Source organism: Camellia sinensis, chromosome 4 (assembly GCF_055761805.1).
Source record: "Camellia sinensis isolate YWXY chromosome 4, ASM5576180v1, whole genome shotgun sequence".
Taxonomy (NCBI): Eukaryota; Viridiplantae; Streptophyta; class Magnoliopsida; order Ericales; family Theaceae; genus Camellia; species Camellia sinensis.
This window is the reverse complement of record NC_138964.1, coordinates 225,342,811-225,414,899: the sequence shown is the minus strand read 5'-3', so window position 1 is coordinate 225,414,899 and position 72,089 is coordinate 225,342,811. Positions and strand designations below refer to the sequence as shown.

General features: G+C 38.4%; 2 protein-coding genes across 3 annotated transcripts; both read right to left on the bottom strand.

Moving 5' to 3' along the window:
* Positions 1 to 27,772: 27,772 nt before the first annotated feature.
* LOC114279076 (berberine bridge enzyme-like D-2) lies at positions 27,773 to 29,704 on the bottom strand. The gene has a single exon (XM_028221253.2). The coding sequence runs from the start codon at positions 29,659 to 29,661 to the stop codon at positions 27,970 to 27,972; it is 1,692 nt and encodes a 563-aa protein (XP_028077054.2). The 5' UTR covers positions 29,662 to 29,704; the 3' UTR covers positions 27,773 to 27,969.
* Positions 29,705 to 60,288: 30,584 nt separating this feature from the next.
* Positions 60,289 to 68,890, bottom strand: LOC114279090 (uncharacterized). 2 transcript variants are annotated; one of them, XM_028221276.2, is made up of 3 exons: positions 66,416 to 68,890; positions 60,723 to 60,919; positions 60,289 to 60,589 (listed from the first exon to the last, which is right to left on the bottom strand). In XM_028221276.2, exons 1-3 carry the CDS (start codon positions 68,717 to 68,719, stop codon positions 60,469 to 60,471), a joined length of 2,622 nt encoding a protein of 873 aa, XP_028077077.2. In that variant the 5' UTR covers positions 68,720 to 68,890; the 3' UTR covers positions 60,289 to 60,468. The 2 variants fall into 2 exon arrangements, with proteins under 2 accessions (XP_028077077.2, XP_028077078.2); XM_028221277.2 differs by having other exon boundaries at positions 60,289 to 60,554.
* Between the last annotated feature and the right edge of the window lie 3,199 nt (positions 68,891 to 72,089).

Sequence of the window (72,089 nt, the reverse complement as noted above, 5' to 3'; positions counted from 1 at the left end):
AGATTCCAGATAACCGAATCTCGGAGAGTCGAGATTCAACGCACTCGGCAATTGGCTCGCAAGCTCAAATGCAATCCTATTCGGCCAAATAACCGATTAGGCAAGGGGCCGAATGAAGGTCGATCTATTATAAAATGCGCCGAATATGAGTTGGAAATGGACCGAATCCCGAGGCCCATGGAAGAAAAGATATAAATAGAAGAACATTAGTCAGAAAGAGGTATGTGAGAATTGTTGTGCTTAACTTAGAATACAAGTTTTCTTGAGTGTGGATTCTGACTTGTCCGTCGGAGTGCTAATTCTGGCACCCACGACCGGAGTGTTTATTCCTTTTCAGGTGACCAGAAGAGGATCACGAGCGTTCTCCAGGATCAAAAGAGTGTTTCCAAACCACTTCTCCACACCCCGTAAAGACAGGACCAAACTTGGTGCCTGGTCTGTCTTATGTGTCTTATTGGGTTATAGTCTCACTCAAAAAGGTTATCGCTGTTATGACCCTATTTTTTGTCGCCTTTATGTCTCTCGCCATGTTTCCTTTCTCGAACGTCTATCTTACTTTCAACTTCCTCCTCTCACCGCCTAGTTTCCAAAGACGATTTGGTTCATATTGATCCATATCCTTTTGAGGTCCCGTCTGCTGAGTACATCTCCACAGTTCCTCCTGCGCTTGTTCCATCTTCTCCTCCTGCTTCACCTTTGGCTGCTTCTCCTTTTTCGGCTTCTTCTCCTCCTCCGTTGTTAGTTTATTCTCATCGCAAGGCTCTTCCTCCACCAGTTATCTTTGCCCCTGTTGTTGATCCTTTTGCTTCTGACAACTCTGATCCTGCTGCACATCGATATCCTCCTCAAGCACGTCATCCTCCAAACAGGTTAGGTTGGTCTAATACTTTTTTTTCTACTTCATATCGTACATTTTTGTCTGTTATTCACTCTTTGCAGAACCTCAGTCTTACAAAGAGGCCTGTCAGGATCCTCATTAGGTTCAAGCTATGGAGGATGAGTTGTTTGCTCTACAGAAAACTAGTACTTGGGAGCTAGTCCCTTTGCCTGCTGGTAAGAATCTGGTTGGTTGCAAATGGGTCTACAGAGTCAAGACTCATTCTGATGGTTTCTTGAGCGCCACAAAGCTCGTCTGGTTGCCAAAGGTTTCTCCCAGGAGTATGGTATTAATTATGAGGAGACATTTGCTCCTGTTGCCAAGATGACTACTGTCCGTACTTTGATCTCTATCGCTATTGTTCATTCTTGGCCTCTTTATCAAATGGATGTTAAGAATGCTTTTCTGAATGGCCATCTCACTGAAGAGGTTTAAATGCATCCTCCCTCTGGTCTTCCCCATTCCTCGGGCCAGGTTTGTCGTCTTTAGCGTGCTCTGTATGGTCTGAAGCAGTCTCCTCGTGCTTGGTATGATTGTTTTCAGACTGCTAGTACTGAGCTTGGGTTTCATCCTTCTGTCTTAGACTCTACTTTATTTCTGAGACATACCTCAGCTGGTTTTGTTGCTCTCTTACTATATGTGGATGATATGATCATCACTGGCTCTAACTCTTCTGCTATCTCTGAGGTCAAGCAGCATCTCTTCCGCACTTTTGAAATGAAGGATCTGGGACCATTGCGGTATTTTCTTGATATTGAGGTAGCTTCTTCTCCCAAAGGCTACTTTCTGTCCCAAGCTAAGTATGCTAATGAGGTTATCCATCGCACAGGACTTACTGACACTAAGTTTTCTAATACCCCCATTGAGCTTAATGTGAAGCTCAACACTACTGATGGTGTTCCTCTGGATGATCCTACGTTATATCGCAAGGTTGTGGGTTGCTCAGTCTATCTGACAGTTACTCGCTCAGATCTTGCCTATGTTGTCCATGTGGTTAGTCAGTTTGTTTCTGCTCGCTCTACACATTGGGCTACTTTGCTTCGGATTCTTCGCTATCTTCGCAGTACTATCTTTCAGGGCTTGCTATTCTCTTCTACTTTTTCCTTAGACTTGGTGGCCTATGCTGATGCTGATTGGGTTGGTGATGTTAATGATTATAAAACTACTTCTGGTTTCTGTATGTTTCTTGGCAATGATTTCTTGGAAAAGTAAGAAACAAACTGTTGTTGGCCGTTCTATTGTCAAAACTGAGTATCGTGCTGTGGCTCATGCTACTGCTGAAATTATCTGGCTTTGTTGTCATGACCCGAACCCGCCCCCATGGGTTAAGGACATAACCGGCCAGTATTTACGAGATTATCTATGGCCTCAAATCAAATAAGACATAACTCATCAGAGTAAAGGGGCCAAACGGAAGCAAATTTAAAACTTTGTCCATAGAGCTATGCTTACATGGCACATTATAACAAACCATACATATACATATTAATAACTCACATCAGAAAATATAGTAACATAAAATTTCTGTACAGACAGGATCACTCAAGTCTAGGTTAGCCAATCAAAACTATATACAAACGTATCCAAAGTCCTCGCCAACATGACAAAATATAATAAGATAGCAAAAGGGCGAAGACGAGTCTCGTGCGCAAGACGTAAGGATTGACTCTTCAAAACCTTGGTTGTTCCACACAGACTTCACTGAGGCTGGGTTTGGACCTCTCTTGGCTTACCTACAAACACATGAATGAGCGTGAGCGAAAGCCTAGTGAATAATATCAAATAAAAAGTTACACAAACAGTATTTAGAACAACGTGTTTCAAACGGCCTTGGGCCCAATTCGTATTTCTATCTAGCATATATATACATATAGGTCAAGTGACTGTGGTTCCAAACACATCATACGGCCTTGGGCCCAATCCATTCGTGTCATACGGCCTCTGGCCCATTCATTCATATCATTCATGTCAAACTGGCCTCTGGCCCATTCATTCTATCTTTCATGTCAGACTGGCCTTCGGCCCATTCATTATTTCGTTCATGTCAAACTGGCCTTTGGCCCATTCATTCATTCATGTCAAACCGGCCTTCGGCCCATTCGTTCTTTCATGTCAAACTGGCCTTCGGCCCATTCGTTCATTCATGTCAAACTGGCCTTCGGCCCATTCATTCTTTCACGTCAAACTGGCCTTCGGCCCATTCATTCATTCATGTCAAACTGGCCTTTGGCCCATTCATTCATTCATTCAAACTGGCCTTCGGCCCATTCACTTATAGCAAACATTTGTCCACAATTCAAATCAACAAACTCATAAAACTTATAGAGAGATAAGTGTCACGTCCCAAACTTGCCCCTAAAAGTTTGGGCATGATCATTTCTGAAATGGACCTAAAATTCGGTATACATACATATGGGGCCTGAACGGAAGCATTAAATATTGCAAAATAACATGAAATAAAAGGAAACTACACCCATTGAGCGACCACTATCATGCCAGGATCACAATCAGATGATAAACATTTACATACGCATATACAACCCCGCCCCTTGTTTGGGCGTATAACAAAAACATTGGAACTTTAACATATTATAGACAATCAGAGTATAAGCCAAAACTTAGCAAACTTCACAAAAATGGGTAGGTTTCACCCAAATGCTTGGACACACAGAGGCTGACAAAGGGAGAGACGAGCATCGAGGGTTAAGGCTGACCTCCAGATTTGCTACCTACAGAATTAGACAAAATACAGAATGAGACAATCTCAGTGAATAATAGTACTTCAATAATTCATTGATTAACTTGAATTACAATGCATATCAATGTGTACATAATGCAAATTACATGTAGTTAATTTTATCCTGTAATTGTTTCCAGAACGGCCTTGGGCCCAGTTTTCAAACAGAATGGCTTTAAGTCCTTGAACAGAGTGGCATTGAGCCCTTAAACAGAATGGCAATCAGCCCTTTTCATGTATATATGAACTCAAGAGGTGGCTCGCACGGATTCTAGAGGTGACTCGCATGGCAGCACTTAGTTCCGTGTAGCACTTTGTTTCATACTAACAGATCATACAGAATGGCCATAGGCCCAGATGTCACAGATTGGCCATAGGCCTCACATATGCCACAGAACGGCCATAAGCCTCATAACTTTCACAAAACGGCCATATGCCTCATAACTTTCACAGAATGGCCATAGGCCTCATAACTTTCACAAAACGGCCATAGGCCTCATAACTTTCACAGAATGGCCATAGGCCTCAGTTCACATATGTATGGACTCAAGAGGTGGCTTGCACGGATTCTAGAGGTGGCTCGCATTGCAGTACTTAGTTCCGTACAACACTTTGCTCTATACCAAAAGTTAATAGGTCTTAAAAACAGAACAATTCATATCACGTCATGGCATAAACAGAACAATTAACCCGAACAGAATAATCTCAGGTTCATAAGAATATTATTCCATAATAGTGTTCATAAGGTACCCTATGGTTTCTTACAAGTTGACATAATTACCTTATATGTATCAGAACATTAACAATGCTCATTGACAGAAGACACATGTATCATTACAGTACGATCAGTAGTGTCACGACCCCAAACCGCCCCTAGTAGTTTGGTGTCGTGATGGCCAGTAATCCGAGGTTACCAAAGGCCAACTTTCAAAATTCACACACAATCAGAGTATAAATATATAGGGCTCACAAGTGCGGAAGCAATATATACAAATCTAGTTAGTCCATAAGAGCAGTGCATAAGTCAAATGGAATGGCATACATCTTTACATAGCTTTACAACTTGAATACAAATAAAATAAGGTACAAAAATACATATTACATCTTAACAAAAGGGCTCCACAAGCCGACATAAACAAAATACATGAAATGCAAGTCAAGAAACATAATCTTCCAGATTGCCGACATCCTCACTGCCGACATAACATACATACAAGCACACACATCTCGGCGTAGCCGACTTCTTGCTTGTTACCTACATATATACATAGGGAGGGTGAGGTTGGATACTCAGTGAATGGTATAAGTAATAAAGGGGTTAAATGAATGATACCCGAGATCTTTGCAAAACATACATATCATATCTTTATCAAAACCATACATAACATAGCTTAGCTTGACTTGAAATAAAACATCAATCGAACCTTGGTCTTTCAAAACTTACTTACTTACTTAACGTACGTCAATCTTAAAACATAGGGTGATGACATTCCGGGCAAAACAAAAGCATAAGCTCGGCATCGAGCACACCCGTTCATAGTCCGTCGGTGGCCGATATCTTAACAAGGGTGTTACTTAGGCTTAACGTCCCCTAGCACGAAAGAACGGTGCTACCTAGGCTTAAAGTCCCCTAGCACGGAAGGACTATGCTACATAGGCTTAAAGTCCTCTAGCACGGAAGGACTATGCTACATAGGCTTAAAGTCCCCTAGCACGGAAGTACTTGTGCCACAAATGCTTAAAGTCCCCTGGCACGTACGGACTATGTTACCTAGGCTTAACGTGTCACGACCCCAAACCGCCCCTAGTGGTTTGGTGCCGTGATGGCCAGTAATCCGTAATTACCGAAGGCCATCTTTCAGAAGCTTAACACAATCAGAGTATGGATATAGGGGGCTCACAAATGCGGAAGCAATAAACCAAATACAAGTGATCCATAAGAGCAGTGCATAGATCAAATGCAATGTCATTCATCTTACAACTTGAATACAACACAACAAAATACGTATTACATCTTGATCAAAAGGCTTCTTGAGTCGACATATACAAAATACAGCAAATACAAGCCAAAAAGCATGATTTTCAAGATTCGCCGACATAATCATGAATCCGAATAAGCTTTCAAAAACAGTCTAGGCGTCGCCGACGTCCTGCTCATCACCTACATATATATAGAGAGGGTGAGCTTGGATACTCAGTGAATGGTACTAATAATAAAGGTTTGCATGAATATAGCCGGAGTCTTTCAAAACAAACGCATCAAACTTTATCAAGACAAGGGATGAACCGTATTCATCAATCAAACATTACAAGTATCAAGGGATGCTTACTGACATCGGCGAAACAAGGGATGAACCGTATTCATCAATCAAACATTACAAGTCTCAAGCTTTCCGAACAAACAAAGGATGAACCGTATTCATCTGTCAAGTCATACAAGTCTCAAGGGTGCTTACTGACATCGGCAAAACACATCAAGCTCATCAAAACAAGGGCTGTACGATCCGTAATCGTTTAGTCAAAGGTACTGCGAAAGTTTATAGTCCTCCAGCACAAGGGACTTGTGTTACTTAGGCCCGTAGCCCGATTTAACATTATGGAACTTCTGTTACTTAGGCCCGTAGCCCGATTTAACAATATAGTCTTTTCAAGAAAGGACCGTATCCTTTTATACTTAGGGCTGCGAAAGTTTAGAGTCCTCCAGCACAAGGGACTTTTCAAGGGTGACATCAAAACAAGGCTTATACTTGATACATCAAAACAGAGCTATTTATTCATGCTTAGCAAATACTTTCGTCAAAACAAAACAAAGCAAGATTCATCAAAAACAAGTGTAACATAGCTTTACTAGAAATACCACTCACCTAGTTCTTCAGGTGTAGGCTCAAAGCAAGGATCGAGGTCCTACAATCACATGGCAATCACATTCTCAAAACAAGTCTCATATACACATGCGAATGATCTTGGCATTCTTGCCAGATCCAGGTCAATAACAAAGCAAAACATGCTGGGAGTTTAAACACTGCTCCCGTCTCATGTAAACACACTGGGTACCAGCCAGGTCTTTGCCGAGGTCCCACACATCCTTGCCGAGGTGTGGTTCCGAGGGCTCATCAAAACAAAGTCGGGAAAAACCTGGATTTCCCTTTGAAGAATATGAAGAACATGATGAACATGATCGTGAGAAAGATGAATGCAAGTTCAAAACTTGTTACAGAAATCTGAGGTTTCATGCCAAGAGTTCAAAACATGGGCCTGGGTACCCATACAAGAAGATCATGCAAGAACAAACATGAAAACATGGTTTTCGTTCCAAACTTTCGGATCAAAACGAGACTTCCTTCAAGAACACATGAAAACCATTTTCTCTTTTCCAAAACTAACTTCAAATCGATGCATGCCATGCAAAACAGATCCGATCATGCAATGCAGCTAGATGATCAATAACAACAACCAAAGTAGATCAAGATTCAAACCTCAAAACTTGGATCCAACGGTTCAACCCACGAAGATCAAGCTTGGAAGGCTAGCTCTCACTCAAGAACTTCTCCTCCTTCTCTCTAGAGCTTCTCTCTCTAAAAGGCAAAGATTTGAGACAAAAAAAAATGATTTGTTTCTAGGTCTGCCGGCTGTCTTAACAATCAGCTCGGACACGTGGCGCTGCCGGGTTGGTTCAACTCAAAAAGGTGATTGATAGATAAGACAAGTCTCTGATAAAGCGTATGGAGCAAGCTGGGTAAGACACATCGGCAAGAAATGACATCGGCTCAAATCAAGGATCCGGCAACAGGATAACAAAGACGTCGGCTAGGGAGGTCGACACTTGACTAAGCTGTGCCACACCTTGGCCGGGGTGTGCCACATCTCGGCCTAGGCCATACCTGCCTGCGGACAAGGTTCACTAAATGCAAAACATCTCGGCAATAAATGCCCGAGGGGAAGGTGGGGGTCGACCAAGGTCGCCAAACAGTTCTAAGTACAAGGGTTCAAAGGCGAACTAAGCTCAAGATGACCTCGGCCACACACACACACACCGAACAAGGAACAAAACTACGCAAGTAATACAAACAAAACAAGGCAAACAAATCCTTCCAATTAACATGACAAGGCAAGATCATGCAGGAATGTATGCAAGTATGACAAGAGTAAGGTGAGGGTTGTTACATAACGTCCCCTAACACGAAAGGACGGTTCCAAGAATGCCATCCAAAACAGAGCTTACACTTGATAAATAAAATAGGGATATCATTCATGCTTAGCAAATACTTTTATCAAAACAAGGCAAAGCTTTATTAAAACTTGATAACATAACTTTATTAGAAATACCACTCACTTAGTTCTTGGGACGTCGGGATCAAGGCAAAGGTCCAAGTCCTACAAACACATAGCAAAGTCTACTGAACGTACTTCTCAAAACAAGTCTTACATGCATGCAAGTGATCTCGAAAAACATGCTGGAAGTCAAAACACTGTTTTACATGTCAGGAAGACATGCTGGGTACCAACCAGGTCTTTGCCGAGATCCCACACCTCCTGGCCGAGGTGTGGTTACCTAAGCTTCGGCGTGCGGCTGCATGCCGAGGTGCGCACAAGACAAACTAAAGGTGTAAGTGATCATGCAAGGTAGGCCAATGTGAGATACGATGCTTGGCCTAAGTGTGAGGTCTAGGTAAGGGTGATCCTGTAACGCCCTCAAAATAATAACATTAAACCCATCAAATAAGACATGCATTGATATGTAAAAGTTCCACATTCTTCCATTTATCAGAATTCCATTACATAAGTATTACATGTTAACAACAAAAGCAAATGCCCTATGGGCTTACAGCTTTCCAAGTTAACACTTGGTTACAACAAAAGAGTACTAACTCATTACACATTAAGCCCTTGGCTTGAATTTACATGTAATACATCAGAAAGTAAAACGACAAAAGTATGTCCGCCTCTAGCCTCCCAAGCTATGTCCTTGGAGGTGGCATGCTACCTGTACCTGAAAATGATATTCCCATATAGGGTGAGCCACAGTCCAGTAGAAATATACTAAACCAACCATGAACAATGACTAAAAGATTAGCAATTGATAGATGGCCAACACTGATACATCCACATAAATCACATTTTATGTCATACGACTTATGAGTCCAAGTTACTTTTCATTTTCCCTTTTTCAACAGATAAGCATATTAGCTCTATCATCATCTCAACAGATATGTATAAAGACTATATCCCACATTCACAGATAAGCATATAAGTTATACCCACATTCTCAACAGATATGTATAACAACAATATCCACATTCACAGATAAGCATATAAGCTATATCCACACTTCACAAAGATAAGCATATGAGCTCTATCTTCACTTCTCTAGACAAGCATATGAGCTGTATCTACGGAGTTCATCCCCTATCTTCTCCCAATACTATCCGGTTTAGAGGTACATCCCCCATCTTCCCCTAAACCGCGGAGTACATCCCCCATCTCCTCCTCTACACATAACGTATACAAACACATTGGTTCTATATACAATCACTCAATACATATAGTTAATGTATTCTATCAACCGTCAAATTCCATGACACATTCCATTGATTAGTTTTCGTTTGCCTAATCATCATGCATTGTCTACAACAATCACGACTATCCTCCATCGATAGCCCAAAGCAATTATTTCTAAACAGTAAATAAATGCACAAATGGACATTCAATCAACATTTCATTTCGGTGTGTGATAAACAATTCAACTACACCCTTTAACCCCATACATTCCCAATCTCGACAATTCCATTTCATTTCCTCATTTCTCACAATTAATTGTCCCAATTAATCAACCAATGTAATTAGGTCATTTTCCATAATTAACATTACAACCCTTAGGTCCCTTTTTCATCAATGACTCAACATTTATTCCATTTCTCTATGCCAAACATGCATCTAGGTTTATTATAAATAAAACCCCAACTTTTGTAAAATAACACAAAAGCCCCAAACTTTCACAAAATAACCAAACCAACCCCAACATCTCAAAATACTAAAATTTAAAGACAAAATCCATAGAGAGGAGTAGGATATCCCTACCTCAAATTCGGAGCCCCAAAGGAGAAGATGACAAAACCCAACATGCTCCAAATCCCGAAATTTTCAGATTAAAAAGTAGCCCTCGACGATCAACAACTTTTTTGTAAAGGCCAAAGATGAGCAAATCACTCCTACTAGATCAAAACCTAGAGAGAAGGTAGAGTTCTAGAGTGAGAGGCTTAACAATGGCGTGTTTTGGAAAAGTAGGAGAGAGAAGAGAAAGTGAAAAAGTGATTTGAAAAATCAAAACACGGAACTTAAACCCAGTCGACCCGCTCGAGCGTCACTCACAGACTCCCGCTTGAGCGTCAACAATCCCGCTCGAGCGGCGGATACACACTCCCAGAACTTTTACAGAACCAGGTCTTCGCTCGAGCTTCCAACTCCCCGCTCGAGCGGCACTCACACAACCCCGCTCGAGCGGCCAACCCCACGCTCGAGCGTCCAACACTGCACAGGAAATACTGGATGGGTGCAATTCCCGCTCGAGCGCCAAAACCCCCACTCGAGCGGACAGGCCAAAATCTGGGCAACTAGTTTTGGTTTCTAAACTCAACCAACCTGTAACAAACCTGCCCAACACATCCTATAACTCAAATATGAAGTAAAAAGGATGTAAACAAGATAATAATCAACTACCAACATCCACAGACACATGTCCGGATCACTGTACAACAAGGGTAAACCTGGGATCGCTATAGATCCCGGCGACTACACCTCGGGAAGTGAGGTCTGGAGATCTGGGTTTCCACCCGTGAAGAACATGAAGAACATGAACATGAAGATCATGAAGAATATGAATGCTAAAATCATAACTTCTTTATTACAAAAATCTGGGATTTCATGCTATGAATTCGAAGACATGGACCTGGGTACCCATACTTGAAAATCATATGAAAACAAACACAAAAACATGAATCTTGGCATAAGGTTTCGGATCAAAACATGACTTTTCTTGAAGAACACATGAATACTATTTTCTCTTTCTAAAACCGAACTTCAAAGCAATGCATGGCTTACAAATCATATTCAATCATGCAATGCAATAACATAAACATAAAGAACAACAAGGGCAGATCAAGAATCTAACCTTAGAACACGGATCTAACGGTTCGATCTTTAGGGATCAAGCTTGGAAATCTACTCTCCCTCAAGAACTTCTCTTCCTCACCTAGAGCTTCTCTCTTCTCTTCAAAACAAAGATATAGCAAATGATAGTTTTCTCCCTCTGCCGGCTGACTTAACACTCAGCTCGGACACGTGGCAACGGCTGGTTGGTTCTCCTTAAAAAGGTGATAGATTGACAAGACAAGACTATAACAAAGTGTATCTAACAAGCTACCCGGTAAGGCATTCCGGCAAGTGATGACATCGGCTAAGGACAAAGCTTCGGCAACTAAGGTGACAATGACCTTGGCTAGGAAGGACAACACTTGACTAAGCTGTACCACACCTTAGCCTAGATGTGCCACACCTCGGTCTAGGTCATACCACTCCAGGACAAGATCACTTAGGTGCAAAGATAACATCTCGGCCTTGGTGATGAACACCTCGGCCTAGATAATGACATCTCGGCCAATATGTCAGGGCGAAGGTGGAGGTCAAACAAAGTGGTTCCAAGATAAATCTAGACTGAAGATGACCTCGGCTTGGAATGATCTAGGCATAACATGACCTAGGCTTGGCACGACTTAGGCTTGACATAACTTAGGCTTGAGACACCAAGGAAGGAACAAAGCATGCACACAACACTTAAGCAAATCACATAAACACAAAACAAGGCATGGACCTTACTTAGGCAAAACAAGTCATAAACATACAAGTGCAAGCTTAACGAGTTATAATCATACAAATGCTAATGAACATGACTAAGACATAAATATGGGTTGTTACAGCAACTTAACATGGCAAAACATATAAATACATGCAAACATGACTAGGACATGAATGTGGGTTGTTACAAGTAGGGACAGAATAATTCACCTTATAACGTGAGTCACATAATAAAGGTATTGATTTCCAATTCGTTCCTCAGGTTGAGTCATTCATAGGTCAAACCGATATTTATCATAGTTCCTCAACAGTCAGTAACATATAAAGCAACCTGTAGTTTTATTTGATTATTAATCCCAATGAACATACTAGGCAGATATCTATCTCATAAGACATGTATTGCATCATACAGACTATAGAAGTCCCTAATAGGACCTTCAGAATCTCATGTTTCTGGTAAACGGGGTTTACATTTTTAATGCCTTCTCGTCAACTCGTTGCACAGTATTAATAATTCGTATGTAATTCTTATACAGAGCCATAGGTAACTTACAGGTTATAGCACATTAACGCTAACTATTAACCGTAGCCAGAATGCAGAGCAGTTCCAGAGTCATGCCGATGTACACAGAATTTTTCCAACATCCTCAGCGATTTCCAACAACATAAGCGTTAACGTAATTACTTGCACAGAGCAGAGCGTTAATAATAAGAATCATTAACGGTACTAAACGTACGAATACAGTACTATTACTCACAGTGTTGTGACAACGTACTAGTTCCTCCCGAAGTGTATCCTGCACACATTCATAACTTGCAAATTAGTTCATTTCTCTTTGTTGAATTAGTTCCTGATTCATTCCACTTCAAATGAATTTTACAAACATCAGTAGGCATAAAATACAAATTCTAAAAATATTCGAGGGTCAAGCACGCAAAATGGAGCAACCTGTATTTTTCAGCATGGGCCTCACATGCGGCTGTGAGCCCCGCACGTGCGGCGGTTTGTCTCGCACGTGCGGCAGTGAAGCTCGCACGTGCCCTCTAAGCAATAGCCAAAGTCTCCAATTTTGCCATTTCCTGCACGTGCGGCCATGACTCCTGCACGTGCGGCCATGACCCCCGCACGTGCGGCGATTCTGTGCAGCCACAGGTCGAAAATTCAAACACAATCCCCATTTTTTGGTGAACATCAACAAGGCCCAAAATAGCTTTCTTCATTGATAAAACTTGGCATAAAATCATGTTCATAGGCCCCTCAAACACACACATCAATCTAGATATAAACTAGATCTCTAATTCTTAAACCCATAAACATAAACATAACTCAATTCTCCTTTGCACACAACATCACATATGTAAACTAAATAAGTTCTTCATGAGAAAACAAGAAGTAGCATAACCAACTTAGTTCTAAATCACTCAAATGATAAAACATGATCCAAATTAAGCAATAATCACACCCTAGGTTCAATTCCAAGAAATCACACTCCATTTCAATAGAGGAGTTAAAGAAGATAAATAAACTTACTTTGGGCTAAAATCTCTCAAGTTCCCTCTAAATTTTCCTCCCAATGCCTTCCTTGAAGGTCTTCCTCCCCAATTCTCTTTCCCTAACTCTCTCAGAAATATTTGAGTTCACAATCCTAAGTCAAATGTCTAGGGAGCCACACACACACACACACATATATATATATATATATAAGTGAATGAGGACGAAATTTAATCAATCTAAATTGAAATTTCACAGAAAATTATATTATGGCCTAAAGATCATGCTGACCTTAAATATGAAATCAATTTCAGAATATTAAGCTTCTGAGGCTTTCAATTTCTGATTCAAACATTAGGAGTGCAACAGATATTCCTCTTAGTGGACAGATATGCATTTATAAACATCGCTTAATTAAATTTAATTTCACATAGAATTCCACAGTGGCATTTAAATGCACAGATTAAGGGACTGAAAGTGTACCAGAAACATATATGAGGGTCGGGTTATTACAATAGTAATTGGACAAATGACATATTTCAAAATATCTTTATTAAGATATTACTTACAGTGATCGACTGGATGATTTGCCCTAGAGCTCGACCCTACACATTCCATGAACACAATAGGTCACAAACAATCAAATTCGTTCTTAATTCACATATTCCTCTTTAGGCTCCTTTCTTATTCTTTTAATTCATTCATAATGCTCAATGCATGCCTAAGAGTACTTAGAAGTGAAAGAGAACGGAAAACGAAACACATAACACATTTACAAAATTTCAGAAACAGGGGTCCCCGCTCGAGCGTGGACTTCCCCGCTCGAGCGGACCCATAAAGTCCTCAAAAGTACTGGTTACCTCGTATTTACACTCGAGCATGAACTTCGGACGCTCGAGCTGAAGGTCATTCCGCATAGCTCCCTGCTCGAGCGTGAAGTTCCCCGCTCGAGCGAACATCATGCCTGCAAAATATTCTGGGAGCTCGTATTTTGCGCTCGAGCGGCGGTTCCCCAGCTCGAGCGGATGTCACGAATTCTGGATTTTCCAGAACTTGTTCTTGAGCTCAAATCCGACCTTCAAAGGTTCAAAACTCATAATTTTGGTTCCAAAACATGCAAATACATTATATATCACGAGTACACAACCAATATAAGGCCAATTGCTCAAAATCATGGTCCAATTCTTCAAAATAAATTAACATTTCTTGGTATAATCAAGGCTCATGCATTCAAATCTCATATGAGCTCCATATCTCCAATAATCAAACATGCATGTCAAAAATATGGTGCAAATGGTGTTCATTCTCATGAAGCTCAACTAAAACCATGCTTGCATCTATGATCCAACTCTCAATCTTTCATAATTCACATATTACATGCTAAATTATGTAATTTCATAGGGATTCTCTACATGCATGCACACATGGACTTCAATCTCAACTTAATCAACTCAATACATGTTCTTTATCATCATTCATCTTTGAACTCACAAATTACAAACTAATATCCATGAGTCAAGGGTTGATTACTTACCTAGGAGCCTTAATTCTCACAATTGTGGTCAAATCTTGCACCTAGCCTTCCCAATTCACAAATCTTGAGCCAAAATGCACAAAGATGTCTCCTCCCTCTCTCTCTCAAAGTCGGTTCTCTCTTTTTCTAGAGAGTTGATCTCAGCCAAAATGATATAAAAGAGAGGAATCAAATATAATAAGGCCCTTTATATAACCCCACTCAATCAAATTTGATTATAGCCAATTAATGGCACTTAATTAATCGTTCTGAATCAAATTATTTTGATTCGAATCAATTTTCAATTAAATTTCACCGTAGGCTCTAAAAATTACCCCAATCACAATGGCGCAGTCAATTTCGATTTTTGTGGCCGATAGGGCCTTCAATTTAAATTCCAAAGTAGATAATCAAATAGATATTCCTACGATGAACAAATAGAAATTCAAAACCACATATTTTCACATAAACGACACACAGAATCATATCAAACACATAATCACATTCATAATAAGGACCAATTAGCATAATACGGAACATGGTTATGACATTTGTGGTCTCTTATCTGACTTGGGTGCCTCTCAGTCTTCCCCGACCTTTCTTTATTGTGACAACCAAAGTGCTATTCAAATTGCTCATAACACTGTCTTTCATGAACGGACAAAGCGCATTAAAATTGATTGTCACTTCATCCGTCAGCATCTGCAGTCTGGTTTTATTTGCAGTGTTTTTATCTAGTAGAGTTCTATATCTATCAAAATTCTATATCAGTGATGTATTTGTTTAGGATTAGGAATTAGTGTTAGTGTTCGTTTAGGATTAGGAATTAGTATTCTATATAAGTGATGTATGTTGGCATATTATATTCGCCGAAAGTCACTTAGCATATTATATTAGCCGAAACCCACTATGGTCTGTAATCATTTTTATGCCTTGTAAACCCTAATCTTCATTTATAAATAAGGGGTGATATCTCATCATACCCTAAGCTAGTTACTCAAGCTTCATGGTATCAGAGCAGAACCTATAGGGTTTCGGCTCACCCTCGTTGGTAGATCTTTTCACCAACGACACTCTAGGGTTCGAAGCTTACCTGGGTGGATCATCACTCAGCCGTCTTCCTCAGCCGTCTTCCTCAGTCGATCATCACTCAGCTCGTCTTCCTCAGTCGATCTCTTCAGCTTGTCTTCCTCACCTCGTCGATCTCCTCGCCTTCCTCTGTCGATCGTCACTCAGCCGTCAACTCCTCAGCTCGGCGAACTCCTCCAGCCATTCGTCGCTCGTCTTCTTCGTCACTCGTCGTCCTCAGCCTCTGATCTCACTGTGGTATATATAAATATATATATATATATACATATATATCCTGATATATATATAAATATAGCCTGATATATATATATATTTATATATAAAGACATGTATACATAAATAAATCAACTTAAAAAAAAAAAAAAAAAAAAAAAATCGTTTCTTAATTTTGTTATGTCTTTATAGTGGTCATTGTGCCTGTTATCTCACTACCACCTTCCAGGTTTGTGATTTCCACTAGTTTTGTTGCGGGTTTGGTAGTATTGTATCCATGACAGATTCCACTAGTGTGTCCCCTTTGTCTCAAACACCAAAGAGTGAGAGTCTCATTCTACCTACTACCATGACTGAGAACCCCAACCCAGTCTGAAAATCACCACCTCTCTATTTAATGGTCAGAACTACCTAGCATGGTCTCAAAGTTTGACTTTGTTTTTGAAAAGCAGAGGGAAGATGGGGTATATTGATGGCAGGATACAGGCACCTAGTACCACTGACTCAGGTTATGACCAATGGGAGATTACCAACTCTTTGATTATGAGTTGGCTTATCCATTCGATGGTTCCAGAACTTGGTGAGGGCTACTTGTCTATGGAGACTGCCCAGGACATTTGGGAGGCTGTGGCTGTTACCTATTCCCGCAAAGGAAATTTTTCACAGGCATTTGAGTTGCGTCGCTCTATTGAGAGCTCACTTCAGGGGGAGCAGACTGTTCTTCAGTACTTCACTTTCCTCACCAACGGCTGGCAACGCCTTGACCACCTGGAAGACTATAAGCCCGTTTGCCCTACTGATTCTGTCGGGTACAAGAAGTTCATCGCACGGGAACGGGTCTTTAAATTTTTGGCCGGCCTAAATATGGAGTATGATCCAGTTAGGGGTCGAGTTCTGAGTATGGACACTCTTCCTTCACTGTAGGAGGCATTTGCCTATGTACAAAATGAGGAGAGTCGTCGGTCTGCTATGATGTCCCCTGTCTCTACTGACTGTTTCGCATTACTGTCTACTCCTCGAGATGGCCTCAGCCTGCCTCCTCCGTCTGCTGCTAAGGAGTCTGTATTCTGTGATTATTGCAAGAAGCCGCGGCATACTCGTGAGACATGTTGGAAGCTTCATGGGACTCCATCTGGGGGTCGAGGTGATCGGTCTGGTTCTCGAGGAGGTCGGTTAGGCCAATCTCGAGGACGTGGTTCCTATTCCCGGGCTCATCAGTCTAGTGCCGTTGATACCCTTGATTCTAATTCTACTTCTGTTACCCAAGCTTCTGATACTGAGCTGGAGGATGCTTTGCGCCAATTGTTGGACCGCCGATCTTCTACTGCTCTCAGTACCGCTTTCTCGTCCTTTGCCCGCTCAGGTAACTTAGCATTTTCTCCTTGTGCTTTCCTGTGTCATACATCTTTGCCTTGGATTATTGATTCTGGTGCCTCAGATCATATGTCTGGCTCCTCTGATCTTTTCTCTGCCTATAAGCCCTCTTCAGGTCAGGACAAAGTTAGGATTGCCGATGGAACTGTTTCTTCCATTTCTGGAAAAGGTTTAGTCCAAGTCACTCCTACCATACATCTATCTTCTGTTCTCCATGTTCCCAAGTTTTCTGTTAATCTGTTATCCTTAAGTCGTCTTACCCAGGATTTGAATTGTTGTGTGACGTTTTTTCCTGATCATTGTCTTTTTCAGGACCTTGTCACGGGGAGGACGATTGGCAGTGGTAGTGCAGAAAATGGTCTCTACTTCCTAGATCAACCGGACAAACTTGCTTATTCTTCCACCACGTCTTCTTCTACCCCCGCTGATGTATAGTTGTGGCATCGGCGTCTTGGGCATCCCTCATTTCATTTACTTAAGCATTTATTTCCTTCTAGTTTCGCAAATCATCATGTGTCTGACTTTCTTTGTGAGTCTTGTCAACTTGGAAAACAACATAGAGCTTCTTTTGCTCCCAGTTTGAATAAAAGCTTAGTTCCTTTTTCATTAATACATTCTGATGTTTGGGGTCCCTCTCGTGTTCTGTCTGTGAAAGGTCATCACTAGTTTGTTACATTTATTGATGATTTTTCTCGTGCTACTTGGGTGTATCTCATGAAAGATAAGAGTGAGGTTTTCTCTGTGTTTCGCACTTTTCATAAGATGATTTGTACTCAGTTTGGGGCCACTATCAAAATATTTCGTTCTGATAATGGCGGGGAATACATAGATTCTGGGTTAGGACAATATTTCTCTACTCATGGCATTATCCATCAGACCTCTTGCACCAATACCCCTCAACAAAATGGGGTGGCCGAACGCAAGAATCGGCATCTTCTTGACATGGCTCGGTGCATGTGTTTTTTTATGAATGTGCCTCGACCCTATTGGGGCGACGCTGTTCTCACCGTTGCCCATCTTATTAATCGTCTCCCTACCCAGGTCTTGGACAAACAGGCTCCGCTTCACGTCCTCCTCGGTTCTCAGTCCTTGTTTTCTATTCCTCCCAAAATATTTGGTTGTGTCTGTTTTGTCCATAATCACTCTCCCTCTCGTGGTAAGTTGGACCCTCGCTCCCTCAAGTGTGTTTCCTTGGTTACTCTCCTACTCAAAAGGGATATAAATGTTACCACCCTTCTTCTCATAAGTGATTTGTGTCCATGGATGTCACTTTCTTTGAGTCCCAGTCCTATTTCTTGTCCTCTCCGGTGTCACCGTCCTCATTTCCGGGGGAGCCTTGGTGTGAAGTGAGTCCTGTGCCTCCTATGGTAGACGTGAGTCCTATGCCTCCTATGGTAGAACCAGTTGCTCTTGCACCACCCTCTACTACTGTGCTTCCTATGGTGGAATCAGTTGTTCTTGCACCCCCCTCTTCTACTGGAACTATAGAACCCACTGTCACCAAGAATAAGGATGGGCATGTTTATGTCCGGGACATCGATAGAAAACAAGTTAACTGGATACACGGGACCGTTTCTGCTACTCCACTGCCATCTCCTGCTTCTGATGAGAGTCTAGGTAATTTTGAATCTCGTGAGTCCATTGATCTTGATGTTCCTATTGCCAAAAGGAAGGGTGTGAGATCTTGTACTCAACATCCTATCTCACAGTTTGTATCATACTCTCATTTGTCATCCTCATATAGAGCATTTGTGTCCAATATTTCCTCTGTTAGTATTCCTAACCATTTTCAGGATGCTCTTGCTATCTCTGAGTGGAAACTAGCCATGATTGAGGAAATGAAAGCACTTAGGAAGAATGGCACTTGGGAATTGACTGAGTTACCTATGGGCAAACGACCTGTGGGCTGTAAATGGGTATATACTGTGAAACACAAAGCAGATGGGTCTATTGAGCGTTACAAGGCAAGACTTGTGGCAAAATGGTTTACTCAGACATATGGCATTGATTATCAGGAGACCTTCGCACCCGTGGCTAAAATGAATTCAGTCAGAGTATTTCTCTCTCTAGCAGCTAATCTAGATTGGCCGCTTTATCAATTTGATGTCAAGAATGCTTTTCTCCATGGTGACCTCGAAGAAGAAGTATATATGGACATTCCTCCGGGTTTTGAGGATCATCAAACAGAAGGCAAAGTATGCAAACTTCGGAAGTCATTATATGGTCTCAAACAGTCTCCAAGGGCTTGGTTTGAGAGATTCACTCAGGCTATGTTTAAATATGGCTTCAAACAAAGTCAGGCAGATCACACATTGTTTGTGAAACATTCCTCATGCGGTAAGACTACAACACTTATTGTTTATGTAGATGACATAGTTCTTACAGGCAATGATAGTTGGGAAATACCTCTGTTGAAGAAATATTTAGCCAAAGAGTTTGAAATCAAAGACTTGGGAAGCTTGAAGTATTTTCTGGGAATTGAAGTTGCTCGCTCTAAGGATGGGATATTTATCTCACAGAGAAAATATGTGCTTGACCTGTTGAAGGAAACTGGGATGCTTGGCTGCAAGGCATGTGCCACCCCACTGGAACCCAATCAGAAATTGGGGGATGATGAAGGAGGAGAAGTTGTGGATAGGGGGAGCTATCAACGATTAGTAGGTAAGCTCATTTACCTATCTCACTCCCATCCTGATATTGCTGTTGCTGTCAGTATAGTTAGTCAGTTTATGCATGCTCCTCATCAGATTCACTTTGAGGCTGTCATGAGAATCTTAAGGTATTTGAAGTCTGCTCCTGGTAAGGGTCTGTATTTTTCAAAGTATGATCATCTTCGTGTAGAAGCCTATACAGATGCTGACTGGGCTGGGTCAGTAACTGATAGGAGATCAACTTCAGGGTATTGCACATTTGTTGGCGGCAACCTAGTTACTTGGAGGAGTAAGAAACAGAATGTGGTTGCCAGGTCAAGTGCAGAAGCTGAGTTTAGAGCTATGGCAAAAGGTGTGTGTGAACTTTTATGGATCAAATTATTGTTGAGTGATCTAAGTATTGCTCAGACGGACTCCATGCGGTTATACTGTGATAATAAGGCCGCCATCAACATCGCTCACAATCCAGTTCAACATGACAGGACAAAACATGTTGAGATTGATCGCCACTTCATTAAGGAGAAACTCACTAGTGGTACCATTTGTACTCTTTTTGTCCAGTCTGGTGAACAACTTGCTGACATTCTCACCAAGGGAATTGGGAATAAACCATTTCATGACATATTAGGCAAGCTGGGCATGAGAGATATCTTCGCACCAGCTTGAGGGGGAGTGTTGGCATATTATATTCGCCGAAAGTCACTTAGCATATTATATTAGCCGAAACCCACTATGGTCTGTAATCATTTTTATGCCTTGTAAACCCTAATCTTCATTTATAAATAAGGGGTGATATCTCATCATACCCTAAGCTGGTTACTCAAGCTTCAATGTATTCTTTGTTCAATGAATTCAATCTAATATACAGTTTTATTCAGAAAACTTATACCATATCCTAGTTGCTGTGACTTTCATTTCTTACTTCCGTTGTCCTATGTTTGCTTCATTTAAAATTTGGTTTTAGATATCTGGTTATGAGCTTTGTTAGTGGTGACATTGAATTGAATTTGTTTTTGTTCAAATTAAATGTCCGTGCATTTGTGCTTTGGTTTGCATTCTTTCTTTTACCATTGTTAAATTTTTTGCCCACCAAGTGTTTGATTCTATGCTCAAGTGAGAAATTTATCAAAAACAATTGGAACATGGTCACCAAGTGTTTGAATCTGCTTTCAGAATTGCAAAGAATTTTATACTTGCCTACAAACATATGGCACATTTCTATACATAAACATACATGTGAATATATGTACGTGAAGCTCCTATAGAAAGAAAGGGACAGTTTAAAGTTTCTTCTAAAAAGATTAATGACAAGGTTCTCTTCCTTTTTTTCTCCAAATGATAACCATTCTTCTGTCACTGTCCATATCAAATGTGACAACATATCTAATACAAATCTCTGTAAAGCATTGCATACACCCACGCACACAGAACTCAGACTCAAATGGTTCTGTTGGTCTCCGCATTTGCAAACACTTGTTTTTATCTTTCCCAAACAAAAGAAAATTCTATATAAAATTACACCAAATAGCATAACAAAGGCAAGCCAACTACAAACAGGTCTTGTATTGTGGTTGATGGACTTTTCAAAAGTATCCCAAGAAGTAAAAACAAAACGCAAAGTCTAATCCATTATCATCAGGTTCATCTACTGTGTTAAGAATGTCAAATTGAGGCATTTAGTAAAAACACCTCACATGACTGAGAGGGGCTATCTTTTGAAGCAAATTTAATGGAAATAAAAAATAAGAGCTTTAAGGCACAATATGGACAAAACAAACTAGTTGAAGAAGCTAAGAAAACAACAACTTATCCAAAAATACATTAGAGGAGCTGATTCAACTGAAAAGAACCAAACCAAATAGAGAAGAACGTTGGCTATATAAATCTACTTTTAGAATTACCAAACCAAATAGTGAATAATTTAACTACTTTTAAACCTACTTAACCCCTCAGCGGTTCTCAATAAATGGACTACATAACTATTAGCTTCTGCAAAAATGTGATCACAAAAAAGAGATTTTCAACGTCAGCAAGAATTTCATTGCATTGCTCTTCTTTACAAACAGAGAAGAGAATGCATTTGATTGTACCTTCCATATCACTTTTATCTGAACAAGGTACCTACTAATATATAATATTTGTTTCATGAGTTTACAAAATAATTTTGTCGACTTAGTTTACATAGCACTTTCACAAATGCTGGAATTCCAGTTTTAGGATCCCAAATTCTTCTATTTCTTCTCTGATATTTAAATGATTTACTAAATGCCATTGCGTTATAGCTATGACTCCTATGTTCTGCTGTTATGTCATTGGGCAGTTTTTTGAATCACTTTGTTTAGTTTCAGTGTTCTTGGATGGATAAGTTATTGTATTTTTCAAATTTTAATCTGAATTAAAATTTGAAGTTACAACCTGCAGCATGTGAAATTTCCTATTCAAGTTTCTGTCCTCTTTTTCCTTCCTTTTTTTTAATTACTGTTTCCTGTTTTCTTGCTGATCATTAATTTGAAAATTGAAGACTGGATCACATTGATTTGGACACCTCACATCTTGAAGCTTTGGGGATATTCATTTCCCAGACCACTAACATCTTATTTGGTTGTGACGGAGTTGCAAAAGCTTGTAAATAATTTATTTAAAGCAATCTAAAGTTCGAGTTCACAAACTTCATAGGTAATTCATATTGCGTTATTTATTTTGTTTGGTACTATTTGATTGTTTTATCAAGTGATTTTAATGCATGAATTTATTTATTTTGTTCTTTCAAAATGAAGAAAAAATGTGAAGAGAATGTTGTGAAGGACATGGAGATGAATAATTTCAAGCTGTGTATGGGGAACACAAGCATATTGGAAGAGTGTTATGTTTCTATTCATTGATGTTTTACTTTATTGATCAAATAGTCATGAAGTGAGACTGTTTTATGAACTGAGGCTTCTTTACAATTTAGCATAATTTCTCACCTCACACATGGTTATGTTTTGCCAGATTATTTTCTTCCATACGTTTTTTTTGTTTTTTTTGGTTGATGGTTATGGGGAATTTTGGCTTATCTAACTCTAAACTAATTTTGGCGGATTTCAATGTGGTCCTACAGTGAAGGGGATCAAACAGAATTTGAACTTTCAATTTCAATAGAATTTGTAAAAAAATACCAGCCAACACAGCGAGCAGTAGTCAAACAACCAAAAACAATCATCAGATATGCCATGCAAAAAAAGTCTCTAAGAACTACTCCAAGAAAGTAATCCTCTCCACAAATCAACCTACCAGGGTAGTTAAAAAATTGTAGCAGTAACCAACAATCCACTTATACATAGTAATATAATAAGGTGATCACAACAAGAACGTCGGATTTTATGTTGCTCAATTTGTATTTTCTACAGATGTTTCCAGTTAATGAACTTGTGGAACTAATTGAAGCTTTTGACAAGCCTCGACCTATATGTCTCAGAACCAATACCTTAAAGGTGAAATGTCACGTGCATATTTGTTGTGTTTGAACTTGTGACTTGTTTTATGCTTCTTTGTTGAACATGGTGCACATTGAATTCAGTTTACTTCTCTGTCTAAAAATGTAGTCATGACGATGGGATTTGGCTGGTTTTCTGTTGAACAGAGGAGTCAAAAGTAAGATTTACTTTACTGATTAAAAAAAAAAAAAGAGTATGATTTACTTTAGTCTGCCTTGTCCTCTTTGTCATTTTTGTTATATAGCCAGTTAACCTCCTTTTGAATTTGCAGGTTGTATTTGTTGTGTATGACTCACAAGTTGCAATTGGTGCCACTCCTGAATAGATGGTTGGTTATTATGAGCAAGGATCCCCTCCTTGCATTTCTTACTTGCAAGCCCATTGGGCCCACTTTTAGGCTCAATTTTGATAATCTGAATCATTCATATTTTAAGATTTGTTCAATATATCATACCTGTAAAAAATCAAGTTTATCGGATTTCAGAAAGCATATGTTCGGAAAACTGTTTATTAAATTCTTTAAAAAATAATTTTTAGTTTGAGTTTTCCGAACATATGCTTTCTGATATCCGATTAACATGATTTTTTATAGGCATGATATACTGAACAAATCTTAAAATATGAACGGTTCGGATTATCAAAATTGGGCCTAAAAGTGGGCCCAATGGGCTTGCAAGTAGAAAATGTAAGGAGGGGATCCTAATTCGGTTTTTACACGGTATATTTACTAGCTAACACAATTCTCTTGTTCTTCCCTGTTCACCCAATCAAACCCCGCCCACCCCCCTGCAAAAATAAATAAATAAATAAACAAATATATATATTTTTTTGGGTTTTATGTGATGTGCTCAGTGCTCAGTAAGTTTTTTTACAGATGCAAAGTGCAAGCTCCTTTTTGCCAGTGATGGCTCTTGCACCTCCAGAGAAGGAAAGAATTGTCAATATGACGTAGCTGAACCATTTCACACAAACATATTTGCTTACTGTTAAATCTGAAAAATATGAACTTTGATTTTGATCTAAAAGCACACGTGTGCAACTAAAGTGGTGAAGATATTATTTCCCATTTCACACGAACATATTTGCTTACTGTTAAATCTGAAAAATATGAATTTTGATTTTGATCTAAAAGCACACGTGCAACTAAAGTGGTGAAGATATTATTTCCCAGAACGAAGTTCTTGGGTTTAAATCTCATTCACCTCACTATATAATTTTATGTTTTAAATAAGCTATAGTATAGTATAGATAGATAGATAGAATATAAGTTGATAATTAAAAAGTAAAACCCAAAACCAGATCTGACTGCCATACTGATCAAGTTCCCTGTCATTGTTCTTGTGTAGCTAAGGAAAGAGAAGGGCATGTTGAGAGACTCATAGTCTCAAACTAGCCAGAGCAATTTCTTTTCCCTTTTTTTTTTTTTTTTTTTGTTCGTTGTTTTTGTTGTAGAAAATGACTTTGTAAGCAATTAACCTAAAGTATGTCTCCATTCTAAGATATCAGAAAATTAGTTGTTAAGCTTTTCTTCCTTGACAACGACGCTTTTACTTCTTTGTTTCATTAATTGAACTTGGTATTGTTATCATTCTTTTTTAAAGTCACTGCTATGATTGTTGGATTGGCATAAAAAACGCATACATAGAAGTTAGCTAAAGTTATTATTAAGAAATGAATTTGAATTGACAATTTACAAACCGAAGTTGGCAGAGCACTTGGTTCAAATGAGATAGACAATTCTCATCTGACTGGTGAATAAATTGTTACGTTGGAATTAGGTCGCCTACGTCTTGATAACAGGAGGTCAAAGTCAAGGACTCTGGCTCTGAAAGATGCAAGAAAGAGAAGCAAGAAGAATTAGGTTTGCTTATATATTTATATACTCTCATTCTCAAATATATACTCACATATTTACAATATATACACACAGGTCATCCAGGGGGAGGAGGTGGGAGACGATGATTCAGATTAAACTCATGGACAATATTTGAGTTTTGGCCTTCTTCAACACAATAGCCCAAAACTATGCTTTTGGGTTTCTTTTGTACTTACCTCTTCATTTGGGCTTTTGTAGTTTGAACATTTTTTTTTATAGTTGTTCAACTATAATTTTCTCCATATATTTCTGATTCAGAAAACATAATGCAGTGGAACGAATGGTATAGTGAGGAATCAATAGCAAATTACTTCAATTGTGCTTGTTTGTAAGTTACACAAACTATTTAGACATTTTAGAGCTTTGGAGCAATTCTAATCCCATCTACAGATTTCTCTCTCTAAAACTCACAACGTATTCCACCGCTATAGCAAAGACCAACCACCCATCTCCTCTTCCATATGCTCTTCAGCCACCACCTATTCTCCTCTCTTTATCCAAGGCTAGTATTGGAGACTGCACTCAAAAAACAAGGGCGATTCAAGCAATCCGAGAGTGGTATTCATGGCATCAAAGGTAACTTTTTGTAGCTCTCTCATTCTAATAATTTGTTTTCATATATCTAGAAATGTAAAATCCAAATTTTTATGTGTAGAATTATTTTTGGATAAAGTAGTAATTAAATTAATTTATATGGGTCATTTTAGTAACATCAAGGAATTAGTTATGAGGTGATTTTTTTAAAATTTTTTATTACTTAGATGGTTAAGTTTGTAATTTTGGGAGATTGGGTATAGGCCCACTTGGGTTTTAGGTCTTGGAAACATAGAAGCACAAACAAATAGAGGTATTGACAATTTAGTGGCTGCTGCGGCGGCAGATCTAGCAATAGAAAAAAAAAAAAAAAAAAAAAAAAAAAAAAAAAAAAAAAGAAGAAGAAAGAAGATTCATAGATTCGTGACTTTGATCTAATCATCTCTTGGAGGTAAGATTTGTTTTTATGGTACTCCTAACTATTTCTTTAGACATAGTATCTTATATGTGGATTGGGTGTATGTATTTTGGGGTTTTGGAATTTACTTGTAGACTATAGGATTAGATTATTACATTATAAAGAAAAGAATGATAGATGCATCATGGTGATCAATAATAATTGTTTATGTGGTATAATATTTTCTTAGGTTTGTGAGATTGAGGTGGATCTTGGTAATTTGAGATTAGCTTGGGAAATATTATTTTAGCTGTTTGAGGTAAGTAATCCTCTATCACTGTTGGTTCATTTTTTTTTTATTCCTATCGAATCGTTTAAAATCATAAATATTTATTTATAGTCTTCATGTTCTCTTAAAATAAAATATGGGTCAAGTATAAAACAACATTGAATATTATTATGAAAATTATTTGAATATTTGGTGAAACTATTCTGAAAATTGTACTAATCGTTTATTCTGAAAATATCAAATGTTTTATTTAAAAGTTGTGTATTGTTTGAATTTTGAACATCACTCTAGTCTGACTATGATTTGGACCCTAGCCAATGGGGGTTATTTATTGGCATAGAAACTAGTTTCTTTTGGGGCTTTACCACCGGCCTATGTGTGGTTCTGGGCCTTGTCACGGGCTATGTGACCGTAGTCAATAAGACTTGGGTTTTGTGAATCAAATCATTGAACCATCTGAATATCGAACCATCGATTTGAACAATGAATTACTTTGAATTATCCTGTTGGCTTTTCATTTAAAATGTATTGTACATTGTTTATTTTTAGCTACGAAACCATCTTACAAAATAATTGTTCATTTATTGAACTGAATAAAAATTTATATTTATTGATTATCGATTTATTTATTTATTTTTTTTATGCTTGATCCAGCTGGCAGTGATGGTTGGTTATTTACTAGGCTGTCTAGCTTACCTTTATTTTATTTTTTTCAGATTCTGAAGAGTAGAGCTGCGCGGGATTTTTTTTTCCATATGGGAGTGCCGAGAGTAGGACTATGATTTAAGTACTTGGATTATTTGTTTTGTTAATGGATTTTATTAGTGGACTTGGTGGATAATTTCATATGATAAGAATAATCAATTTTTTTTTTATGGATTTTAGTATTATGATAATTAAGGATTTGATTGGAGTATTTTACATTGTTAGTTTTGTGTTGGACTCTTAGCCTTGCATGCTCACTTAAATGAGTGTGCGGCGTTGTCACGGAGCTTGGGACGTGACAAGAAACATGTATAGAATTCTTATGATCTTACTTATGCTTCAATCTTAATTTGGATATTAGTCATGCCATAAACCATTGTGGATATTTTGAGCAGGAATTACTATTCTATAAAAATCTATTTACAAATCAGGATGTGTGGCTCTCACAGCCCGTTGATTTGGATAGAAAAGCAAAATGTTGTTTTAGTCCATAAACTACAAAAAGTTACGTATTAGTTTTCTGAAAAGAGAGAAGGATATGTGTACATAGGGCAAACCGCAAAGGTAAAGTGAACCATAGGACTGGACAGGACATAGCCAGAGAATAATACAAAAGAAAACTCATTTGGTTAGATTGGTCAGATTCAATTTGTTACTGAATCTCACATGCATGTTGCTTCTTTTTTCACCTCTAAGAAAAGCAAAGAAACAAGAAGTACATAGAAATCATTGCCACTGGCAATTTGTACGAGTCTTGCATGACATTTTGTTGGGGGCAAGATAAACTGCATACTTCCCATCCCCAACCTATGAAGTTACTATTACAGAGATATATTTATCTATTTATCTATATATATAGCCATCATCTCGTCTCATTCATTCATTAGTACCTCTGCTAGGCTAGCTTTGCATTGACAACAGTATTGGTCGTGGATGTCCTTGGAGGAATGCCTTGTTGATGCCTGAAAATATTATGTGGGTCAATGAGTGTCTTGGCTCTAACCAATCTATCATAGTTCTGTAAGAAATACTTCTGACCCCAAACCCTAGCCATCTCCACCTCATCAGCAGGAGAAGGAGAGGGAGCGCCACTATTAATTAGCAACTCCTCTTCCATCACTCCAAGGTCGACGTCCATGTAGTTAATGTAAGCAGCCCTTGGACCCAATGAAACATATGGTGTCATTGAATCATAAAATCCTCTTATCCAATCTATGTAGTATTCAGCCATGTTTTTGACATTGTTATCTTCTTCTTTCCACTCAACAAGATACTGAATGGCGAAAAGGTTACCTTCTCTGTGAGGAAAAGCAATGGAGTTACTACTTATCCTTTGCATAACTCCCCCATAAGGATCCAAAATGACATAACCTTTTGGTTCCTCCTCAAGTATGTCCAACGCAGCCTTTATGCCATTAAATGAAATTGGAGTCCTCACGTAGTCTGATTTGGCCTTGAAATACCCTTTGTTGTGCAAGTAGCGGTCTTTTAAGTCAGGGATGCTTCCATTATCTAGACCAGAGAAGAAAACAATGGACTCTATCCAACTCATTTCTTTGCAATCTTCTTCCACAACACCCAATTCTGGGAAGACCCTGTTTAGAATGGAAATGGCTTCACTTCTTGGACCTAGATAAAACCCTTTAAACGTTGCTGATATTATTCCAATTGTTTTCGCTTTAGGCAAACCAGCACCAACAAAAACCGATAAATAATACTCATCTTTCAAATTAGGTGCAACAAATTGCCATTTGTGCACTAGGTTGGTCACAAGATGTTTTGTCCCAGGCCTAGACACAACGAAACTTGTTACGGTTTGAGGTACTTTCAACAATTGGATCTTCCATGCATAAATAATCCCCCATACACCCCCACCGCCTCCTCTGATGGCCCAAAACACATCTTCTCCCATGGCTTCCCTATCTAGTAACCGTCCATCTGCGTCAATCAGAAATGCATCCAGCACATTGTCAGCTGCAAGTCCATATTTTCTTGATAACAACCCAAATCCACCTCCAGCAATGTGCCCTCCAACCCCAACAGTTGGACACGAGCCTGCCGAGAAGCCATGAATGTTGCTTGATTGGGCAATTGCATGGTAGGTTTGACCTAGTGTAGCACCCCCTTCAACCCATGCAGCTTCTGATGCCAAATCCACCTTGACTTTGTTTAGATTCATCATGTCAATAATCACAAATGGTGCTCTATCAGTGACAGTCAATGAAGTACCTTCGTAGCTGTGCCCACCGGACCTTACTCTAATTTCCAGTGATCCTTTCTTACAGCAAACAGCGCTATTCACTAGTTGTTCTTTACTCATTGGTAGTACAATGGCTATTGGTTTGGGAATGGATGGTTCAGCAAATCGTAGATTTTGTATAGAGAAATTCAGGAGGTTATAGTAAACTGCAGAATCAGTACATGTTTTTGGGTATGTGGTGAAATTATTAATGTTGTGATATGTTAAACAAGAAACAAGGTCTGTGGGCTGATCACATAGAGAAGGAAAAACAGAGGATATGAAGATCATACTCATCAGTAGAGGAAATAAACTCCATACGAACTTTGCCATGGCTCTCTTTTCCATTTCTGAGTATAGAAGTGGACTGGAATTTAAATGAGAGAGTTTGGAGAATAAATCTCATGGGTTGAGAACAGATGGTGTGATCAATGTAGAAAGTACATACATGGCCGGCTTTCCCACTTTTAAATTGGGTGGCCACTGATAAGTGACAAAACACCTTGCATGAGTTAAATAGGTTAGTTGGAGGGGGAAAATCTTGAAATACATATTATATATATATGCGCTTACATGTATGGATATCTACTCATACATTTACATGGACAAAAACAAAAATACAAGCTATATAACCCACACCTCTAGCTTTTAGAACATAGAGCAGATGCAAAACAAATTAAATAATGTAGATTGTGGAACTGTGCCGGCCAACCTCGAGATACACGGCCTGCAGATACCATATAGACATCCATATATGTAACATGGGGATAGATTACAAAACCAGATACAAAATATCGAAAGTGCTTTTTTTTTTTTTTTATTTCTTTTTTTTTTTTTTTGGGTGTAGTGTGAGGTTGATAAATGATTAAAAATGTGTAATTATTTCATATTATTTTGGGATAGTAATATACTTCTGTTATATTAATTCCCTTAATTTATATTTAATGAATTAATTTTATTTTTTGTAGGAATAATTTATCAATTAGAGGAATGATGGCTGTAATTAATCAGAAGTGTTGCTATTAGCATCCCATCAATTATTTTGAATCTCTCATTTTTTATCTTTTTTTTATTACAATAATAACCTCAAATGAAATTATTAAAAAGGACAAAAAAAATTTGGGACATTCCATCTCAAAATTAAGCATATAAACTCATTCCATCTTGAGTTAGGATTTATGAGAGTATCCATATATGTTACCATCAATCCATTTTTTCCAAATCTCACTTTCAAAATCTACTCATCTTCAAAACCTTGAAAACCTTTTGATGATAATATTCTTGCGGTAACGGTAGTAACCATTTGATTATCTACACTTCTTTGGCAATGATAACAAGTGGAAGTTCTTTTGGCAATTATTTCATGAGATAAGAGGAGTACAATAATAAAACTCAGAGGATGTTCATAATTTTGATAGTGTTCTCAACTCACAAGAGATTGACCTTGTAAGGGTAAGTTTCTTTATAAAAAAAAATGACAAAAATAATAAATCTGTTAGTCATTTTTTCGGGACTGAACTCCTAAACATATGAACAAAATTTAGGAACACAAGCTGAACATTGTTTATTTGTTCGGGACAAGTTACCAAACATTTCTTATTTGTTCAGGAACAAATAATCGAACATTATTAATGAACTTTTTTCAAATTTTAAAATAACATAACCCAAGTGCAGACCGTCTCGGGAACTCCGCTCTCCGCGCCTGCGAGGGCGCGAATTTGTTTTTGTTCTGGACTACCACAGTTCGGACTCATGTCATAGTTCTGAATCTAATCTCACAAAGTGCAATGTGAAACAGATAAATCACCAAAGAGTCCAAATCCGGTAAATCGTTTTAGAAAACTGATTTTTATAGAGAAGTGCCAAACATGGATTGCTTTACCAGATACAGAATCGCCACCTAAATATTTTATTTTTGGAGAATTTAGGAAACCTTGACTCGTGCCTAAGGCCACGTGTCCGTCATCACCAAAGTTGTCTCGGTTTGGGAACTTGGGTACGAGAGAGGAAGGTCATGCAATGAGCACCCCCGTTCACCCGATCAAAAATCGACTTGTACTAAGTATGATATTTTGTTTTTGAAAACACATGTGTTCTTATTCCGGTTATTAACCTAGAATTACTATGTGATGCGCGCAGCATACAAGTATAGACTAGATCGCCTAAGTTGGAACAAAACATTGCATGTTCGTTTGTTTGAAAATGGTTTGCTACTCGCAAGTAGGCTAAAAATGCGGATTTCAATGAATTGTTCCAATTCAAGCAATCCAACCTTCACCCACAGGCATTCAGACAGTTAATCAACTAAGCAGTTAGCCTCATGGCAAGCATGCTAACATGGCAACATACACATCTCATGCAGTATGCTAAAGCGTAAACACTCACAATGTACTCTGAGCTAAAACAAAGAACTAGTTAGAAATCATGCATGATCCTAGTTCATGTTAAGATGGCTAATGCAACACATGCAAGAATGCAACTAAAATAGGCTTGGCTATCTAAGATGTCATGTGAATGCGACAATTGATACATGTATTCAAATTGGAATTAAAATACAATACAGTTAGTATGATGCGCCGAGCCTGGTGCATGCAAAACAGATGAATGATGCACGCATGCAAGCATATGGATGTTAATCGAAATATGCCCTAAAACTACCTATCGTAAGCGGTTAAGTAAAAGGGAGAAAGAAATGGGGGTTAGAAGACATGCATCACACACACGCACGCTTATTACAACAGTTAGCCCTCTCGACGGAGGGTCCGAATAAGAAGCCAACTAGCTAATCTAAGCTAATTGAACTAATTATTACATCACAAAACTAATCAACTAACAAGCTAACTAATTAAGTACAAAAATAAGCTAATTAACTAACAAGTTAACTAACTAGTTATTACAACACAAATAAGCAGCTAAACGCATTAACTACTTAAATACAGAATCAAAGCATAAACTAGCTAAGGAAAGCAGTAAAAGAGAGGTCCTCGAGATGAGGAGTGCATGCATGCCTGGTCGTCTCGTTCGAAAATCCGTCACGATGCCCTAATTTGCCTCAGTTTGCAACTATTCTCAGAACATTGCACAAAGCTCCACAAAGCTTCAACTCCACCATGGGAACCTGCAGGAACATGGCCGACCACTTTCTAGAGTTGCCAACCACCTGCCGACCACTTTTCTTTGCTACAGACCATAAAAAGTGGTCGGCCAGCTAGTTTTTCTGGTCAGCCGACCAGTTGTTGCTGCACTCTTCCAGCTTGCTGCAACAGAGAGCAAGAAAGGGCATGGCGATGTATTTGCAAGATATGTATGCACAACCACTCTCCCTATCATTTCATAAGCTCAAGGGAGTGCGGTTCTCAAGAGTGAATGAAGTGGGAACATGGAAATGCTACATGTTCTAAAATGTCATGGTAAATGATGCCAAATCATGTACACAACACAAATGAAGCATGCTATGGTACCCAAAGCTTGAAGCTAGCATAGGCACTTGCACTACAACTATGCAAAACATGAAGCATATGGTCAAGGCAACCCAAAACAATCCTAGAGCATGTCAAAATGATGCTAAAACATGTATGGAAGGAAGCCAAAACAAGCTAGCATGAAGGGCATGAAGCATGGAATATGCAAGGCCAAAAGGGAGGGTTACACTACACCTACCAAGACCAAGCATGAGATGGTTTCGCCAACAAAAATTAGAGTTATATTATGGCAAAATAACCCCAAAAACACATTGAAATGATAGCTCGCAAGCTTAGGCATAAAGGCATACGCAATGGCTTATGTTTAAGGCATAAAACACCAACTCTCCAAAGTATAGAAAGAGTGACAAATGCAAGTGTATGACCATGAAACATGCACTGAAATCTCATAAAAAATTATTCCAAATCATTCAAATAGACCAAGCAATGCATGCTAGTGGACTTGATACACAAAGCTAACAAGCTAGAATGCATTATAGCTATACAAAGTATGGCATGCATGACCAAAACAACACAAATCAGAGCTAGAGCATGCTAAAACATGGACAAAAGCTTCTTAGAGTTAAGCCAAAATCATGTTAGAATGATGGTCTAAAGCATGATATACATTAGGCTAGTTCATGGAATTGCACTACAAGTGCATGGAGCATGCAAGGGGCTATCAAACCAACCCAAAATAGATCTAAGGCATGTTAAAACAACACCAAAAACCTACTAAGATGGACCCGAAACAAGCTAGAAAGACATGCTACTTCATGAAGCATGCAAGACTAGTTTGTGAGAAATACACTACAAGTGTATAAGGCATGCATGAGGTGACAAAACCAAGTCAAAAAAGTGGTATGCCATGCTGAAATAACCCCAAATACATGCTAAGATATGGCCAACATAAGCTTAACAAACATGCTCAAACATGAGACATTCAAAGCAAGTATACAAAACACAAGGAGAGGGGATCACCCTCTCCTATTTGGGACCTTAAAACACCATTTCCATCATTGAAATTCCTCTGCGTTTCAATGGTGAGAAGGCCAAAACAAGGTGGTCCCAATAGTTTAAAAAGATGGCACAAGAACAAGGCCAACAAGGCCTAAGAGGGGGTAGACTACCCCCAATACAAAAGTGACCTTAAACAAACATGTTAAGCATACAAAATCAGAACTTTTTGCAGTAGAAAGTCAAGCCTAAATAAGCATGCAAACAGGTCCAAAAGCTTAAGCAAAAACAAGGTTTACGGGGTTAAAGGTTCACCCTTGTAGAACCACTTCGAAGCTACAACTCCAGCAACCTTTTTGAGCTCAAACCAAACCAAAAATACCAAAACCAGCTTCTAAGAGCCTCAACAACAAAAGGATGGTGTTTGAGTGTGTGTTTGGGTGTTAAAGTATGAAGAATAAGCTCTTTAAGGCACAAAAATGAGACCAAGAGAGAGATATAGAGATATATGTGTATGTATAGCTCAAGCACAAAAATCTGAACCTGAAGGAGGAGGGGGGAGGTTCTCTCTTATAGAGAACAAGCAACAAGCTTGTTGGACAAGCTTTTGGCCTAAAGACATCCCTCCATACACGTGTATGGAGGATGGCTTCTGTGCCTTCCAGCTAGCACATCTGTACTAAAAATATCTCCAAAAAAGTGATGGAAAGCTTCCGACCACTTGAAATGGTCGGCCAGCTACTTCTACTGGTCGGCCGACCAGTGGAAGTGATCGGCCAGGGCAAAAAGTGGTCGGCCATGGGGAGGAGATGGTCTGCAGCATGAAAGCAAGGGATGTGGTGGCCGACCAGAAAAGGTGGCCCAAAGACCAAGAAAACCAGTTGCCCGTCCAGAAACTAGCTGGCAGAAAGGAAAGTGGTCTCCAAGGAGAAGAACTGGTCTCCCACCCTTCTACCACCTTCCAAACAAGGAAAACAAGGTTTGTACCGAAAGCAAGGTTTGTACCAAAAAGGATGCAAGACGAAAGTTCGGGAGGTAAAGCACGCAGCCAAAAGCCTCGAAAACTAGTCTACCGGCACCAAAAGTGGTCTCCCAGACCACAGTGTCCCTCTAGGTAGAGGAAACAAGGTGTGGTTCAAAAACCACGCTAAATGGAGAACGTTAAGCGGTCCCGAGTCAAGGCGCGAGTCCGAAGGCTCCGAAAATCGAAAACTGGTCTCCAAACAAGGAAAGTGGTTTTCGACCACAAAAAGGTGGTCTACAAGACCTCTCCCTCCCTCCAGGGAAGGGAAACAAGGCTTGGTCCACAAACCGAGCCGAAACACAAAGAGTTCAGAGGCCTGGAGGCAAGGCACTCAGCCAAAAACTCCGAAACCTCGAAACGAGCACAACATGCGCAATCACCGAGCGCTCAATCAATGACGTCTAAGCCTTAAGGTCGGTCAAAAATGGGGTGTCTACACCAAGTAAGAAAAGGAACAAGAATTGAAACTATTAGAGAATTCAAAGAAAACCACATGAGATATCACAAATCCAAACTCATGAAAATCGTAAAACTCAAAAGGGGAATTTTGAATCAACAACAAAAAAACATTACATTTATTTTCTCAAGTCATGAATAAGTATATGGAGATGGAGTAATAGTTATCTTCGCAGGTTTTGTTAGGGTTTTTGGGAAAGAGGCTTTTTGAAGTGTAGGGATGTGGGGGTGTGCATTCAATTAAATGGGTAGAATATTTTCACAATGATAATTTTGATATTATTTGGGGGGAGAAAAAAAAATTTAGAAGTTTTAGAATTTATAAGTAAGGATTCAAAGAAATAGGAGTTAAAAATAATTTATGAGATACTAATAACAACACTCGTAATCAGAGCATTACACAACAGTGGATCAGACTTCACTCCTAATGCAGTTGTATTAGTTTTGCTTGTGTATTAAGTTACTTAGTTCCTTTTTCAATTAAATTAGGTTTAGCAATTTTCATTCTATTATAATTAGATGTAATGACCCGTGAGAACGAGGTAGCCGTTATTTTTACAAATTTTCTCTTTTTCATGGAGTTCTAATCTTTTTGCTAAGAGTAGGCGGGAAATCCCTATGAATTTATCATAAGTATTCTATGATTTAACAATGGTTTTTATTGTTAAATTGTTGTGATTGATTGATTTAAATATCTTTTAAGGAAAAAAAAATTGTTTATTATTATTATTATTATTATTATTTTTGTGTGTGTTTTATTATAGGCTTCGGACACTAAGTTTTAACATTCCTTGCAAATCAAATAAATAGATTTTTTTTATGTATAATTAATTATTTAAATATTCCTATTCTCTATTGCCTTTTTTATTTTCAAATTATGTTCCTATTCTCTATTGCCTTTTTCAAATTATGTTCCTGTTCTCTAAGTTTTTCAAATTATGTTCCTATTCCATATTATGTTCCTATTCTCTATTGCCTTTTTTATTTTTAAATATTCATTCAAATTTATGATCCAAACACAATATATAAAGAAATTATAAAAAAATGTATTACAAATCATTCTATAGACAAACTATGAAATGATTGTTCCATTATATTTTCAATCATTCTAATGAATCAATACTACACAAGTGAATATCATGCAAATCTACCAAAGAGCAAGATGATGTACTTTCAAATCATTATACAAAATAAACAGAAAATAAAAACATAAATCTTACATTAGGTTGTTCTTTGAATTCAATCCATTAATGGTATTGTTTTTTTCTTTATTGATCAAATAAGAAAAATCAAATCAAACTTAACTTGAAGTGCATTCATACGAATTTGATCTCCTCTTTTTGACAGTTTTGCATCACAAATTAAAATCCAAGGGGTTTATTGAAATTGAGCCTAATCCCCAGGGTAAATTTTAATTTAACCCTAAATATATAATTCAAATAACATTTTAGAAAACCTGCTAACAATGGCTAATATGTATATACAGCTTTGATAAAATGAATATCCGACAAAGAACAAATAGAAACTTATATACAACTTGAAAGAACCATCTTTGTAATTGAAGACAAGTCCACGGCATCACAGCCACTAGTGTAGACCCAGAGGTCACCAAAGTCTACTCTTTTGAGACTGTCCTCACATAAAGGACATGACTGAGACCGAGTATGCCTGAAACAACAATTCAATTCTACATTAGTAGCCTCTAAAATTTTTAGGCAACAAAATCCAATTCTAAACATCCATGAAACTCAAAACAGACAAAAAGGTGGCCACCAATTTATAGTTGTGGGATATACAAACCATGTAATCAAATGTTGAAGCATTGTGTAAGCCAAATGCAATCATAAAATCAAGATAGAAAACCCTCGTGCAAAGCGTGCACACACACACTATATATATATATATATATATATATATATATTGTAATATCAATAATTGAAATATCCACCAAGCATCATATATTTCCCCTATCACTAAGCAATTATCTTCAAATGACAATACTATCCAGCATCTTCCATGATCCAAAGAGTTTTTTTTTTTTTTTTGATATGGACATCATATGCATGTAAAAGAATCCATGCCCAATAACACACAAAAGATCTTGCTGAAGATTCTAACCATTGTAACTAGGGCAGGAAAGTCATGATCCCTTTGATACTTCAGCTCCCAACAGAAATGTTTCAGACTCTAATATCAATAATTGAAATATCCACCAAGCATCATATATTTCCCTTATGACTAAGTAATTATCTTCAAATGACAATACTGTCCAGCATCTTCCATGATCCAAAGTTTTTTTTTTTCTTTTTTTTTTTTTGATGTGGATATACGCATGTAAAAGAATTCGTGCCCAATAACACACAGAAGATCTTGCTGAAGAATCTAACCTTTGTAACTAGGGTAGGCAAATCATGATCTCTTTGATATTTCAGCTCCCAACGGAAATGTTTTAGACTCTAATCATTATTTTTCATTTTTGTGTGAAAACAATTTTCGAAAATTTCAAAACCACCTTTTGGTGTTTAGTCAAAAGTGGGTTGTTTTTAGAACATTTTCCGGAAAACCATTTTCAGAAACAGTTTGCCAAAGAAGTTCTCCCAAAAATGAAAAAAAAAAAGTAGAAATAGGAAACACAACCAAATAAGCTCCTTAGTCCACTCACCATAAAATTCTCTAATGCTAGCTTTTCTTTCATAAAAAACATGGTAGCCTTGCTGTCCTCATAAGCCTACAAGCGCCTATCAACATTATAGCCTTCAAGTTAGTAAAACAAGAAATCTCTCCAAGTAAAAGAGAACTAGCATAAAAACACGAAATGCACAAAAAGTGTAAATGACCTTATAAATAAGGATTCTAAGCAATCCAAGGGCACCCGCAAGGTGACAATCAATCCATTGAACAAGAAAGAGAAAAATGCGAGAATACGGACTATATGATAATCTTATCTGAAGGCAGGCACCATCATATTCCTATGGATAATCAGAAGCCCTTTATGTCAATAGAAAATATTTAAGTCAAATAAAGAAAAGCAAACTAAGATCTAAGAATAAAATTCAGACATTGCTCGCCGTCAAGCAAATTATCTAGGCAATTTGAGAAATGTGGTTCAATCTAATTTTATCCAATCCAATGATCACATTAGAAGCCGATGAATATAGGAGAAGAAACTAATTAGGGTACTGGGAGTGATTGATCAAATATGAATGCAAAAAACATTAGTTTAAAAAAAGAAGCATAAAACTACAAAAGGGAGAAGGACCAATTTAATCCTGCTTTTTAAATCCTATTTTATGATTCAATCCAACAAAAACATGTCACACAATAACAGTTTGGCAAAACATTCCAAATTAACAAATAAAAATGCAAAGTTTCCTAATTTGGAGCAGTAAGCAATCCATGAAATATTCGGCGATTACAAAAAATCTAAATGCATACGTCACACATATAAATCAATTTATATACAAATTTTTTGGTAAGAGTGTAAAGACACACACGTTACATAAATCCAGCTGCCAATGAAATAAAAATTTTCTAAACCTATTTTAATGATTCAATTCAACAAAAATAGTTTATACACTACCAGTATACCGGTTTGGAAAAACTTTTTGAACTAACATTTAATAAGGCAAAGTTTCCTAATTTGGAGCAAATTGTTTCAATCCTATATATATATAACTAAATATACATACAAAATGTTTTGGTAAGAATATATAGGCATGCATTAGATTTTTCAAAAGCCTATGTTTGCACAATTGAACACTTCCAGAACAATTTTGCTACACCTTACCAACACTCTGTTGAGGTTTACATCAATGGCCAGTCGTGTGATAATCATGTTCCGTATTATGCTAATTAATCTTAATTATGATTGTGATTATGTGTTTGATATGATTTTGAGTGTAGTTTATATGAATATATGTAGTTTTGAATTTCTATCTGTTCACCGTAGGAAAATCTGTTTGATTATCTGCCTTAGAATTTAAATTGAAGGCCTTATCGGATACAGAAAACGAAATTGACTACGCCATTACGATTGGCGAAATTTTTAGAGCCTATGGTGAAATTTAATTGAAAATTTATTCGGATCAAAATAATTAGATTCAGAACGATTAATTAATGTACCATTACTTAGTCTTAATCCATTTTATTAAGAGAGCCTATAAATAGGCCAACTTACACTCATATACATCTTGCTATGAGCTCAAAAATCTGAATTTGCTCTCTAGAGAGAGAGAGAACTGACTTTGAGAGAAAGAGAAGAGATCTATGTGCATTTTGGCTCAAGGGTTGTGAATTTGGAAGGCTAGGCTCAAGATTTAACTACAATTGTGAGGATTGAAGCTCCTAGGTGAGTAATTGAGCAAAGATTTATGAGTTTATGTTTGTAATTTTGTGAATTCAAAGCTAAATGGTAATCAAGAACATGAGTGGAGTTGATTTTGGTGGATTTGAAGTCAATGAATGCATGCATGTAAGAAATTGCCTTGTAGTTGCATATTTGAATGTAAAGCATGTTGATCATGATGAAATTGAAATCAATGTGTGCATGCAAGTGACAATTTATTATGGGCTTTCATGTTTGTGTATAAGACATGTTAAATGAGTTGAATTGGAAGTCATTTAAGACATGCATCCATGAAAAATGAGGCTATGGGACTCAACTACATGTTTCGAAGATGAATTTGGCAAGGATTGTATGAATATGAAATTGATTCATGGAAATTAGACTTCATAATGTTGTAATTTGGTGTTTATATCATGTTAGTAAATGTGTATGTGAGCTATGAGTCATAACATGCAAGTTATATTGGTTTGAATGCAAGTTTGAAGCTCAAAATGGTTGCTGAAAAACCTAGAATTCATTAATTCCGCTCGAGCGGGGTAATGGCCACTCGAGCGTGAAATGTGAGTTCCCAGAACTTTTGCAGACTTTGATGTCCGCTCGAGCGGGGAGAGTCACGCTCGAGCGTCAGTCATATATGTCAACTCTCAGCTCGAGCGTCCGAAGTCACGCTTGAGCGTAAATATGAGGCGACCAGTACTTTTGCAGAACCAAGGGGTCCGCTCGAGCAGCTAAATCCACACTCGAGCAGAGAGCCCTGTTTCAGAAACTTTGTAAAGATGTTTTGTGTTTCATTTTCGGTTCTCTTTCATTTCTAAGTACTCTTAGGCATATGTTAAGCATTGTAAATTAGTTAAAAGAATAAGAAAGAAGCCTAAGAGGGACGTATGAATTAAGAACGGATTGAATCGTTTGTGACCCATTATGTTTATGAAATGTGTAGGGTCAAGCACAAGGGCAAACCAGCTAGCAGATCACTGTGAGTAATACTTAGTAAAGATATTTTGAAGTATGTTATTTGTCCTATTGCTTATTTCTATAAAAGTCTTGCAAGCTTGTTAATTTGAATTGTGGACAAATGTCTGTTATGCCTATTGATTGGGCCAAAGGCCGTTGGATACGAATGATTGGGCCAAAGGCCGTCTGACATGAATGATAGCCTGACACGAATGATTGGGCCAAAGATTGTCTAACATGAACGACAGTCTGACACGAGTGATTGGGCCAAAGGTCGTCTGACATGAATGATAGTCTTATATGAATGGTTAGGCCAAAGGCCGTTTGACATGAATGATTGGGCCAAAGGCCGTCTAACATATGAATGATTGGGCCAAAGGCCGTTGGATGCAAATGATTAGGCCAGAGGCCGTTTGACATGAATGAAATAGGATAGAGGCCATTCGGTATGCTTGGGCTTAAAGCCATCTAACGTACTAGACAAAACCAAAGATGGGCCCAAGGCCGTTTGATATTTGTATAGCTATTTCAAACTTCATTCATGTATTCTCTTTATTTAATATTATTCATTGGGCTTTCGCTCACTCTTATTCATGTGCCTGTAGGTGAACCAAGAAATGTCCAAACCTAGCCTCAGTGAAGTATGCGAGAAATAGTCGAGATTTTGAAGAGTCAACCCAAACGTCTCACGCACGAGACTTGTTTTCGCCATTTTGTTCCTTAGTATATGTTGTTACATTGGCGGAAATGCTGGATCACTCTTGTATATAAGTTTTGTTTGGCTGACTATATAACTAAAAGTTCCTGGACATAGATTAACTCTATGGGTTTGTGATGTGTAGGTTATTATAAAATATTTTTGGACTGATTTTGCTACATCATGTAAGCACAACTTTATGGACAAAATTTTCAAAATGTTTCTGTTTGGCCCCTTAACTCTGATGGAGTATACTTTATTTGTTTTGAGGCCATAGGTAATCCCATGATTACTAGTCAGTTATGACCTTAATCCATAGGGGCGGGTTCGGGTCATGACAAGCCGGCCACTGGCAAAGACTATCGGTGTCACGACCCCAAACCGCCCCTAGTAGTTTGGTGCCGTGATGGCCAGTAATCCGGGATTACCGAAGGCCAATCTTCAAAATCCACACACAATCAGAGTATAAATATATATGGGGCTCACAAGTGCAGAAGCAATAATTTAAAAATACAAGTGATCCATAAGAGCAGTGCGTAAGTTACATGGAATGGCATGTAACTTTACATAATATTACAACTTGGATACAAATACAATAAAGTACAAAATACGTTTTTACATCTTGATCAAAAGGCTTCTCCAGCCGACATGAATACAAGTTACAAACATTATAAGCCGAGAAGCATAATTTTCAACATCGCCAACATGAATACAAGCTAGGCCGACATAACAAAAATCCAAAACAAGCTTGCGAGTCATACTTACGCGTCACCGCCTTCCTGCTCATCACCTACATATATATAGAGAGGGTGAACTTGGATACTCAGTGAATGGTATAAGAAATAAAGGGGTTTGCATGACTGGTATTCAGGATCTTTATTAAACAATACATAACATAATTAGTGCAAGTCACAGGATGAACCAAGTTCATCTTCCAAATCTGTCAAGTTTCAAAGGATGCTTACTAACATCATTATAATACAAGTGATGACATCTCGGCAAAACTAACCCACGCGGTAAACCGTCAGTGGCAAACAATACAAGACCAGGCAAGACAAAGGAGATATCTCAATTCAATGGTGCGGTTGCATTATAGTCCCCTGACACTAAGGACTTGTGTCACTAATGCTTAGAGTCCCCTAGCACGTACGGACTTCCAAACTTTGTGCTACAAATGCTTATAGTCCCTTAGCACGTACGGACTTCCAAACTTTGTGCTACAAATGCTTATAGTCCCTTAGCACGTACGGACTTTCCAAGAATGTCATCAAAACAAGATAATACAAATATATTTTTCAATTAGGAATAACCATTCATGCTTACAAATACTTTCCAAAACGAAGCAAAACAAGACTTTTATCAAAACATTATAACATAGCTTTATTAAAAATACCACTCACTTAGTTCTTCAAACGTCGGGGGTCAAGGCAAGTCCAAGTCCTACAAACACGTGGCAAAGTCGGTTGAATGCACTTTCAAACAAGTTTCACATGCATGCAGATGATCTCGGCATTCCTCAAGACTAAGTCAAATCAAAACGAACACAGTTCTTTATCTCGGGAAAACATGCTGGGAAACTACCAGGTCTAGGCCGAGGTCCCACACCTCTTTGCCGAGGTATTGCCTCGATGGCCACATTCAAGGAAATGAGGTCGGGAAAAATCTGGGTTTCCCTCCCTCTTCAAGAATACGATGAACATGAAGAAAGTGAATGCAAAGATCATAATTTACTGTTACAAAATCTGAAATTTCATGCTATGAGTTCAAAAACATGGACCTGGGTACCCATATTCAAGGATCTTGTGAGAACAAACATAAAAACATGAATCTTAATGCAAACTTTTAGATCAAACAAGACTTTTTCTTGAAGAACACATGAACACTATTTTCTCTTTCTAAACCAACTTTAAATCGATGCATGACATGCAGAACAGGTTCGATCGTGCAATCCAGCTAGATGATCAATAAGAACGACAAGAGTAATTCAAGAATCTAACCTCAATACGCGAATCCAACGGTTTGATTTCTAGGAATCAAGCTCGAAAACCCACTCTCTCACTTTGAAACTTTTTCTTCTTCCAGAGCTTCTCTCTCTTCACAAACAAAAGGGATACAGCAAAATGATACATTTCTAGGTCTGCTGACTGACTTAACCCTCTACAGGGGCACGTGACAGCGGCTGGTTGGTGCTACGCAAAAAGGTGGCTGAGTGACAAGACAAAACTATGACAAAGTGTGTTCAACAAGCAAGATGGCATGGGCACTTCAGTAGGCAATGATCTCGGCTAGAAGCAAGGCGTCGGCAAGTAAGGAAACAATGACCTCGGCTAGGAAGGACAACACTTGACTAAGCTGTGCCACACCTTGGCCTAGATGTGCCACACCTCGGTCTAGGTCATACCACTCCGAGACAAGATCACTTAGGTGCAAAGTTAACATCTCGACCTAGATGACACACACCTCGGCCTTGGTGATGAACACCTCGGCCTAGGTAATGACATCTCGGCCAATATGTCAAGGCGAAGGTGGAGGTCAAGCAAAGTGGTTCCAAGATAATTCTAGACTGAAAATGACTTCGGCTAAACTCACACCAAGCAAGGTACAAAACATGCTCTAACACTTAAACGAATAAGGACAAGACTCAAAACGCAAGCTTACAAGACAGAATTACATGAATGCATATGAGTATGGTAGGATAGCGTGAGGGTTATTTCAATCGGGAACCTGCCGGCCATCAATGGTGCTCTACCGGCCACTTGTCATCCATGAAGAGTGGCATGCTGGCCACTGATGCACTAGTTCATCTTGCTACAACGGAGGACAAACAGAGCAAAAACAGGGTATTCCCACAGATTGTTTGCACAACTCACCCCTCATTTTCATGAACGAATCCAAGGAGTTGTGAACTTAAGCCACAAACCACCAACTCAAGCAATTTCATTGCATGATGGCTTGTGATTCAAGATGTACAAGCTTAATAAATGCAACACAAGACATACAAGAACCATCACCCTATCATGCATGATCAAGGGCAATGGAGACCTAGGAAGGTTGACACATTTTATCACTTTGAGTATGAAATGTCCCAATTTTCCTTGTGTTCAATTAACGTCCAATTGAACACGCAACATACAAGTTATTATCTTGCTTACTTTTAATCCCAAGTTTTAGTTACTTATTTTACTTCACCAACCATCCTTTAATCCAATTAAGTCCATTGGGTGAATTAAAGTCCTCTAATGGAAAGAAAAGCTCAAGACACAAGTTGCTTTGGGTATCAAAGAAGCATTATACCGTTGGTAATGAACCCCCTAAGGGATTAAACCATTAAGTATGAAGCCTCAATTTCACACTTAGGCAAACAAGTGACTTGAAACCACTTTCAAAGCAAAATTGAAAGCCAAGAAGGGAGGGAGGTTGCAGAGATTATACTTGCTGAAATTAAGTATAAAAAGCCCAAAATAAGTGCTATCAACTCAAACAAGTGGTGTCTAATGGCCTAAAACACCAAGCTTGTGAGGACTATTACACTACAAGCATGCAAAACAAAGCTCGAACACAACAAACACTTAAAAATAGTCTTAAAATAGGTCTAAAACTACCCTAAAACATGTTGGAATTAGACTAACAAAAGCTAGAATAATAGCTTAAAACATAGAGGGGGTTGTCCCCCCTCTTCTTCTTTTGAATGCTTGTGTTGATGGCTCACCAAGTTGGCATGTTTTTCTACCTCTTTGTGGCTCCATTTCAGTATGTCTTAGGCCTTGTTTTGCCATGATATAACACTGTTTTGGCTTGGTTTGATCATATCATGCATGCTCCTTGCACTTGTAGTGCAAACCCATTCAATAGCCTAACATGCATCATGTGTTTAGACCATCATTTTAGCATGTTTTGGCTTAACTCCAAGAAGCTTTTGTCTATGTTTTAGCATGCTTAAGCTCTGATTTAAGTGTTTTGGGTCATGCATGCATTGTTTTGTATAGCCATGATTCGATCTAGCTCACTAGCTTTGTGTATTGAGTCCACTAGCATGCATTGCTTGGATTATTTTCATGATTTGGCATCATTTTATACATGATTTTAGAGCATGTTTCATTGCCATGCATTCGTATCTTTCACTCTTTCAATGCGTTGGAGAGTTTGTGCTTTATGCCTTAAACATGAGCCATTGTGTATGCCTTCATGCCTAAGCTTATGAGCTATCATTTCAGTGTGTTTTGGGGGTTATTTTGCCATGATATAACTCTGATTTTTGTTGGCAAAGCCATCCCATGCTTGGTCTTAGTAGGTGTAGTGTAATCCTCCCTTTGGGCCTTGCATATTTCATGTTTCATGCTTACCATGCTAGCTTATTTTGGCTTCCTTCCACACATGTTTTAGCATCATTTTGACATGCTCCGGGACTGTTTTGGATTGTATTTGCCATATGCTTCATGTATTGCATAGCTATAATGCAAGTGCCTATGCTAGTTTCAAGCTTTGAGCCCTCTTACATGCCATACTTGTATTGTTTGAGTGGTTTGACACCATTCCATACATGATTTTAGAGCTTATAGTATTGTCACACATCCATGCTTTTCACTCTTTAAGTGTTCTTAAGAGTTGCATCTTTATGCCTTAATTGGTGAGCCAATACATGTGCATGCTTTTCTCTTGCTTTCATGCCTTTATTTCAGCACTAATGGCCACTGTTTTTGGACCCTCTTAGGTCTGTCCATATGCGGTTTAAGTCCACTAAGTGTTGCATTACGTGGCCCTTGCCATTGCATTGTTATTTGCATATTGGTGCATGCTCATGCTGTTTGCATGTTACATGTTCATGATGTTTAACATGTTGCATGTTGTTGCATGCTTATTACATTGCATGATTTTTGCATGCTTGTTGCATTGTATTGTGTGTGCAAGCCTTGCATTGCATTGTGTTTGGCTAGGGTGTCAATCCAAACACGAGGAACGAGGGACGTTTCATACTTGAAGTGATGAAACGTGCCTCAATTCTCGGTCGCCGACCCTCTTGATCATGCATGATAGAGGTTAAGGCATTTATGTGTTTTTGTGCATTCATTTGACATTGATTTGTGCAACTCGACCTCTTTGGCCATCATGCATTGAGATGCGTGATTGATGGCTCGAGAGCCGAGCACTACACTCCTTTGAGCCTTAGACATGATAAGGGGTGTAGTTGCACACACATTTTCTTGTAAATACACTGCCATGCCTCTGTTAGTGCTCTGTTGCAGTAAAGGGAGAATCTGCAGAAAGCAGTGGCCGATCGACCACTTTGTCTGCCGATTGGCTATAAAATTTGGTCGATAACCATAAAATCTGGCCGATGGCCACTCCTCTTGGCCGATGACCTCTCAGCATGTCCATGAGGTGGATCAGAAGTACCTTGGAAGTTGGCACAATTTTCAAAAGTTCAAAAGAGTGCAAACAGAGGCAACACGAGGCACGGTGGTGGATTTCTGGGAGGACGCGACCGAGCATGCATCATTCATCATTCCAAGGTAGAGTTGTGGCAGCCTACTTCAGTTTCTTACTTAGCTGGTTTTGTAAATTAATTAATTTGTTTAATTAATTAAGAGTTTTGTAATAATTAATTAGCTAGGATAGTTAGTTAATTAGTTGGTTTGTATTATTCATTCGGACCCTCCTCCGAGAGGGCACAACTGTTGTAATAAGCGTGCATGTGTGTGATGCATGTCTTCCAACCCCCATTTCTTTCTCCCTTTTACTTAACCGCTTACAATGATTAGTTTTAGGGCATGTTTCAATTAGCATCCTTATGCTATGTATGCGTGCATCATTCATCTGTTTTGCATGCACCGGGCTCGGCGCATCATACAAACTGCATTATATTTCAATACCAATTTGAATACATGTTATCAAGTTGCATTTCATATGCCATCTTAGAATAGCCGAGCCTATTTTAGTTGTATTTGTGCATGTGTAGCATTAGCCATCTTAACATGAACTAGGATCATACATGATTTCTAACTAGTTCTCTGTTTTGGTTCGGAGTACACTGTGAGTGTTTTCGCTTTAGCATCCTTGTATGAGTGTAAGTGACTGCCATGTATAGCATGCTTGCCATGAGGCTAACTGCTTAAATGATTAACTGCATGAATGCCTGTGGATGAAGGTTGGATTGCTTGAATTGGAACAATTCATCAAAATGCGAGTTTTAAGCCCACTTGAGAGTGGCAAAATCATGTTTTCTAAGCCCACTTGAGGGTGGCAAATCCGCGACTTAGCCTACTTGTGAGTAGCAACTTCAAACCATTTTCCAAACAAACAAACATGAGATGTTTTATTCCAACTTAGGCAATCTAGTCTATACTTGTATGTTGTGCGCATCACATAGTAATTCTAGGTTAATAACCGGAAAAAGAACACATGTGTTTTCAAAAACAACATATCATGCTTAGTAAAGGCCGATCTTTGATCGGGCGAGCGGGGGTGCTCATTTCATGACCTTTCCCCCACGTACCCAAGTTCCCGAGCCGAGGCAACTTTGATGATGACGGACACGTGGCCTTAGGCAAGAGTCAAGGTTTCCTAAATTTTCCGAAAACAAAACATTTAGGTGGTGACTCTGTATCTGGCAAAGCAGTCCATGTTTGGCACTTCTTTATTAAAATCAGTTTTTCAAAAACGATTTGCCGGATTTTGGACTCTTTGGTGATTTATCAGTCTCACATTGCACTTTGTGAGATTAGATTCAGAATCGTGATATGAGTCCAAACTGTAGTAGCTAAGAACAAACGATTCACGCCCTCACGCGCGGAGTGGGAGTTCCGGGCAGTCTACACAAGCCTTCCGGTTAATATCGGTAAAAATGACAAATTAATAGTGCTTGTAGCCTACTTGGAGACACATTCTAGAGATTTCAAGTGTTGTATCCACCGCCCTATTTTCTATTGTAAAACGAATAATTTCATGAACTGTGATATAAACTTAGTATGGCATGGTTTTGGAAAGAGATATAAAGTGTTTTGACACAAGCATTGCATATGCATTCACCTTATAACTCTATTATGATTCATACATTGTGTTAGAGTATCTTTACTGTGCTTTGGCTCACCCTATGTAGAAAATCATTTTCAGGTGTTAGTGATATGCCTCCACCAAGGTAGTAGCTTGGGAGGGCTTAGAGCCAAGAGCTTCTCTTTTTTGTTATTCTTGTAATTATTTTGTACAAGCCTAGGGTTTTATTTGTATTAAGTTTCTAACTCACTTTTGTTATAACCAAGCACCATCTTAGAAAGTTGTAGCCACTAGGGCAATTATATTTATGTTTAACTTTTATTTCATATCTTTTGTTTATAACACATGTTATAGATTCAGTGTTAGGACTTATGAATGTATAAATGCATGTGTTACTATTTTGTACACTGGAAGTATATGAATTGAAGGACTTATTCTCGGATTATGATGTTGCTTAAGTAATCATTAGTCTCGTTTTATTATTATTATTAGTTTCGGAGCGTTACAGCACAGGAGCCAAAAGGTTACCAATGGATACTTGTTGCGACTGAAGTTAGCATCAAACGAGTAGAGGCCCTACCAATGAGAAAGGCGGATTACACAAGAGTAGCCAATTTTATCAAAGAAAACATCATTTATAGGTTTGGCATACCTAAAGTGGTGTTGTCCGACAATGGAACTCCTTTTGTGAACCATGTGAGAAGACTATTGGATACTTATCAAATCACGCACCACAAGTTCACTCTATATTACACCCAAGGGAATGGACAAGTTGAGGCAACTAACAAGACCTTTATTTGAATATTGAGCAAGATGATGGATGAAGGGCATGTGGTCTGAACAACTCCCCATAGCACTTTGGGCATATAGAACATCGAAGAGGAAGCCGACCCAGGCAACCCCATTTTTCCTAGTGTATGGGTCTAAAGTCGTGCTACCAGTTGAGTTGGCAGTATCCTCAGCAAGAATGGCTATGTCAGCACACTTGGTTCCAGATACCAGAAGAAATGACATAAAGGCAGCTGAAGAAATAAGAGATCAAGCCTCGCGAATAATGAAAAAATACCATCAGTCCATTACCCATGCCTACAATCGATCTATCCAGAGCAGAGAGTTCATAGCAGGGGACCTTGTGTGGAAAACAGTGGATGCAATCATGCGGGGGCAACCAATCTCCAAGTTCTCACAACAATAAGAAGGCCCTTACAAGGTTACTGAGGCAAGTAGTAGTGGGTACTACAAGTTGGTGAGAGTAGATGATGGGTTTAGAACTAATCTTGTAAATGCCAAGTATGTAAAGGAATATTTTCTTTAGTTTGATAATAAACAGTTTCAAGTCTTTGTTAATATTTCCCAACACTTAGTGTGAAGATTGTTTTTGTAAAACAGCTTAATAAGAGAACAGGCAGTAAGCACAGCATCTCTCCAAAATTGTTTAGGAACATGCATGTTAAGTATCAAGGTCCAAGCAACATCTAACAAATGGCGGTGTTTCTGCTCAGCAACACTATTTTGTTGGGACATATGAGTACAACTAGTTTGATGTATAATACCACGATCATCACAAAAGGCATTCACAACAGATTGCACATATTCTAAAGTATTATTAGATCGAAATATCTTAATACGTTTGCCAAATTGAGTAAAAATTTCATTATAAAACTTAGAAATTATATGGGACAAGTCAGACCGCTGCCATAGTAAAAACAACCAAGTCATCCGAGAATAATCATCCACAAAAATAAGAAGAAGAAAAAAAAAAACCATTAACAGTGGGAGTATGAGAAGGTCCCCATATATCTGTATGGACTACATCAAAAGACGTAGACACGACTAATACTATGACTAGGAAAGGAAGACACAATAGCATTCAAAACAGCAGAACTGGGAGTAGGAGAGCCAGCAATGTCCAAGAAATATAAGCTATTCTTCTCATGCCTCGAACCAATCATCTACTTGGTCTGGAGGTCCTGTAAAACACATGAAGGAGGAGAAAAGGTTACAGAGCAATTTAGAGTTTTAGTTAATTGACACACATAAAGCAAATTAAAGGGAAAAGAGGTAACATAGAGACTCGAGGGTAAAGAGAGAGATGAAGTGGGTTGAAGAGTGCCTTGGCCACTAACAGGTTGAGAGGAGCCATTAGCGAGTACAATATTACAGGTAACCAGACGAAGAGAATTAAAAAGAGAAGAATTACCAAAGATTTGAGAACTAGCACCAGAGTCTAGAAGCCAAGGTTGGGGGGATTGAGCCATACATGCAATATTACTTAAGCTAGACAATGTAGCAGTAGATGATGAAAGAAGAGTAGTACGGAGAAAATTGACTATCTCGGTAAACTTGCTAATTTGAAACGTGAGTGCATCATGAGAATCAATTGGGGAAGCACTTGGACCAGAGGGAGAGGAAGTTAATTGAGAGTATGGAGTATCCATAACTTGATTCATATGATCAGGTTTACCATACTTTTGCCAACACCAAGGTTCAAAATGACCCAAAGAACCACAATGAGTACATTTCCGATCACCATGAGACACAGAACTAGTACCACGTCCACCACCACCATGGGATCCATGAGAATAATGACCACCACGAGAACTAATATGGGATCCACAATGACTAGAGCTACCATGAAAACTACCTCGATGGGGTCCATGGTCACTACTGCTAGAAATCAAGGCAGAAGAGGACAAGGTCTGAAAGGAACTAACTGTGGAAGAATCTTGTCCCAGAAAAGAACGTAACAATCGAGAATATGTATTAGCAGCAGAAAGTAAAGTCTCATTGGTAAGAATTTGATCTTTAAAACAGCGTAAACTAGAATCTAATCCCAAAAGTAAGGATACTATCATAAACTCCTTCCAACATTTCTTCTGTTGAGCCAAATCAATAGTAAAAAGTCGGTGTTGCAATAATTGATCCCACAAAATCTTAAGGCCACTGTAATATTCAGGAAGAGGACGGCTAGACTGTCGGGTAGCAAAGATCTACTCATACAACTCATAAACTCGAGAGACATTACTCTGATTGGAAAACGACTCAGCAAGGGAGTCCCAAATGGCCTTAGAGGTGTCAAAAAATTCCACTGCAGTAGCAACATTAGGCTCCAAACTATGCTAAAGCCACCCCATAACATAGGAATCCTCACTTAACCAATCATCATAGCCTTCATCATCCTCAGCCGGTGGAAGTTTCGTAAGGAAACATGACTTCTTGCCACGCAAGAAAATCTTAACAACATGGGCCCAAGCGAGATAATTCAAACTATTTAATTTCGTAGTTGTAATAGACTTGGGTAAATCATCATCCTTAATCATACAGGATGGGGTAGCAGGTTTTATTTCAGCCATAACACCAAAAGGAGCAGTAATCAACCAAAAAAACACAAGGATGGCAACAAAATATCCAAAGGAACACCAAGAAAGCTAACAACCAGCAACAAACAAATCCAACAACCAGCAATAAAGAAGGAAAATAGCAACAGAAGAGAAAAACAGCCTCTACCGAACAAGGAAGGACCCAAAATCCATCAAAACTCTAAGCAAACACCACCAGATCACAAAGCAACACCCAAGGATGATTGAAATAGCTATTTTTGGACCTAAAGGAAGGCAGCCCATTAGGTCAAAATGGAAAATAAGTCGCAGAATCGCAGATTTACACCCAAAAAACTCGAAAAACATTAAAAAATTCAAAACTTACATCAAACGGCCTCAAAAAATTCTAGAAAAACCACCATTGAACTCAAAAGGGAAACCCTAGAGAGCCCAACTTGTCTGTCCAGACTCCGACATCACGCTGACGTCATCGTACGAATGATGACATCAGCATGTCGTTGTCACCTCAAATTTTTTTTCAAAGTCTGATGAATACTCGGCAAGGTGTGCAAAAGTATGAAAAACTTAGATTTGGGTCAAAGAGAAAGAGAGAGAATAAGAAGAAGAAGAAGAAGCTTTATTCAAACGTATGTTTTCGGCTCATATAAATAGACCTAAACCATCAAAAATATTTATATGAGATACAATATAACCATATGACCATAATACCCTTACTCAACATAGAAAATAACATAAACACATATTCTAACACTTACAAACCAAAGTTTAATTTTAAAATCATACTAAGCATAAAGAAAAATTCCAATAAAACTAACTTCACTTATATAGAAGGGGAAGTTCGTCGTGGCAGCCCAATGGGGTTTGGGTGGTTGTGGTGCTAGTGCCCAGGAGGCTTCGGCGGGGCTGTGGAAGAAGAATAGGAGTGAAGAAAAAGGGATTGGAAGAAAAGTTTTGGTAGAGAGAAGAGAAGAGGAGAGAAAGAGACATAGAAGGTTATATGGGTGTTTGGATATGGGTATTAGGAAAAATTAGGGGTACGATTTTTTTCTTTTTTCTTTTTAATTTAAATTTAAAATAAAAAATAAAAATAAAAATATAGTGTCATTGTGTAAACGTGCCCCGAGAACTCTCCGAGCTCCGCGCGCGAAGGCGCGAAATTCGTTTGCTCTCTAGCTACTACAAGTTCGGACTCATGTCACGGTTCTGAATCTAATCTCACAATGTGCGATGTAAGATCGATAAATCACCAAAGAGTCCAAATCCGGCAAATCGTTTTGGAAAATTGATTTTTAATAAAGAAGTGCCAAACATGGACTACTTTGCTAGATACAGAGTCGCCACCTAAATATTTTATTTTTGGAGAATTTAGGAAACCCTGACTCGTGCCTAAGGCCACGTGTCCGTCATCACTAAAATTGCCTCGGCTCGGGAACTTGGGTACAACAGGGGAAGGTCATGCAATGACCACCCCCGCTCGCCCGATCAAAAGATCGGCCTTTACTAAACATGATATTTTGTTTTTGAAAATACATGTGTTCTTATTCCGGTTATTAATCTAGAATTACTATGTGTGCGCACAGCATACAAGTATAGACTAGATCGCCTAAGTTGGAACAAAACATTGCATGTTCGTTTGAAAAATGATTTGAAGTTTGCTACTCGCAAGTAGGCTAAAACGCGAATTTTGATGAATTGTTCCAATTCAAGCAATCCAACCTTTACCCACAAGCATTCAAACAGTTAATCAAATAAGCAGTTACCCTCATGGCAAGCATGCTAACATGGAAACATACACATCTCATGCAGTATGCTAAAGCGAAAACACTCACAGTGTACTCCAAGCCAAAACAGAGAACTAGTTAGAAATCATGCATAATCCTAATTTATGTTAAGATGACTGATGCAACACATGCAAAAATGCAGCTAAAATAGGCTCGGCTATTCTAGAATGGCATGTGAAATGCAACTTGATACATGTATTCAAATTGAAATTGAAATACAACGCAGTTAGAATGATGTGTCGAGCCCGGTGCATGCAAGACAGATGAATAGATGTACGCATGCAAGCATGAGGTATGCTAAACAAAATATGCCCTAAAACTAATCATCGTAAGCAGTTAAGTAAAAGGGAGAAAGAAATGGGGGTTGGAAGACATGCATCACACACACGTATGCTTATTACAACATTGCGCCCTCTCGACGGAGAGACTGAATAAAAAGCTAACTAGCTAATCTAAGCTAATTAAACTAATTATTACAAAACAAACTAATTAACTAATCCTAGTTAACTAATTATTACAAGACAAATTGAAATAGCTAAACGCATTAACCATTAAAGTATAAAAATGAATGCCTAAGCTAGCTAAGTAAAGAAGCTAAATAAAGCAGTAAAACAGGAGGTTCTCAGAGGGAGAAGACTGGATGTATGCTCGGTCGCCTCGTTCGGAAATCCGTCATGATGCCCCAATTTGCCTCTGTTTGCAATTGTCCTCAAAACCTTGCACCAAGCTCCAAAAAGCTTCCAACTCACCTTGGAGACCTGTGGGAGGTTGGCCGACCACCTAGGGGTGTCACCAGCCACTGGCCGACCACTTTTTGTGCTGAAAACCAGAAAAAGTGGTCGGCCAGCTAGTTTTTCTGGCTAGCCGACCAGTTGTTGCTGCATTTCTCCAATTTGCTACAACAGAGAGCAAGAAAGGGCATGGCAATGTATTTGCAAGATATGTGTGCACAACCACCCTTCCTATTATTTCATGAGCTCAAGGGAGTGTAGTTTTCGACCCTCGGGCCACTAATCACGCATTTCAATGCGTGATGGCCGAGAAGTCAAATTGCACAATTCAGTATAAAATGAATGTACAAGTAAACACATAAAGCCTAAAACTCTATCATGTTTGATCAAGAGCGTCGGCGACCGAGAATTGAGGCACGTTTCATCACTTCAAGTATGAAACGTCCCTCGTTTCTCGTGCTCGGATTAATACTTAATCCAAACAACAATGCAACAACATGGCATACACAACGCAAACAACAACATGGCATACTCAATGCAATGTGGCATGATCAACTTATCAAAGCTAACAACGTGCAAACAATGCTAATGCATGCATGCACAATGCAATGCTACAAGGGAAACTTAGCAATGTTAGGAACATGCATACTCAATGCAAAGAAACAACTTGGCATACACAATACAAATAACCACATGGCATGCGCAATGCAATGTAAGATGGCATACTTAATGCAATGAACAATAAGCATGCGAACAACATATAAACAAACATGCTAAATGGACTTAAACAAAAATGGGGTAGACCTCAGTCATGCCCAAGTCAGTGGCCATAACACCAAAATAAAAGGCACAAAATACAAAGCATACATGTACAATGCATTGGCTAACCAAGTAAGCCTAAGAGCACAACCCTCAAGAAGGCTCAAGGAGTGACAAATGCAGAAGCGTAACAACACCAAGTGCACTGAAATTATGTAAGAAATGATGCCAAATCATTCAAACAAAGCAAGCATGGCATGCAAAGGTCCTAAAGCATGAAAGCTAATAAATAGGACTACAAAGGAGGCATGCAATACATGGCGCGAATGCATGAACCAAACATGGACAGAGCTGAAATAGGTCAAAACAAAGACCTAAACATGCTGAGATAGGGGCTCAAAGACCTAGGCATGGAAGCATACAAGCTAAGCCATAAGCAAGGCAATGATGCACAACCCTTTTAAGCACTTAAGTCATGAAAGAAATGGGAACATAGTCATGCTATATGCTCTGAAATGAAGTATTAAATGATGCCAAATCATCTAAATAGCTCAAAGATAGCATGCATGAGTCACCAAAACACAAAGCTAGCAAGGCCAATTGCACTATAGCTATACAAAGCATGAAGGATATGGCAAAAGCAACACAAAATAGTCCTAGATCATGCCAAAATGATACTAAAACATGGATGGAAGGAAGCTAAAACAAGCTAGCATGAAGGACATAAGGCATGGTGCATACGAGGCAAATAAGGTGGATTACACAACACCTATTAAGACCAAGCATGGAATGACTTAAGCAACAAAAATCAGAGTTATATCATGGCATAATAACCCCAAAAACACATTGAAATGATAGCTCGCAAGCTTAGGCATAAAGGCATACTCAATGACCTAATCTTAAGGCATAAAGGACCAACCCTCCAACGCATTGAATAAGTGAAAGATGCAAGTGTATGGCCATGAAACATGCACTAAAATAACATAACAAATGATGCCAAATCATTCAAAGAGGCCAAGCAATGCATGCTAGTAGACTCGATACACAAAGCTAACAAGCTAGAATGCACTATAGCTATACAAAGCATGGCATGCATGACCAAAACAACACAAATCAAAGCTAGAGCATGCTAAAACATGGACAAAAGCTTCTTAGAGTTAAGCCAAAAGCATGCTAGAATAACATGTCAAAGCATGAGACACATTAGGCAAATTCATGGAATTGCACTACAAGTGCATGGAGCATGCATGGGGCTATTAAACCAAACCTTAACAGAGGTATATCATGTAAAAACAACACCGAGAACATGCTGAGATGGACTCAAATCAAGTTAGAATGACATACTACTTCATGAAGCATACAAGACTAGTTTTTGACGATTACACTACAAGTGTACAAGGCATGCAAGGGGTGACCAAACCAAACCAAAACAGTGGTATGACATGCTGAAATAACCCCAAATACATGCTAAGAACAAGCCAACACAAGCTTAACAAACATGCTCAAACATGAGGCATATGAAACAAGTATTCAAAATATAAGGAGAGGGGATGACCCTCTCCTATTTAGGACTCCAAAACCACCTTTCCACCACTGAAAATTCTTTGGATTTCAGTGGTAGAAAGGTCATGCAAAGGCTACAACAAGAGCCTAGAGGGATGGCTCAAAACAAGGCCTAACAAGGCCTAAGAGGGAGTAGATCACCCCCAACAGAAAAGTGATCTTAAACAAACATTTAAAACATGCAAAAACAGAACTCTTTGTAGAGAAAGTTAAGCTTAAATCAGCATGCAAATAAGGCTAAAAACTTAAGTCAAAATGGGGGATTTAAGAGTTAGAAACTCACCCTTGAAGACCACCTTTAAAGCTGCAACTCCAGTAGGTTTTTCAAGCTCAAACCAACCCAAGAACATCAAAACCAGCTCCTAAGCACCTCAGCAACAAAAAGATGGTGTTTGAGTGTGTGCTTGTGTGCAAAAGTGAGACAAAATGACACTTTAAGGCGCAAAACAAGAGCAAAAGAGAGATATAGATACAAGTGTGTATGTATAACTCAAACCACAAATTTTTGAACCTAGAAGAGGGAGTAGGAGCCTCCTTCTTATAGAGAACAAAAGCTAAAGCTTCTCAAGGAAGCTAAGCTTCAAGGCCATCCCTCCATACACGTATATGGATGATGGTTCTGGGGCTCTCCAGCTGTGCCAGCTGACCAAAAATATCTCTAAAAAGGTGACAAAAAGCAGCCGACCACTTTAAGTGGTCTCCCACAACAAAACTAGTCGGCCAGGGGTAGGAGAAGTCTACACGCTAAAAACAAGCAAGTGGTGTGGTGGCCGACCAGAAAAGGTGGCCCAAAGACCAAAAAAGCCAGTTATCCGATCAGAAAACTGACTGGCAGGAGGAAAAGTGGTCTCCAAGGGAACAAATTGGTCTCCCACCCTTGTACCACCTTCCAAACAAGGAAAACAAGGTTTGTACCAAAAACAAACCAAAACGGATGCAAGACGAGAGATCGGGAGGCAAAGCACGCGGCCGAAAGCCTCGAAAACTAGTCTACTGGCATCAAAAGTGGTATACGACCACAAAAGTGGTCTCCCGGACCACAGTGTTCCTCTAGGCAGAGGCAACAATGCATGGTTCAAAAACCACGCCAAACGGAGAACGTTAAGCGGTCCCGAGACAAGGCGCACGGCCGAAGGCTCCAAAAATCGAAAACTAGTCTCCAAACGGAAAAAGTGGCCTACGACCACAAAGAGATGGTCTACAAGACCTCTCCCTCCCTCCGGGAAGAGAAAACAAGATTCGGTCCACAAACCGAGCCAAAGCACAAGGAGTTCAGAGGCCCGGAGGCAAGGCTCTCAGCCAAAAATTCTAAAACCTCAGAACGAGCACAACATGCACAATCACCAAGCGCTCAATTGATGACGTCTGAGTCTTAAGGTCGGTCAAAAATGGAGTGTCTACACATTGAAAATTGGTTTAGTAAAGGGGCAAAGGGGTAATTGCACATTTACTATTAATGTCAATTAACCGGCAAAAATCCAGACATAAGAAGATATTGTAATTTTAGAAATTTTAAGGGAGATCCCTACATTTATTAGATCCTTCCATGTAATTAACCCTTTGTTTATTTGTTTGTTTGTTTATTTACATTAATGAAAAGTAATGAGTGGTTGAAATCTTTGAGTGAATGTATGATTTGAAGGGACAACTGATTGTTGCTTGAAGCCTGTGGCCTTAGAATTTTTACATAAATAGGAAGTCAATATGACCATTGGGGCTTTTTTATTGATTGTTATTGATTGTAATGTAATATATAAAGATAACTGGAATCAGTGTAGTGAAGATTCTAAGATTAAAACCATGCTTAGAATAATCAATAATTTTTCTTTTAATTTCTTCAGGAATACAAGTTGCTTTTAGGACATCAAAGCATGACAATAAAATTGATGAGCTTAATGCATCTAAAAAAATTGTAAACGGTTGATCTTTTTCTTGATGGAATTAAATATGTCAATGTTAACTTATAATCCATTGTGACATAAGAAACATAATCCACTAGACAAACCCTTAATTGACCCTAATATTGCAAATATATTAGTACATCATAATCGTAGTATCTTTATCAAGTCATCACTCCAAGCATGGTTAGTTGGTTATCTACTAGATGAGTGCATAAGCCATAAGTGTGAATGTTTCCATAATCTACTTCTAATTGGATCAGGCATTCAGAAGTTCATTAACATATCAGCATCTGCTGGGGAGGCAGCTTGTCAGTTTGTTTAATACATTTGACCAAAATATGAAAGCAGAAAAAATAATTAAAGAGGGAAAATTCTTTTAATTAATTTTAGACCTAATTTATTGTTTGTTGAGGTTTCTATTTACATGAAAAAGTGTTTTTCACTTGGAACTCATATTGTTTGTTGATTGATAATGATGCAGAAGGTCAACCAGCTCAATTTGTTCAAGAACATAAGAAGATGCATCATATGAACTTGGAAGAATTTGAGGAGGATTCTCATGGAAAGATTGATGAGCACAAGCAGGTGGTTGTGGCAACTCAGGTGATTGAAGTGAGTGATGATAAAGAAGTTGAAGATGCTGGTGGACAATTGTCAATATCAAATATGGCATTATGTGGATCCCCAGGGAGACGTACAGGGGCCCTTTCCAATGGAATCACTGAAACGCGGGTTCGCCAGCTAGCCTCTAACAAGCATGAAGCTGTCTTGTTCCGCCAGCCTCTAACAAGCACACGTTTGTCATTCATTTGACATCTATTCTATTGAGAGAATTCAATACACCTTACATAAAAGCATTGCTTGTATCTTAGTTTTACCAAATAAAAACACTGGTCCTCATTACACGTAACAGCAGCAGTATCAGCCTCGCGTTACAGAGTCTTTCAAAGGAGAGAGCATATCCTTGCATGGGGGCTTCAGAGCTTTAAACTTGGTGCCTCACCTATTTTATACTTGATTTTGTTTTCATTGGAGCTTCAGAGTTTTCTTTAGGCAGCCATTTTTTGAGTTGCTTCCATAGAGTTTGTTCTCATGGTGCTTAAGTATATTGCTGGCTGAAGCGTAGCTTTTGCACCTCAGAAATACAGGAGAGCGAGCTCTGAAGCAAGAGCCTCGTATCAATTATCATCGCTTTTTTGTTTTTGTAGGGACAAGAAAACATACATTCATATTGGTGTCTTCAGAGCTGTGCCAGTGTAATATATTTCTACCCAATTTTGGGTACAGGCAAACACAGCGTCGCAGGAGCTTGTCCCACATGGTGTCATGCTTGCTTGCATGATATGCATCTGCCCAAGCATGAGGGGCTAAGACTATATTTTATCAACGTGAGTAGCTAGCTCAAAAGCTTACCATTGGGTTGGGGTTTTAAACATTTTTTTTATATTTATTTTGGTAACATTTCATAATAGTTGATGTTAGAAATTATTAATAAGTCTTCACGGATTACAGTCCTTTTGGAATCCCCAAAAAAAGATCACAGGAAAGAGTTTACCAAATGAATGCAAGGGAGACATGTTGTGGCTCCAAGAGACATGCGACTCTTACAGTCAAATTAGTTATTTGTGACTGTATATAAGGCCAAAAAGAGAGTGCGCATGCCAGCCTGAATTTTGACCTTCATTCCAAGAAAAAGAACAATACTACTCCCACATATATCCTCTTCTTGAAGTGCCTTGAAGGATATCTAACGCTTATATATGGAAGGGAAGTAAGCTTACATGGCTTGGGGCAATGCCTTGCTCACATTCTTTATCCAAGGATCCCTCAAATAACATTTGCTCAACCATAGTTCAGGTTGTAGCTTGGGCAGGGCAGCGTGGAGAGGAGAGTCTTGCCCGTGGACAGAATTGAACACTTGACTTACTAATGAGTTCCTAATTAAGTATAAAAGTTCTTGACAATGCGCGCACACAATGAGAGAGAGAGAGAGAAATAACAACATGGTCAAAGGATAATAAAAGAATTCCCCCTTTTATAAATATTTACATATAAATAAAATTCACCTGCACTTAAAATGGACTCTACCTACCCCTCTATTCATGTGCTGAAACTCAAAACATATACGTACAGTACAATGATTTATACACACACACCAGCCAGCCAACCATCTTGCTGCTTAGGGTAACATCATTTCATATCATAGTTGCTCTATTGCTGCAGAGAAATGACCAATACTTATTTAGCATGCGATCTGTAGGCCTCACACGGTCCCACTTCCCTGTGCAGAATATTGCATATGCATCAGCTGCATACCTGGGTGGTGTCTCGCCAATTAAAAAATATCAAATGTTACTGTATTGAAGTAATCATAGATCATCATCATCAATGAAAAATAAAAAAATAGTGTTTGACAAAATTGAACACCGCAGAGCCAATGCCAACTTACTTGCCAACGCCATGCAGCTGAGTCACATGAGTCCAGCATTCTCCCAAATATTCCTGAGAGAAGCGATGAAGCATCACTGCCCTCTTCCTTTGCAAACCCAGAGTTTGTATCACCTTTTCTATCTCCTCTGTGGCAACCTCCAAAGCAGTCTTCGCATTTGGACACAAACTGAATAGCTCTGATATAACTTGCCCTGCCTGCAAGCAGTCATTCATTTATTACTAAAGCTAGTTACAGTTCATTCCAGGCAAACAATAATCTTCTCCAATTGTAGACTTTTTGAACATCTAATCTAATCTAAGAAGCGCATTTGGTATCGTTTTCAAAACTGTTTTCTGTACTCATCAAACAAGGGGGGGGGGGGGGGGGGGAACTGCAAATAGAAATTTTTTCGGCAAATTGTTTCTGAAACCGTTTTTGGAAAAAGTATTCTGAAAAAACCCCCATTTTTTAAGAAACACTTTAATATGTGGAACAGTTCTCCCTACTCTTTATTTTTATTTTTATTTTTATTTTTTTTGAGCATCAACAAAAAATTTTATTAAAGATTAGAAAAATGAAATGACAAGAAGTCGTCATACAAAGGAGAGAAAACAAAAACACTAGGATGGCAAGCAACAGTCCAATCCCTATAGATCAAGAACAAAGGGACTCTTTTAAAAGGAGGTGATACAAATGCCCAAAATGAAGCCAAATACCCCACTCTATCCCACAAATCTGCTATATTCGATTCCTTGTCATAAAAAATTCTTGCATTTCTCTCCAACCATAAAGTCTAGAAAATAGCAAAAACAATGCTTAATCACAATGTTTTAGCTCTTTTGGAGTTCCTAAACCCTTTGAACCTAACAAGAAGCATTTGAATGCAATCCCGCAGGGCAACCAACTGATCCTCACATAAGCCAAAAAGATGCTGCCATAATGCAAAAGCCACCGGGCAATGAAGGAATAAATGATCCGTCGCCTCCGAATTCCTCTTGCACATCACACACCATTGAGAGCAAAGAGAGTGATTAGGCCTTTTTTTTTTGAAAAACATCAATAGTTGTGACACCTCTTTGAGCTAAAGACTACATGAAAACTTCACTTTATGACGAACTACCATTTTCTAAATTTTCTGATGAAAAGGAAACACAGGAACAGAGGGATTATCAATAAGCTTATCAAATAAAGATTTACAGGAAAAGACCCTTGAAGAAATAATATTCCATACCCTAGTGTCATGAGAGGAAGAAAGAGATACCCCATCAAGCAATACCAACAAAGAAGCCAACTCAACAACCTCCCTTTCGTTTAAGTTTGTAGGGAAGTCAAAATTCCAAGAGATGGGGCTATAGAAGAACATGCCCCTGAAGCTATTGAAATATTCTAAGAATGAACCAACCGATATAGAAGTGGAAAAGCTCTATCAAACGAGCTGTCCCCTAACCAAACATCCTCCAAAAAATGGATGCTCAACAGATTCCCCACTTCTAATGAAAGAAAATTAGACACAAGTGGATACAAGCGAGAAATGGATTTCCACGGTGAACGACAATTGCCTCTATTAACCACGTTAGAATCTCTACCATTAAGTTGAACTCCATACTTGCTTTTAACAATAGAACACCATAGCGACCTACTTTCATCAAGAAATCTCCACAACCATATGCTTAAGAGATTAATGTTCCTAGCAACGATATTCCCTATAGCAAGGACCCCTCTATCCCTAGGGAGAGAAACGATCTCCCATTTAACCAAATGGTCCCTTTTACCCTCATCACACCCTTCCCAATGAAAATTTCTCATCAATTTCTCAATTTTCCTTACAATGCTAACCGTGATTTTGAACAGTTCTCCCTACTTAAGCTTTGCTTTGCCACATTTGTAGATAATGATACTACAAACACTTTGCACCAATAAACAATCCCTTCATTTACCAGTGTAAACCCACCATGGTGGACACTTGTTATAAAAGGAGGGAGGGGGGGGGGGGGGGGAATCCACTTCCGCTTCGAAAATGAGAGACCTTTTTTTAAAATAGAATCTACTGTAAGCTACACTTAGTACTTTAATTTTCTTTTATTCTGAAAATGACTTTTCCACATAATTCACGTACACAAATACATAGCTTCACCTTATTGTCGAGCTCTTGAGGAATTATAGTATCTGAGACCTTGTATCCATATCAAGAAAACTAATGTCAAAAAGTAGTTGTCACCATCACCTTAGGTCAAACTAGTAAAGAAGATACCAAATGTGAGCAGACGGTAAAATTTTCCAAATAAACACACCTACAAAGACATTCTCTCCAACAACGGATTTTTTTTTTTCTCCCTTTACCCATTCAGTTTGAATCTCTCTGCACCAGATTAGACACTTAAATGGACGAGAATTTGCTTCTATTTATTTGTGAAAAAGAGGAGCCTTTTTAGTGAACACTTAAGATAAAACAAAGGAATTGACTAGATATAGGTGAACTGTTCAGGAATCTCTCACTACACAACTATATTTCTCCACTATAATATTCATGATTTTACCACACACATCCAAACAAACATCAAACTATTTGTCCATCTCTTAAGGAATTAAAAACTGTACAATCACCAACACCGCACATCCAAGTCAAACTGAATTGCTTGTGCTTGTGTCCACAAAACTAAAGCAAACTTTGATCCTTATCATGACTTGTCACCATGACAGGACTCGAGTGTTGGATTCATCTAATTTTCATGTCCAAGGACACTAAGACGTGGCTAGATTTTATATTTTTTTAAGACAAAATGGTGTTTACAAGCTAACATATTAGAGCATTTTGTGCATAAAATGTGAGTATTAAGCATAGTTATATAACAAACAAAACTATTTAGTGGGTGCATGTCCAACTAAGCATGTCATATGCATATCATATATAGACCCTCTGTTCTACAGTGTTAGAGTTCAACAGGGGTATTTCACAAATTTAGAAGAGTCCATCCAACATAATACATATATGTAATTAGCAAGGAAATAGAAGTAAGCTGCCAAAACATTTTCAAAGACACCCTATTAAAGAAAAGAATGCCATACTTTTGAAAGAGAGAATTTCAGCAGTGTGTAGTTGCACTTATACAACAAAATTTTATGCACTCTGTGATTAAGGAGGATATAAGCAGGGTATTGGGGTTGGGTAAAAAAGGGTAAATAACACTGACCTTCCTCAAGATTTCTGACTAATTGGTGTAGAATCAGAGGAAAACAATAGAGGGAATTCTAGAAAGAAAAAAGTTGTATTTTTCAGTAACCAATCTTGCTGAACAAATGTAAAAGTTCAATACATCACATCCGTATATGTAGTAGATTAATAAGCGCTATCAATCAAATTAGGAAACAAAAAGAAAATAAGAAATATTAAAACCAGGAAAATCATATTAAAACTAAAATTTGTATTCTCCAACTATTCTCCTTCCAATTCATTTTCTCTCCCTATCATTTCTCCCTGGCTAAGAAAAACTCTAGTCGAAAGAGTTGAGATATGAAAAGTACTTCAAAAGGTGTATCTCACGTTTTGGGGAAGCACTTCCACAATCACAATAGCATGTGAACAAAAAAATACGCCCTCAAAAAGCCAAGATCAAGAAGCCCCAAACTTCTATTAAAAAAAAAAAGTTTGCATGAACACTCTAGCATCAATAGTTAGGCATCCATAAAATGACTAAAATAAAACATATAGAAGAACATGTTCGTGGTAGAAATGTAGCAATCCCTATAAAAACACCAACAAACAAAAAAAGAGGCTCCAAGATGCCTTGATCAAGTAATAAATTCTTCATTTGAAACACTGGGCCAATATTTAAACTCAATGGTAAATCACTAAAATGTGCACTGGGGCCACACACAATCCAGAATAACATAGATGTACCCATTAGATGTCAACATAAAATAGTTGGATGGAGATTAAACTTGACACAAAGGTGTATTGGTTATGCCTTGATGCTTAAAATAATCAAGAGCATCCTCAAACTAAGAAGCATATACACGGACACACACACACAGCCATGGCAATTTTCAAAAAATGTAGGATTTGATATATGGAGAACACACACAAAATATATATTTTCACATATTTATTATATGTCATATGTATGAATATATCATTCAAAGATAATAGAAAAATGTAACATAATACTAAATTTTGTAAATCTTTTTCATTTTTCTTTTTCTTTGTATCCTAGGTTATTTTTGTTTAAACTTATAATTAGTTCCATGTGTGTCAAAGTGACGGACGAGTGTCTAGATCTTAAGAAAGCAAAAAATAATGGGACACATTTGGACAAGTGTCTTACACATGTCAGAAAGTGTCCGACAAGCACACAACACAGATCTGCCACTTTCTTAGAAGTGTCCATGCTTCATAGTCCTCAAGAGAACTATTATGCCACCACGAGCATCCTCAATAAGGGTCCACTGTCTTAGTGGTTAAAACTCAGCCTACCTTGAGGTTGTGGGTTTGAAACTGAGGGCAGCCACTTTGTGCAAATTATGCCAAATGTTAGGATTGTACCCGATGTAGCCCTTCCTGACCCCCATCAAATAGAGACTAAACTGGGTGTAGTTTTATCCTCAAGTGAACTATTAATATTAGGCAAAGAAACATGGTTTTAAAAGAAACATGGTTTTAACATACTTATAAGGTGAATGATCAAGAATAATCTCAAGGTCATTTTTGATTTGTGGACAGGATTAGGTGAATAAGTTATCCTAAGGAGGTCATTTTTGGAATTTTGCAACAAAAGTGTTGCATCGGGATAAGTTGTTGTCCAACCCCTTCAGATAAGAGGATATGACAGTTAAGAGTGACAAACTCAGCAGGAGTATAGGATATGTGACACAGCTGTAGTGAATTTTGTTCGACATCAATATGACACACCCATAAGTATTCTCATCAGCAGTAGAATCAATGATTAGATCAATATTTTGCATTGTCATCGATTCAACAGGTTGCTCCTCAGGTGGTGATTCAATTCCAGGACACCTTGACGCTTGAGGGCTATGCTATTGATAGGATAGGACTAGCAAAGGTGCAACAACAAATGACTAGGTAGAGCCTTAGTAGACACCTTGACAGGAGCTACTTATAATGGTGAATTTTGTAGGTAGATAATGTCAACTCTTTTCGTAAAAGTCAATTATTCTCTCTACTTTTTTGTACGTCTTTTCGTCAAAAGTCAAAAAGTCAATAAAAAAGCTAATTCCCAAAACAACTGTATAAGAGGGCAACATCTCTCTACAATTTTTTCTCAACCCATTGAACTCATTAAGTAATTAAGTAATTGTTTAACAATAATCTAAAGTTGAATACTAAGGTCTCCTCTTTTCTTAAGACAGTCAAATTGTGCAGAATATTCAGATACGCTATAATTTAGTTGCATAAGACTAGGTGACACACATAAATCATTCTTTGCTCCTCACCAGGTAGTGTCCCTGATAATTTGTGCAATTTGGAGAAGTATTTATCTAGTGTCATGCAAAGATACTCATAGAATTGGTCTATTGACTCCCTAAAGAGTGTTATCACTCATTTTGTCAAAATTATTTTTTGACATTTCTCACAAATAGTGAAATAATTTGTCAAGGTAGCTGCTGCAGCAGTATCATAAGCATGGGTTACAAAAATACCAAAACCAATTATTCCACTAATTAAGTTCAGAAAGCTAAAGAAAAGGACAACATACCTGCACACCAGTTGTCCGATTAAGAAGCATACATATGACCAAGACCCTCCAAGGATCATGGGCATGATCCTCTTGGAGGAGACTGAAAGGAGAGCGTGGAGGCTTCCATGTGTTATCTGGAGTTCTTCTTTTGTAAGCCTCATCTCGCTTCTCAGCAGCAGAAAGAACAGGTTTAACCAATGCTGCTCTTTGGGCTTTCTTGGGCAGTACTATGCATTCAGTTCGACTTTCCGATGAATCAGAAATTGCATTCTCTTCTTCCATTGGTGATACATTGTGAAAGTAGTGGGAAATCCCCACTTCTGTGGGACATTTCTTCATGCATTGTTTGGGAAATTTGATTTTCAGATGTTTTTCCTCGTCTGGCATCACTTGTTTCCCTGTCGAAGTATTGAAGTAACTAGAAACCACCCGAACTTTTTCATGTGCTTTCTTCTTACCTTTTTCATCCTTTCTTATTTTTTTGGATGAGATCTTTTCACTTACTGTCTCATTCAAATTTTCCTCCCCTCCCTTCATATTAGTGGAACTGAATGGGTCAATCTTCTTCTTAGCAACAAATGAGGATTCTGTTCTCTTCTGTTTATTGTCTTCTACATCCCTATTTTCTTTAATAATAACCTTCTCACTATGACGATGGAGAACCGGTGATTTAACACAGTTCTTGTCTTGACCATTTTGCTGAAAACTACCCTTGTACATAAATTGTGATAACACATCCTCAATCCGAGGTCTATTGACTACAATGCCTTCACCATTATTAACTGGTTTAAGGGTATTAACCTTGCCCTCAACCAAAAAACTGGATTGCCTAGTCTTCTCCAACACATTTATCACTTTTTCCACTCCCTTGTGGGGACATGGAGAAACTATCTCAGAATTCAAGTCCTTAGGGTAACAGCCATCATCCATTCCCCTCTTCTTCTTGACATCTTCCTCATTATGGTCAAACAAATGCACAGCCCCACTGACTTCATTTTGGTTGCTGTTAATGGCAACAATGGGAGAAGTAAGTTCCACTTTAATAGAGGAACCAGATATCATCCCCCTTTCCCCATCACTGCACTCATTTGAAGTTTTCTCGTGATGTTTGCCCTCCTTTCTCTTCTTTCTCCTCTGGCCACTGCCACTGCCACTGCGACGACTCTCATCAATCTCCACTCTAAACACAGCCTCACTGGCTTGTTTTCCACAGGTCTTGGTGGGTACAGTAAATGTTCCTGGATTTGTATTTGAATTAATCGAGGAGACAACAGGTCCGTCCACCCCTTTCCTTTCTCCTTTAACAACTAGCTGAAAGTGGGAGGAAGTTGAATCGCCCTCCTTTTTTGTTCCCTCATTACCAGTGTAATTCCTCTCTTGTTCACATGAGAAATTTTTAGAACATAGAGTAACTGCCTTGTCGCTGTATTTTTTATCCTTGTTTCTCTTCTTTCTCCTCTTTTTAATGCCACCACCCGCACTAATGTCTGCTGAAAACACAGCTGAACTGCCTAGTTGTAGATGCCCGTTAGTCTCATTGGATTCAGTGAATGCTTTTACATCTATATTTGAATTAATTGAGTAGACAATAGGCTCATCAAAATCTCTGCCTTCTTCTTGAACAATTCTATGAAAGTGGGGAGAAGTTGAACTTACCTGCAGGTGCCGAGACGTCATCTGGCCATGATTATCATTGTGACTTGCTTTCGGTTCCTCCTCCTTTTCTTTGCTCATCTTACTCTTCCTCTTCCTCTTGTTCTTGCATCCCCCTTCCTTAAAAGCTATGATAGCATTCTTCAATTCAAATGAGGATATAGGTTTTGCTTTGTTTTCCATGTCTTCTTCTTTAACAACCGTCTGAAAGTCGGGAGAAGTCGCACTTACCTGCAAGTCATTATTGTGACTTCTTTGTTGCTCTTCCTCCTTCCTCCTCTGATTACAATCACTTCTTTTCTTCTTCCTCTTCATGTTCTCGACGGGGATTGTCTTCTTGTCGTCGGCAACAGCTTCCTCCTCCTCACGATTGCCCATAGAAAATGATACAAAATCACCGTTGTCGTCTCCATCATCATCATAGGGTTGTTGCTTCTTCTTCCTCTTCTTCTTCCTTTTGCAATCGTTCCTGTCCTCTGCTGCGGCATAGTCCTTTTCCTCGTGGAAATACGGAGAGACTGCTACTACTAGCCTTTTTCTGGTTGTTGATAATGTTGATTCAGGAGGAGTAGATGAACGCAGCAGTGGTCGTGTTGCTCGTCTTTCGTGCTCTCTTCTGTTTTCCGTCGTCGTCGTCGTCGTCGTCATGTCTGGCGGATGCTTTACCATTCCATTCCTCAATTCAGAATACGCCCCTCCACCCCTCCCCTCGTTAAGTCACAACCTTCTCTAATACCTAACCAAAAATGCTGCCGACTTAGGGTGCGTTTGATTATTTACGGTGCGAATTGTAATTTGGAGAACGCATTTAATTCGTGTTTGTTTTTTTTTCAGTTTGTCAAATATGGAGTTTGGCCGGACATTTTACCTCCATATAGGGGACTATTGTATACTGGGGGAGATAATTTTGAAGGAACAATTTACTATTGGGATTAAGTGGTAAAATTATTATTTTGATCTTTTATTATTTAATTATATATTATATTTAGTAAAATTTAATAAAATTTAAATGTCTCAATTTAAAAATAAAATAATTTTATTTAACTTTTTATTGATGTTTTATTTATTTAATTTATTTAAAATAATTTTTTATAGATATTTTGTTGAAGTTTTATTTTAAAATTTTGTTTATATTTTATTTAATTTCATTATTTGAATTTTAATAGATGTTTTATTTAATTTCATTGTTTAATTATTATTATTTTTAAAAACAAATTTATTTAAAATTTTAATTAAAAAATAACATATATTTTTATTGATATTTTATTTATTTAATTTTTAAAAAATAAATTTATTTAATTGTGTAAAAAATAAAATAAAATAATTTTTTATTTAATCTAGATAAAAATAATTAAAATATTAAAGATATGTTTAATATTGTTATTATTTAATAAATTATTGAAAAGGGGTAAAATAGTCTTTTGGTCATTTATCTCATCCAGTCCGTCCAACCAAACGTTGGATTCACTAAAAATAGTCATTTTCAGACATCTAATCCCATGAAAAAACAAACACATGATACATATCCAATCCAACCAAATAGTCCGGGGATTCACAGACTCAGGACTCAAATCCGATGGATTCTAATCCCCCTTATCCAGTTATTCCAATCAAACACACCCTTAGTGTATGTCCGTCATGGTGTAAATAAAAAGAAAAAAAAAACAAATCAAAATATAAGAACAAATTAAAAAAATTATAAATACTGAATAAAATATAGAAATAAAATATATTATATACTTGTTAACATTATATAATAAAAAAGAAAAAAAATTACTAAAGACGACACAAAGCATATCAGTAAGTGCTTTGTGATCTCAACAAATTAAATATCAACCAATACATATGAGTCTGTACTCTATAATTCCAAAGAAATCAAATACAAAAAAAAATAATAATAAATATCAAATAATACACACTAGCCAGTACTTAGTACTGTACAATCTAAAAAAATTAAAATTAAAATACACGTCAGTTAGCACTATTGTTGCCAATCAAATTATAATTACGAAAATACTTGACCCCCATAACCCCCAATTGATTTCTAGTCACACATTATTTATTTATTTTTTTCCCATCTCACTCCTCCCTCTCTCACAGATGTGTAGAGGGGTGTTGGGGGTCTGGAGCAAAGTCCTTATAATTACATAAGAAAAACAAACCAAAGCTGATACAAACCCCCACTCAAAACCACCCCAACACCTCCACTGAGTTGGCACCTTCCTGTTGCCATGTGAAGAACAATTGCACTTTAATAAGGTGTGATACGCGCACCTATGAAACAAAAAAACAAAAACAAAAACAAAAAAATAAACGAGAAGCCCTAAATCCTTCTTCCCCTCGTTCGTCCGCCCCTGTCCCTCTTCCCTCTTTCCTCTTCCCGCTTCCTTCGTCCGTCTGCCATAGTTCTCCTCCGTTGATGGCCATAACTCTCCGGGAACTTCTCGTTATCTCTGTCTCTCGCTCTACTGATCTTTGATTGCATTTTTATAGGTAATGATCTTCCCTCCTTCTCTCTCTCTCTCTCTCTCTCTCTCTCCTTTTCATACATACATACACTGACCAGTCTCTCACTACGCCAAAATAGGGCATTAACGGCGGTTTTTTTAACGGCGGTAACGAAAACCGTCGTTAAAGGTACTATTAACGGCAGTAACGAAAACCGTCGTTAAATGTATCATTAACGGCAGTTTTGTTACCGCCGTTAAAAAAACCGCCGTTAATGCCCACTTTTAACGGCGGTAACAAAACCGCCGCTAATGCCCAATCATTACCGCCCGTTAATGACGGCGGTCTTTGTCGGCGAAACTCCGGCGTGCTCTGGCGAAACCATCTACAATAAAATAAAAGTAATGTTTAAATATTTATTTAGGGAATATATTTCATGAAGAGTGGCTATGGTAGAGTGGTTAGTGTGGGTGGATGAGAGGTTGAGGGTTCAAGACTTGGGGAGTGCAAGAAGAAAGAATTATTTTTTAAAAATTTTGAACCTATTTACGGCGGTAAAAAAACCGCCGTTTTTGGTCCTATGTTACCGCCGTTTTTGGTCGACTTTTAACGACGGTAATTTACCTTTTTACGACGGTTGTACTTTTTCCGACACGCGCATAAACGGCGGTAACAAAACCGCCGTTAAAGGCTTTAACGACGGTTTTACAACCTTTAACGGCGGTAAAAAACCGCCGCTAAAGCTCAATTTTTGCGTAGTGGTAGGTTAAGATTCTAACCTCAAAACTCGAATCTAACGGTTCAAGCTCCAACGATCAAGCTTGGAAGTTCACTCTCTTACTCAAAGGCTTCCCTTCCTTCTTCCTAGAGTTTCTCTCTCTAAAAGGCAAGATTTGATACAAAATGATATGTTTCTCTCGACAGTCACTGACTTAATCCCTCTGCTGGGACACGTGGCATCGGCTGGTTGGCTCTACTCGAAAAGGTGACTGACTGATAAGACAAGACCATGACAAAGTGTATTCAACAAGCTAGACGGCAAGAGCACTTCGGCAAGTGATGATCTCGGCTAAGGGCAAAGCTTCGGCAAGCAGGGTAACAATGACATCTGCTTGGAAGGACAACACTTGACTAAGCTGTGCCACACCTTGGCCTAGATGTGCCACACCTCGGTCTAGGTCATACCATTCCAGGAATAAAATCACTGAGTGCAAGGATCAAGGATCTAGAACGCCTAGATAATAACATCTCGGCCTAGATGATGCACATCTTGGCCTCAGTGATGCGTACCTCAGCCTAGATAGTGACATCTCGGCCAATATGTCAGGATGAAGGTGGAGGTCAACCGAAGTGGTTCTAAGATAGCTCTAAGTGTAGAAAGGTTCCAAGGTGTCTTGGCTTAAGATGACCTCGGCAACACACCAGGCAAGAACAAGCATGCAAGCAACACTTAATCAAAACAAGACAAGATTTGCAAATGCACATAACAAAACAAGATCATACATAAATGTATGCAAGTATGACTAAGTTGAAGTGAGGGTTGTTACACCTTCTTAGGTTCTTCAACTTGTTCACCCTCATTTACTGAAGG

Bases quoted from the DNA above. Each gene is read 5' to 3' on its own strand.
- LOC114279076 (XM_028221253.2), bottom strand. From the start codon at position 29,661: ATGGAAAAGAGAGCCATGGCAAAGTTCGTATGGAGTTTATTTCCTCTA.
- LOC114279090 (XM_028221276.2), bottom strand. From the start codon at position 68,719: ATGGTAAAGCATCCGCCAGACATGACGACGACGACGACGACGACGGAA. The intron at 60,920-66,415 runs GTATGTTGTCCT...GACTGCTTGCAG, and splicing joins ATCGGACAACTGGTGTGCAG to GCAGGGCAAGTTATATCAGA. The intron at 60,590-60,722 runs GTAAGTTGGCAT...GACACCACCCAG, and splicing joins CAGCTGCATGGCGTTGGCAA to GTATGCAGCTGATGCATATG.